Source organism: Mangifera indica, chromosome 8, assembly GCF_011075055.1.
Source record: "Mangifera indica cultivar Alphonso chromosome 8, CATAS_Mindica_2.1, whole genome shotgun sequence".
Lineage (NCBI taxonomy): Eukaryota > Viridiplantae > Streptophyta > Magnoliopsida > Sapindales > Anacardiaceae > Mangifera > Mangifera indica.
Window position 1 is genome coordinate 14,536,253 of NC_058144.1, and position 72,089 is coordinate 14,608,341.

Here is a 72,089-nt window from a genome sequence, read left to right on the forward strand (position 1 = left end):
CTGAACACTATAAATGCATATGATCTTTTGACTTGAGATTGACAAACCATCTTATGTGATAATTGGTATGGTTTGACACTATCTAACATACTATTACAATTGGGACAACTATAAAGATAGTAATCAACCATGTTGTGAGATATATAGAGACTATGGTTGATCAATAAATGATTCATCACTCCTAAACACAATAAAAGATATCTCACATGAGAATACTTGAATGACATTTATGACACTTTGAATTTGTGGCCACAGTGGGATAAGGTTGTAACATCATCTATGTTAGTTATTGATGTATATCAGTTTATACTAAAGAACTATTTAGATAGACACAACTATATGTTTCAACCTCGAGAGATATTGGTTGACAAAAGGATTTAATTGCATATAACTGTGATACTATAAAAGCTTAAGAGATGGTCGCTGACATTTTATTCTTTAGGTGGTTAGGAGGTTTTGCTAGAGGTCAATCTTGATTTGTGTCTAAATTTGGTCTGAATTTAGGCACTACCAATTCAATAAAGAGCTTATGGGTTATATGTATATAGAGGTTGATTCGAACCTAGAGGCGAAGATTATTTGGTGATAACTCTAGTGTTTAAGGAAAGAGAAAAATCATTGAAAAACTAGGTTTGCTTAATCGAATTGAAAAACCCAATTAACCACACCTTGACCAAGGTATACCTAGTATGCATATTGCCAACTGGCACCATGGAAAATAGAAACTATGGCATGGTTGGACAAAATATTGTTAAGTCGTGCAAGACTTAAGACATGTCAAGCAACACATTTGTGATGCCACCCATGCATGTGTGTGTTAAAGATGTCAAGTTTGGTTAAAATTCTTGTCATACTCAAACACTTGCACATATATAAAACGTGCGTTAAAATGAACAATTAACACATAATTAAAAAGGCATACTGGTGACTTTTTAGTTTTTCTCTCTTTCTCCCATGAAAACACAATTCCAATTAGAGAGCCTTAGCAACCTCTTTACTTGGATTCCCTCTCTTATGTTCATGTTTCGCGTGGATACCAAGATACTACCTCTTGAGGGTTGGATAACATTTATTCTTAAATAACGTGAAGATTTAAAGGAGCCATCAATGCATGTAAAAATTCTAAAATACCCTATAAGTGTTTTGCATGTTCATGAATATATATCTAAAACAGATATCCTAATTAGGGTTTTTATGATTGTTTGATTTAAAAAATTTTTAAATTTTCCTATGCTGCTAGTTATCGGCACCTTAAAAACCCAATAATGGTATCAAAGCCATCGTTTGACATATTTTCACAAAATTTAATAGACTTAGCAGTTCATGTCATCCGCTCATGTTCATGTCGTATCAATTTAGGTTTTATGTTAGAGACCTTTAACTCTAACTCGAACCAAATTAGAATCATGTTAGAAATTTTTAATCATAACCCAACCTTTTAATATTTGAGTCGATTTGAAATTATCTATCGTTTTCACTCTTCAAAGTGTTATTATTGTTTTAATTTATTCATCAAATTACCTCACCCTATTGTTAATAAAACACAAAAAATAATATTTTATCTTGTTTACAAATAGTCTAAAAATTACATACTAAGAAATTTAAAACGAGTCTATAATCTAACTAGCCTAATCACATTTTTACTACTTAATAATAAAATGAAATATTTAAATTAAAAAATAATATGAGTAATTACAATTATATAAAGATATAATTATATGCAATTTGCAAGGATTTTAACTACTGTTGATATTATCTTTCAACATTTTTGTAATTTGTCAATAAAATTATGCATACACACTTTTGATGCACAATTTAAGTACACAGATAAAGTGTTATCATATGATTAGATGATTTTGAGTTAAAAATAAATAAACACCCAATCACATGATAACAGATCATTTGTGTAATCAAATTGTATATAAAAAATGTGTACAAGTAGCATTGTTCATAATTTAACCCTAACAAATTTTATTAAACTAGCATTTATCCAAAATATTTAAGTCAATTTGTGTCATATCGAGTTACTTTCGTATGAGCTCTACTACTATTTGATATAATTTTAATTGTGTCAGATTGATCCAAAATAAATTTTGAGTAAAAAATCTTAACCCTAACCCCATTTTTTTTCATGTCCTGTCATATCGGAGTAATACGTCACATTGAAAATTGTCAACTCTAAAATTTAATGCCAACTGTTAGTTTCGGTTTATTTTATATGTTAATTGCATATAATAGGACTAATCAAGATTGTTAAAATTAGTAAAGATAATTTGCAATCATGTTGCTACACCATTTGTTGACTATCATGTACAATATAAATTGTGTTAAATTTCGAGTTATGATTTTTGAAATTTTGTTTGATTTTTGTTGATAAGTGCAAGTTTAATTTAGGTTGATTACCATAAAAATACTTAAAAAAATTTTTAATCAGAATGTATATGTATGGATATATGTATGCATGGTACCTAGTACACAACCAAAGAACCACATTTGAGATCGCATGATTTGTTGGAGTAACATTTAAGATCACATGATTTGTTGGGATAACACTGGACTTGAGATCATAGGTTTTTGGTAATTAATTCAAACTTTTTCGCCAAAGCGATGAGAGAATTAATGTGATAATGTCTTAGTCCACAGGAAATTCATCGGAACTTCTCGAGCACAACAGTGAAGATTGTTCTCTTGAGGAAAATAGTGCGAACATTTTAATTATTAAATCTGTAATTAAAATGAACATTAATAATTAAATAAAAATGCTAATTCGTTTATATGTAAAATGTAAATCACAAAATCACCATGTCAAATCCAACATATCGACCAATTCTCAAAAAAGAAAATAGACTCACTAGAAGTAACTTCATTAATTGGTATAAAAATCTTCAAATTATTCTACGTCAAAAAAAGAGGTTGTACATCCTTGAAGGGTCACTGCCCCTTGAGCCTAGTCCTAATGTCACCTAGGAGCAAAAAGATACTTTTAATAAGTATCTTGATAACTCTATAAAAGTTTGGTGCCTCATGCTAACTTTCTTGTCACCTAAGCTTCAAAAACAACATGAGGAAATGGATGTGCAATCCATATTTGCACACCTTCAAGAGTTATATGACACTTGTGTGAGTGTTGAATGATATGAGGTGTCAAGTGTGTTATTTGATTACAAACTCTATGAGGGAAGACAAGTTGGCCCCCATGTGGTCAAGATGATTGGCTACATTGAGCGATTGGTGAACTTGAGTTTTATCATGGACAATGAGTTTTCCATTGACTAGGTGCGAAAAGTTTTCCCTAAATCATGGGCTAATTTCATTATAAATTTTAATGTGAACAAAATGGAGAAATTTAGGAGTTTATTATATATGCTCAAATAGGCTGAACAAGAAGTACGAAAGGTAGCTTTGACTAATCTACTTGTGGTTGAAGCCCACGCATAAAAAGTTAAGGCCAAGGACAAAGGCAAAATCAAGGTTAAGCCCTAGCCTAAAACGAAGAAGCAACCAAATATTGTTATTTAGCCTACAGGTGGTATGAGAAAAGGAAAGATTGTCTGCTTCTGTTGTGTCCAATTAGGTCATTAGAGGAGACATTACAAGGTATTTCTAAAGAACAAGAAGAAGAAGACAACTGAAGCCTCTGCTTTAGGTATGTTTGTCATTGAGATAAATTGTTCTTCTTATTCATCCTAGGTTGTAAACACATGATATGGTTCTCATATTTGTTCTGATATGTAGGGATTTCAGCAAAGTAGATTGCTCACCAAAGGAGAGGTTGACTTATGTGTTAGAAATGATGACTTTTATAGATATAGCTATGTGTTTTTTATAAAACACAAGTCTGAATGTTTTGATAAATTCAAAAAAATCAAGAATAAATTAGAAAAGCAACTTGGAAAACAAATTAAAATCATTCGAAATGATCTTGGAGGTGAATACCTGAATGTTGAATCAAACAATACCTTAAAGAATATTGGATAGTATCTCAACTCATTCCTCTTTGTACTTCATAACATAATGGTGCATTTGAACCGAAGAATATGACTTTGATGGAAATGGTTAGATATATAATAAGTTTTACTAATCTACTTACGTCTTTTTGGGGTTATACCTTAGAAATTGCTAACAATTCACTAAACCATGTCTCATCTAAATTTGTGGATAAAACTCCACATGAGTTGTGGATTGGGCTAAATTACTTGAGGATTTGGGGTTGTGAAGCTTATGTCAAGAAATTGACTTCAAGCAAGTTAAGTGTTAAGTCTGAAAAATGTGTTTTTGTAGGGTACCTAAAAATTACTAAGGGATACTAGTTCTACCACCCATAAGAGCAAAAGGTTTTTATTGTTCACACTGACGTGTTCCTTAAGAAGGAATTTATTCCCAAGAGAAGTAGTGGGAATAAATATTAGATACCACAAATATTAGATAGAACAATGTGTCATCACAAATGGTTAAGCATGATAAAGAAGTTTCTCCACCTCAGATGGAACAACCTTAACGTACATAAAAGCTACGTTGGTTTATACGAGTACATCACGAGCTAGAAAGATTTGGTTTTCTCCTAACTTACATAGTGACATATTGGTCATGAATGATAATGAACCTAAGACCTATGACGAGGTTGTTTCAAGTCCAGATTCTCATAAATGGTTAGATGCCATGAAATCTGAAATAGACTTCATATACAAGAACCAAACATGGACTCTAGTGGATGCACCTGAAGAGGTAAAGCTTGTAAGGTGCAAATAGGTTTTCAAAAAGAAAACTAACATGAAAGGTAACGTGCATACTTATAAAGCATGACTGGTTATCAAAGGTTTCACTTAGAAGCATGACATTGACTATGATAAAACATTTTTGCTAGCCATCATGCTTAAGTCTATTATAATTATACTTGCTATAAATGTAAACCATGACTATAAAATCTTTCAGATAGATGTCAAAACTATTTTCCTGAATAGAAACCTTATAGAAGACATTTATATGGCACAACCTGATGGTTTCATTCTTACTAGACAAGTAGACAAAGTATGCAAGCTAGAAAAGCAAGCTTTGAGAAGTTGAAATATTCATTTTGATAAAACTATTTGTGAGTTTGGATTCATCAAAAATGAAGAAGAACCATGTGTGTACAAGAAGGTCAATAAGAGTGTGATTATATTTCTGGTATTGTATTTCAATGAAATCTTCATTATTGGAAATGACATACTGAACTTGTAATCGATAAAGACTTAGTTATCTAAGTGTTTCTCCATGAAAGACTTAGAAGAAGCAATCCATATTCTTGATATTAAAATTTATCGAGATAGAGAGCATACATTGTTGGGCCTAAGTCAAAGTAGTACAAAGACAAGGTATTGATTAGATTCAATATGGAAGAATCGAAGAAAAGATTTCTACCCATGTTCCATGGTGTATATCTTTCAAAAGACATGTGTCTTAGTACACAATCTAAGAAAGATAAGAGAAGTAAGATCTTATATGTCTCGACTAAATGGTCAATCATGTACGTCATGCTATGTATGTGAATTAATGTCTTATACGCTTTGAGCGTTTATAGTAGATATCAATTTAATCTAAGTGAAAAACACAAGAAGGTTGTTATAAACATCCTAAAGTTCCTGAGAAGGACTAAAGGTGCATTCTTGGTTTATAGAGGAGAATCTAAACTCACTGTAAAAGGCTACAATATTGCTAATTTTCAAAATGATTAAGACAATTATAAATCCCAATCAAGGTCTGTGTTTAGTTTGAATGATGGTGCAATTAGCAGGAAAAGCTCCAAGCAAAGTACGGTAGTTGATTCTACAACAAAGTCGAAGTATATTGCCCTCTCAAAAATAGAAAAGAGGTTGTATGGATAAAGACGTTTATAACTGATCTTTGAGTAGTTCTAAGTATCGTCGAGCTGATAGAGCTCTATTACAATAACAATGAAGTGATTGTGTAGGCGAAAGAGCCACAGTCTTATCAGAGGTTCAAACACATACTTAGATGATGTCACCTGATTTGAGAGATTGTATAACGATCTTTAAGTAGAAACATAATAACATGCACTTAAGTTTAACATTAGATATATAACCAATTCGCTATAGTATAAGTGAGAGATTGTTAAGGTAGATGTCCTAAAACCAATCAAATTTGACATTTATGGATTTAATTTTATATTAATTATTAATTACAGAATTGATTATTATTCAATTTATATGTTGACTATTTATATGATTATATAAATAACATGCCCTTAGAATGATAGAACTATGACAAGGAGATTAGATAACTGGTTGTGAAAACCCTATGTACTAATTAAATAGTCATTCTAGAAATGTTTGTAATCTTAATATTGCAATGAATAAAGGTATGTGTAATGATGATGAGATTATCATAGTGTTAAGTGATCTTACCAAAAGTGGCCATAGTTCTCACATGTCAAAACTATTGTAGATAGCTTGGTACAACATATGGGTGTATGTTGTAGATGTGTTCATCAAACTAACCAGACTAAAGGATATTCAAATAGATGGTTGCTCCAATGTCTATAGAATAAATTCTCTAAACATCGTGGGTAGATGTAATCCTTTGACTTAAGGTTATCAGACTGTCTTATGTGAAGATTGGTATAGTTTGACACTATCTATCATAGCACTATAATTAGGATAACTATAAAGACAGTAATCAGCCATATCGTGAGATACATAGAGGTTATGGTTGATCGATAAAGGATTCATCACTTGAAAGCACAAAAGAAGATATTTCACATAAGAATACTGAATGACATTTATGACAACTTGAATATGTGGCCATAGTAGGATAAGGTTGTAGCCTAATCTATGTTAGTCATTGATGTATATTAGTTCATATTGAGAAACTACTGAGATAGACACATTTCTATATCTCAATGTTTATAAATATTGGTTGATGAAAGGATTTAATTGCACGTAACTATTAAAAGATAATTATCAACACTCTATCATCGATGTGATCATGATGTTTTGCTAGAGCCCAATCCTAGTTTGTGTCTAAATTTGATTTAAATCTAAACATTATTGGTTCGATAGAGAGCTTATAAGTCACATGCATGTAGGGGTTAATTCAAACTTGAAGGTAAGGATTATTTCGTTATAATCTTGGTGCTTAGAAAAAGAAAGAAATCATTGAAAAACTAGGTTTGCCCATTTTGGTTAAAGAACCTAGTTGACCACGTTTTGACTAAGGTACACTTAGTGTGCATGGTGCTGACTGACACCATGGAAAATAAAAAGCATGGCATAGTTGAATAAAAGATTGTCCAGTCGTTCAAGACTTAAAGACATGTCGAGCGACTCATTTATGATGTCGCTCGTGCATATGTGTGTTGAAGGTGTCGGGCCTGGTTAAAATTATTGTCATACTCGAACACCACCACATATATAAAGCATGCATTAAAAATAAACAAATAACACAGAATTAAAAAAACCCTAGCTACTAGTTTTTTGTTTTTCTCTCATTTTCTTGTGAACATATAATTCCAGTTGGAAAGCCCTAACAATTAGTTCACTTAGATTGCCTCTCTCATGTTCATGCTCCGTATAGATACCAAGACACCATTTCTTGAAGGTTGGATAACGTGTAATCTCAAGCCATATGAAGATTTAGAAGAGCTATTAATGCAAGGATAAATTCTAAAACACCGTATGAGTGTTTTACATATTCATGAACATAGGTCTAAAGTAAGTATCCTAGTTAGGGTTTTTAGCATTGTTTGATTTGAAAAAATGTTAAATTATGATACGTTGTTGGTTATCAGTGCCTTGAAAACCCAACACTTAGTTTAGTCACTATCATTCAGTGTCTAACTTGAGTTTTTAGTCATCTTCACACTTGTGGATATTTATACTTATTAAGAACTCACATCTGACATTCATAAGTTATTTAAATGTAGATACCAAGACACAATTTCTTGAAGGTTGGATAACATGTAATCTCAACCCATATGAAGATTTAGAAGAGTTATCAATGCAAGCATAAATTCTAAAACACCGTATGAGTGTTTTACATATTCATGAACATAGGTCTAAAATAGGTATCCTAGTTAGGGTTTTTAGGATTGTTTGATTTGAAAAAATTTTAAATTATGCTACATTATTGGTTATCAGTGCCTTGAAAACCCAACACTTAGTTTAGTCACTGTCATTCAGCGTCTAACTTGAGTTTTTAATCATCTTCACACTTATGGATATTTATACTTATTAAGAACTCACATCTGACATTCATAAGTTATTTAAATGTAGGGAATCCAAATTGATCATTATCAAATATATCTATCCATAACCTTATTTTGATTGATCATTAAGGCGACATATTGACTTTGACAATTCTTTCCTCCAGAAATTTGTCCCCTTTTGACACACCTTCAGCTCCACTTTTCTCAAGAATTATGTCTCATTTTTTCTCGCTCTCTCAGTGCCAAAGGTGATTGCTCGTGTGAGTGAGTCAATCTTTAACTTGTGTGACACTGTAATCTTGTTAAGCTTTCAAACAAAAGCGATGTGTAAACAGTAAAAACCTAAGAATTTAAGGATGCAAGTTAAAAAAAAAAATGAACTTGAATTCATGGTTTTTGACATTATGTCTCCAATACAATATATAAGTTCAACAAATTAACAATCATAGTTTACACAATCCAAGAGATTTAATATGTGTAAGATATACATCTCTTAGAATGAGTTTAGTCAAACGATCATTGACCATTTGATGCTTAGAAATATATTGTATGCTCACTTCTTTATTGGAAATGATGTCTCTTAAAAAAAATTGTGTCTAATATTGATATATTTGGTTCTACCATAAAACTTGAGATCTTTTATGAAGGCTATCTCAACTTGATCATAACCATGGACAACTATTGCTTTAACAATATCGTCTTGTTTACCCAGATTCTCAAAGAATCTTCTTAATCAAACAGTTTTTTATACAATCATTGAACATGCTATATATTCGGCCTTTATTGTGGATAAGACTATGCATGTCTATTTCTTACTATTCTAAGTTATAACGCCCTTTTTTATAGTAAGAAAGTATAGCCAGAAATTAATTTAAATTGGTCAACTGACATCTCAATAGTCAATTAAATGCAAATTTGATCCTTAACAACATAAACAATAATCCATAGTGTATGTTAGATATGTCAATATCCTTTTGACAACCTTCTAATACTTTTTTCTAGGATTTGACTAATATTGACTAACTAGTCTAACAATAAAAAAAAATGTCTGAACATGCACATATTATAGCATACGTAAGATATCCAATGACATTTGAATAAGGTATTTTTGACATTCCTCTTCTTTTATCTTAAGTTTTTTCGAACATATCTTCTTGGCTTAATAATTTGCCATTTGACACATAATTATCAATGGGATTGTAGTTCACCATATTGAATCATTCTAGAATCTTTTGATTATAATGATTCTGTGACAGAATCAAATGTTTCTTTGAACAATCTCCTTGGATTTTAATTTCTAATATATAATCTGTTTATCCATATCTTTCAGGTCAAAGAGCATAGACAACTATCCTTTAATGGTCATCACTTACTCCAAATCATTTTCAGTAGTCAACACATCATCACATACAGAGGTAGGATTGGAAATTTGTCATCAAACTTCATCATATAGATAGTGGTCTTGTTTGATCATTTTAAAGTCATAAGACATTTTAGTCTTATAAAAATCCAAGTACCATTGGATTACTATTTGGGTCATATAACATTCCTAAAGCTCACGCACTCTATGCTTTTGACCTTTAACCATGAAATCTAAAAAAAATGTTTCACTTAAATTTCTTTGTCAAGTTTTTCACCAAAGAAAGTTGTTTTGACATTAATCTGATGCAATTCTAAATTCAAATATGTTACTATATCTAGAATTATATAACTTGAAGTAAAATTTTTACCAAACGAAAACATTTCTTAAGAACTTATACTTTTCAGGAGGCATTTAGCTAATTACATAGGCAGTAGTTAATACCACATCAACACAAAAGGATGTTGAGGATTTGCTTACACCATCATTACTTTAACCATTTCTAATAAAGTTTAATTTCTCTTTTCTGCTACACCATTTTGTTATGGAGTTCTTGAAATTATTAGTTGCCTTACTATTCATTTTACATTTCTCAGTTCCTTGAACTTTTTAGAAAATTATTAAAGACTTTAGTCAGATTATGAAGCTTGTATCCTTTGGTCTAATTGATTCTCAATCTTATTTATATATTGTTTAAAATAGTCTACTGCTTCTTATTTGTAAGAGATCAAACAGATAAGACCAAATCGAGTATAGTCATCTATTAAAGTAATGAAATATGAGATACTTTATGTAACTTTACATTCATAGGAGCACATATACTTGAGTATATAAATTGCAAAGAAAGTTAAACTCTTATAGTTTTGTCAAAAAATTTTATAGTAGTTTTTCTAGCTAGACAATGCTCTTATTTAAGCAGTTCAAGCCATGTGAAAGTTCCTAATAAACTTTCATGGACTAATTTATTCACTCTATCTTGGCCAACATCCCCTAATATAGCATATCAAATAGTACATTCATATCCATACTATTAGGAATAGCAAATAACAAAAAACTAATATTATCATTTTTATAATGAAGGGTGACTAACACTATATAACTATTTAACAACAAACCAAATTCATAAAAATCACTTTTATTATATTTTGACAAAGTTCCCAAAGAAATACAAATTATATCCTAGTTTAAGAAGAACAAGTACAAAAATTAAAATTCATCGAATATTTAGAGCATATTAAATTTTATGTAGGTATAAGATTCAACTACCTCATAAAACTTATTTGCTCATGTATATCTCTCTTGCTTCAATCCTTGTGTTGTTACCTATATAAAACCAACTCACCTTATTCAAAATTCGACAAAGAAACCACTAATGCTCCTTTGTCATGAGCTACTTGGTCTATGACTCTTGAGTTGATAATCTACAGAGGATAAAACTTAGTTAATATTATCATTTTTGGTTTTGTCTCTTCTTCCAGTATGTTTGCCACTCTTTTTTTTTTTAATTTCTTATTCTTATTCTTTGAGCCTTGTACGACCTCCTTTCTTTACTCAAACTTAAGCCACTTACGTTTGATGCCATAAGTAACTTTTGGAACTTAACTTTCCAACGTATGCATGAATACTTGGTCTAGCTACTGCAATGATGCTTGTCCTCTTACTCAATGTGGTGAGAATTATCAAAAAAAGTTATTATATTCTCATTATAGGTCAATACACTTTCATATGCTCCCACTTTTAGGAAGAGATCATTCAATTACTTGTTCATTTGTTAGGTTTTGTTTGGCTTATGAAAAGAGATAGTTAAAGAATTTCCAATGAATTAATTTGAAGAAAAATACAACATTATATAGGAAAGTATATCTAACTAATTTAGGAAAACTACTAATTACACCTATCTAACTTAGGAAAGACATGTACATATTTCTATTTTACATGATACATTTCTTATTTACATGATACATTTTAACACTCCCCTTCAAGCTGGAGCATATAAATCATAGCGTCAAGCTTGTTACAAATATAATTAATCCAAAGACCTCAAAGAGATTTAGTAAAGAAGTTAGCTAGTTGGTCATTTGAACTAACATAACTTGTGGTAATGTTATCGAATAGAATCTTTTCACAAACAAAATGACAGTCAATTTTTATGTGTTTTGTTCTTTCATGAAAAATTGGATTAGAGGAAATGTGAAATGCAACATGGTTATCACAAAGTAATGACATTTGTGATATATCTGCAAACTTCAACTCTTGAATTAACTACTTCAACCAAATAAGCTTGAAAGTAACTAAGGCCATAGCACAATACTTTACTTCTGCACTTGATCTGGCCACAATATCTTGTTTCTTACTTTTCCATAATATGAGATTTCCTCCAACAAGTATATAAAGTAGAATCCAAACAATGACATCCCAATGATGATCGTTTGTCTGATAGCTAACTTACCCAATCAATATCTAAATAGCAAATAACTTATGTATGACCTTTATTCTTATAAAGTAGACCTTTTCCTAGGACTCCCTTAATATATCGTAGAATCCAAACAACGACATCCTAATGATGATCATATGGAGACTGGAGAAACTGACTAATAACACTAACTAAAAATGAAAGGTTATGTCATGCAATGGTGTGATAATTGAGTTTGCCAACCAATCTTTAATATCTCCCAAGGTCAACAAGGGGCTTCTTCAATCCACGAAAGAGCTTAATTGTAACATCCCTCCCTAGTAGTACTACCCACCGAAGGAGAAATGTTACGAATTAATATTCGTAGCGTCTATTTTTTTTTCTTTTTAAAAATACTTTACAATAAACGCATAATTAAAAGTGTTTAGGAAGTATTCCAAGAAAACTAAAAATCTGGAAGCGAACAAAAGATGTACATACTCATATGAAGACTCATCTGAAAGTATTTAAAAACAGGGAGTAATCATATGTAACTGTACCATAATCTCAAAAAGTCAAAAGTCGATAAAAACATGCCACTGTATGCATGTAATATAAACCAGAGATAACCTGCTCCAGCCGGATCTACCTACGCTGACCTGACCCTGCCTCGCAGCTACCTTGATCACCTGTACCTGCAATCAGGAAATAAAAGGGAGTGAGTGATAAGAACACTCAGTAAGGGGAAAGAATCAAGTAAACTATCCTTTTTTTTCCTGTTCTAACTCACTTTTGGGACTCAACCTCACATCCTAACCTCTATAAGAGATTGAGAGGGTAATTTAGTTCACTCTTTACTATTTGGGTCATACTTTGTCCCATCTGGTGTCTATTTAATACTTTCTGGAAGCTAACTATAGGGATTTGACACTTTTCTAAGCTCAAGCTCTTTTTCTTTCACTACACTATTTCTGAATCTGAATTGAGCTCTACTGCGAGCATGTTCTACTGCGAGTGGACCCTACTAGGGGTCTATGTCCTACTACGGACATGTCCTACTGCGGACGTGCCCTACTGCGGGCGGTGTAGTGTAAAGTGCCCCCTCATAGTTTATAGCATGCATGCGAGTCTTATATCTTACTAATTTCGCTTCCATCTAAATTTATTCATAACTCACCAGACATTACTCTTGGGACGACCTTTGAATCTTGAGTCCCAACCTTTTCTTACTTTTATTTCTTTTCTTTTTCTCTTCTTTCTTTTTTTTTTCCTTTCCTTTCCTTTCCTTTCCTTTCTTTTCTTTTCCTTTCCTTTCTTTTCTTTCTTTTTCCTTTCCAAACTGTGAATTACTGTTCACAGCCCTGTTCATTTGACAAGGCAGCCTTCTTTTTCATACAATTTCACAGTCCAAACGGTTCCTAATTCATACAAGCTATATATCGTTGAAAAGAGGATTCAAATAGATTTCTAACAAGCTATAATAGCACTCATAATTCATTCAATCAGGCAGTCAAAACAGCAGATAAATTCAGTGGCAAAAACTGCCTCCCCTGTTTATTTGATAAAGCAATCCTTGTGTTTCATGCAATATTTAACAATTCACATGATCCCCAATTCATACAAGCTATATATCACTGAAAAGATAATTAAAGGAGCTTTCCAACAAGATATAATAGCACTCATAAGTCCATAGATAAGGCAGTCAAAACGTGAGATAAACTCAGTGACAAAACTGCCTCCTCTGTTTATTTAGTAAAACAGTCCTTTCGGTTTATACAATCTTTAACAGTCCAAATGATCTCTAATTCATACAAGCTATATATCATTGGAAAGAGGATTCAAAGAGCTTTCCAACGAGATATAATAGCACTCATAATTCCATATATAAGGCAGTCAAAACGTGAGATAAACTCAGTGACAAAACAGCCTCCTCTGTTTATTTAGTAAAACAGTCCTTTCGGTTTATACAATCTTTAACAATCAAAATGATCTCTAATTCATACAAGCTATATATCATTGGAAAGAGGATTCAAAGAGCTTTCCAACAAGATATAATAGCACTCATAATTCCATAGATAAGACAGCCAAAACATGGGACGAACTCAGTGGCAAAAACTGTAAATATTATGCAACTTTCTGCCATGAACAAAATCACATACATAGACATCCCAAATGGCAAAACAATATTCCTCAACATCAAAATCAACATTTATAACATAGATTTAAAGAACCAAAAGCCTAAAACATGTGACATATCAAGGAGGAAACCCCTTACCTTATTTCAAGCCAAATCTTTGTAAGTTGGCTTCCTCCTCTTTGTTTTGCTTCCTTTATCACCAAGATCACTTTAAATCAATACCAAAACACACTAACATATTCATATAACATGCATATAAACATAGATGAAAGGAGAAGGAAGAAGATCTTTGGTTACCAAAGTTTCCAAGTGCTTCCTTTTCTTTTCTTTTCTTTCTTCTCTTCCAAACTCCTTCCAATCCTTCCTTATTTTCTTCAAGAAAGCAAAGAAAAGTATGAAGAATGTGGCTGCTGGAGTATGAACGAAAAATGATGGAAAAGTCTTGGTTTTGCCTTTTTTTTTTCCCCCTTGATCTTATCTCCTTCTCTTTTTCTTTCACCTTTTTGACTTTTTACATTTATATATATATATATATATATATATATATATATATATATATATATAACACACCCATACATATATATATTTAAAATGAGAAAAATCTCAAAACAGGGTCAAAAGACATAATTACCCTTGAAATATACCTAAGGGTATTACATTAATGTTATGGTCAATGAGAGAGTCTATGAGTTTGTGGTCTAACATCCCAGTTTCTTCCAGAATATCCAGTTATACTTTCTTTGAGAAATAATAATTCCATATTTAAATTGTATAACTTCTATGCAAAGAAAATACTTGAGTGGTCTCATATCCTTAGTATAAAAGTGTCTGAATAGATGTTGCTTTAATTGCTCAATGTTGTCCTAATCACTTCCTATTATAACAATATTATCATCATAAACAACCAGATAGATGCATTGTCATTGTAATATATGTCTATAAAACACAGAATGATCAGACTCGCTCTGACATATGCCAAACTCTTGAATCAATATGAAACATCTAGAGCAGGTACGAGGAGATTGTTTCAAGCCATACAAAGAACGGTGAAGTTTACAAACCAATCCAAACTCCCCCTAAGCAACAAGGCCAGATGGTTGCTCCATATAAATCTCCTCTTATAGTTCACTATGAAGAAAAACATTTTTGATGTCTGACTGATATAGAAGCCATTACCGAATAACACCTATAGACAAAAATAGGTGAACAAATGACATCTTAGCCACAAAAGAGAATTTTTATAATAGTTTAGGTCGTATATCTGAATGTAACCTTTAGCAACTAACCACATTTCTAATTTGTCAACCTTACCATCTAGACCAACCTTAATAGTATAGATCCACCATCAACCAACAATAGAGTGTCCAAGAGGTAGTGGAATCAATTCCTAAGTGCCATTGACATGTAAAATAGACATCTTATCAATCATTGCTTATTGCCACTTGGGATCAGAAAGTGCCTCATGAATAGTTTTAGGAACAGGAATAAGATGAAGTATAGATAAAGGCATAAAAAGGTAAAAATAATCGATAATAACTAAGAAAATTATAAATAAGATGAGGATTTTGAGTGGAACACATACCTTTGTGAATGGCAGTAGGAAACTGATCAATAAGAGGTAGGACCTCAATAGTACAGGAGGTTGGTACAAGAAATAAGTGTACAAGAGTCTTAAGCATGAATTCACTAACATTGTCACTTACGAGATGATGAACAAGATCAGTACTAGGTAGGGAAGAAGGCTTCTCAATAGGAGGACAAGGAGTCGAAGGAGCAAACTTAGAAAATGAATCTGGAAAAGGGACAATAGATAGTGAAAGAAAGATTTCTATAATAGGCTGACAGTTTAACGAATAGGAAAAGTAAGGAGAGGACTAAAAAAAGGTCATGTCAATAGAAAGATAACATCGACATGTGTTAGGAGAATAACATCGATAACCTTTCTAGAGACAAGAGTATCCAAGAAAGACATATTTAAAAGCATAAACGATTAATTTGTCATGACTAAGAAATAAGTCATGAACAAAATAGGTGCACCCAAAGACACAAGGGGACATAGGAAATAGGGGCTAGTTAGGATACAAAATAGATTGAGACACCTTATGTTGTAAAACTGAGGAAGACATTCAATTAATCAAAAAACAAGCATTGAGGATCGCATTTGCCCAAAAATAGAAGGGAACATTATTGTGTATAAAGAAGGGTGCGGGTTAATCTGGATGAGATGTCTATTTTTACGTTTGATAACCCTATTTTGCTAAAGGGTATAAACATAAAATGACTGGTGTAAAATACCCAGAAAAGACATAAACTTGGTAAAAGGAGCAAAAAAAGTATTCAAAAGCATTATCACTACGAAGGGTACATATAGTAGTAGAAAATTATGTCTTTATTTCAGCAAAGAAGGATTTAAAAATAGAAAACAACTTATATTGATTTTTCATTAAGAACAACTAGGTGTGACGTGAGTAATCATCAATAAAAGTAACAAAATATTGAAAAACTAATATAGACACAACTCTACTAGAACCTTATAAATCCTAATGAACTAACTCAAAAGGAGATGTGACTCGATTATTAACTTGCTTTGGAAATGATTTTCAAAAATATTTTCTAAGCTGACATGACTCACATTGAAATTACACCATGGCAAGCCTTTTATGGTCGACTTCCACTTATGACAATAATTACACTATGGTCAATTTCCTCGACTCCCACAATCTCCTTGTAGTGTCTGAGAGACAAAAGTAGATGATTCTATTTGGAAGAACTAGAGGAACCTCTTACAATACTAGGAGAGGACACACGAAGTAATCGAGCAAATACCTTATCAAGGGATGGTACAATTGCATTGGCCAGAATTTGATCCCAAACAGAATTAAGGTCAGGGCTAAAAGCAGCTAAGGCTAAAACCATAAAGAATTTATCCTTTGGGCCAAGTCTTTTATGGTCGATTTACCAGTGGGAAGAAGTAAGTTGAATTTTGTCTTAAGAAAGGCCATCCAACCAAGAAACTTCGACTTGCTCATTCTTTATTGTTTGAGATGAACGAGATTAAATACCACTGAGTATAATCGTTGGATGTCATTGGTATAAATGAGCTTGGCCTAAGTCTAGATTTAAAAACATGTATGGTAGGCCCTAAAAATAGGTTGAAGTTGAGTATCAATAGTGTTCTATAGCATACTAAACAGGGCAATGTCAGTTCTAATCTAAGTAGTTTTATCAAATTTAATATCCTCGGCTTTGGTAGTTAAATGGTCTTCAATATCTTGTCTTATAAACCATAATTCAATATAAGCAATGCACGAGACATAATTACTATTACCAACTGATACCATATGAAAAGAGATAGTTGGAGAATTTTCAATGTATTGATTTGAAGAAAAACACAACATTATATAGGAAAATGTATTTGACTAATTTAAGAAAGCTATTAACTACACCTATCCAACTTAGAAAAGACATATACTATTCCCATTTTACACGATACATTCCTTATTTACATGATACATTTCAACATGGTTGACATCAGTTCTATAATCATAGTTGACATGTCCTTCAGATGTTGTTTCGACAACTTATTGGAGACTCTTATATATATATATCAAATTTGACAAACAATTGCCTTCATTTGAGGACTTTAGTTTCTCCAAACTTTTCTATCAAAACCATACTTATGACATATACAATTGAGCATTACTGACACTTGAATACCAGATTGTCATTCATGGAACTAGTTAAGATACCACACGAAGTGAATCTTGCTTCTTACATGTGTGATATGTATCCACATCACGTTTATATAAAATACTATTCAAGTTTCTATCCTTCAGTCAACTGTGACCACATCATAACTTGATTTACGACCTCTAAAGTCCTCTGCTCATAGAGGATATAGTGTAATTTTAAATGTCATACCTTGTAATTATCCCTATTTGGTTTCTCATCTTAATTCAAATCAGCCATGATTAATCTAAAATGTCATGGTTAATTAGATCACAAAGACAAATCTGACACAACTTAAATAATACAATTAAATACATATCAATTGTCGCAATTACACATTAAAATTTAAGATATCTCACATAAGACAAAATCAAAAGTTCACTATATTCCCAATCATCTTCCATGACTTAAATGTTTAACATTTTAAAATTCAATCCAATTGCACCAATATTAATTCTAGATGAGCATTTCATTAAATCCTACTAATCTTATAATTCTCACATTTAACATATAATATGTGATACAACAAATGCATTACTTATTATAACTAGGACCATTTTATCAACCAATATCATTCTTAGAGTTACTTTATCCATGATAAAGTCTCTATGTAATTTGTGATAGACCAAATATCTTGCATTTTGTTAATTTGGAAATAACAATAAAACAGTGAGTTTTCTCACATTCATTACTATGTGTCACTTTTTAACAAACTATAATGCTCCACATAGTCCCAAAAGTTTTTGTATCTTTGTCCTGAACAAGATCATTTATTACAGGAGTGTAATAGTCATACATGAATATAATTAGATTGTATATCATTTCATTTCCAATAAGAGAATACGATTTATCTTTAAGTCTAAAACTTTTATTGTGTGTGTGTATATATACATACATATATATATGTGTATATATATATATATGTATGTATATATATATATATATATATATATAGTGTGTGTGTATACATACATATAAATATATATATATGTGTGTGTGTGTGTATACATACATAATATATATATAAATAAATATATATATATATATATATATATATATATATATATATATATATATTTATTTATATATATATTTATATGTATGTATACACACACACACACACATATATATATATATATATATATATATATATATATATATATGTGTGTGTGTGTGTGTATACATACATATAAATATATATATATGTGTGTGTGTGTGTATACATACATATAAATATATATATAAATATATATATATATATATATATTTATATGTATGTATACACACACACATATATATATATATATATATATATATATATATATATATATATATGTGTGTGTGTGTGTGTATACATACATATAAATATATATAAATAAATATATATATATATATATATATATATATATATATATATATATATATATTTATTTATATATATATTTATATGTATGTATACACACACACACACATATATATATATATATATATATATATATATATATATATATTTATATTTATATGTATGTATGTATGTATGTATGTACATAGATGTATGTATATATATATATATATATATATATATTTATATGTATGTATACACACACACACATATATATATATATATATATATATATATATATATATATATTTATATTTATATGTATGTATGTATGTATGTATGTACATAGTCCTAACATGCACCTTTAGATCATCATATGATCACGTCTTATAATTAATGTGATGGTCACTAGTCAACAAGTTTGCATGAAGTAGAAATAGGTGTTTTTGAAATACTATTATGTGTTTTCATGAGTTAGAATGAGGTTTTACATGTCTTTATGCGCTATAAGACCTATATAATTTATTCCACATGTCAATTTGAGCATAAAAAAGTTGTCATGCATCAAAAGGGAGTTGTCATGCATCAAAAATAATGCTTCATGCTCTGTCACATGCCAAGACATGGTCCCACACACCCTTACGCATTAAAATAGTGCATGCATGCATGTTCATGTGTCAGAGATGAGCCACACGAGCTGCCACGCACCAGGAAAAGCCATTCACATGCCTCCACACATTCTTATGCATCAGGAAATGCTTGTCATTGATCAATAACTAGTCAACCATTGACCATTGACCAATATGGTTTAACTTGGTTAACTAATAGGTTAACCCATTGACCAATAGGCTTGAGCAACCCATTGACCAAATAAGCTGAGCAATTGGGTTTTTTCAACTCGATTGCACTCTGCAAATTGTCAAAGAACCCTAAAATGGGTTCCATTCAATTTGTCGATTCCATCCATTAATCAGACTAGAATCCATAGGGCTATTAAAGGTCTATTGTCAATGATTCTTTTCATATGATTATTCAGTGTCAACATCATCGAAATCCAACGAAATAGCTACTTCATGGTCACAGTTTTGGGATTTTGATTTGGCCTCTGAATTTGTTGATTGAAGGCAATTTTTAATGCAATTTTCAATCCAAGATACGTAAAGGACATCCAACAACCATATTATCATGTTTCCAAGCCTTAATTTCATGCAACTTGGTCGAATTTGATTCATGTCCAAAATTTGAATTCAATAAAAAATTAACACAAAATCTAGAAATTTAGAATAATAATATACAAAATCATAGGCATGTATCAACCTGAAGCTTTGATAAAAATGTTAGGAAAAAATGTGCCTAATTTTTTTAATTGAATTTTGGTGTACTTGGGTTCTAATTGGTTTGTTAGATGATTCACATCAACATGAGGATACAACGTGACTATTTCCACAACACTATTTGCCTTCACGTACTACTAATCTAGATTGCATAACCTTGGGAGACTCCTTGTGATTTCTGTAAAAAGGAGAGGAGTTCTATAATTATGAAAATGCATAAGATGTATTTGGAATGGCAGGACATATAAATAGGTGTCTAATTACCAATAACTCCACTCCCATCCCCCAACTACCTTTAACTCCCCCCCCCCCTCAACCCAATTACCTTTTGACAATTTAATGAATATTGAATTGGGTCAACTCGTTATGGGTGGACCCATACTCAATAAATATTATTTTATTTTTAGTTTAAAATCATTATATCACATAATGATATATTATATATATTTAATTGTGTACTTTAAAATATGTGCGTGTTGTTTTATTGTTTAAAAAATTTAACTACAAATTTGCTTTAGTAGGTAAGGGATAGGAATCGGCTTACATGTTATCAATGTTCAAATGTTAAGGTTAATTACATTCTCATCCCTTAGGTTTGGTGGAAGTTTTTCTCTTTCTAATATTTGAGAAACTGAAAATGATATCCTAAAATAAAGGTTATGTGATTATGAGATAAATGATACAATGTGCTGCATAAGAAAGACACTTTGAATTGATCAAACGATTAACTGTTTTTACATTAAAAATTGTAATTCTATTGTTGATCTATACATAGTAGGTCATTTGAGAGCAATATTATGTATACTCATTTTAAGTATACAAATAGATATACACTTATGTGTTATTATGTGATTGAGTGTTATTAATCATTAATTCAAAATTATCTAATTATATGATGACATACATAAAATATGTATAGATTTATGTACTGAAAGTTGGTACACAGAGTTTTATTGGTTTCACGATTTTGTCTTTAAAAGACATTTTGCGATGAGTAGGGAGATATTGGTTTTATATTAACCTAAGACCCTTGCTTCTTGTTCAAAGTGAGGTTTTTGGTATCAATAACTACTAGCTTTTGGTTGAAAATTTCATTTTTTTTTTATAAACCTTTTATCATTGAGTGAAAGTTGTTAGCAATTTGTCTAAAATACCTATTTCACCCTTCAAAATGACATTATTTCCTAAAGGCCAAAAGACTTACTCCTACCCAAGGTTTTGTCCATTCCTAAACTTCCATTTGCTAAGTTTTAAAAACTCAAATATCCACTCATCAATTATTAAAATTTAACAAAATTTATTAAATCTAAGGCATAATTGTTATTAAACTAGTAATATTAAAAGAATAAAATTTTATCTCATTTCCACCCCTTAGTTTTAAAAATCAATAATTTTTCCTCTAAACCTAAGTTTTAAAAAGTTACATCTTCTCCATAGAATTTCAATCTTTTCCTTTTTCTTCGGTGATCAAAATCTAATCGAGAATCGAAGGCGCTCTCTCTTCTTTTTCTATCACCACTCTCTTTTAGTCCTTGGAGACAATGAATAGACGAAAACAATGAAGAAGATGAAAGGTGTTCGATGAAGACAATGAATTGACGTGATGAACTTTCTTTAGGGTTTTTGAAACTTCATTCACGTTCAAAAATGAAAAAGATGAAGGTTGTTCATGAGACAGAGGAAGATGAGGATGAATTGGCATGACAAACCACACGATGGAGTTGATTTGATGTGACTAAGAACGCATGTCGATTCATTGTCTCTATCGAATGCCTTTTATCTTCTTCATTGTTTCTGTTGATTCGTTGTTTCATAGGATTGAGAAAGAGTGCTGATAGAGAAAGAAGAGAGATTTTCATCGATTCTCAACCAGATTTTGGTCATAGAGAAAGAAGAAAAGAATTAAAACTCTAGAGAGAAAATGTAACTTTTCAAAACATAGGTTTGGGGGGAAATTGTTAGTTTTTAAAACTAAAGAGTTGAAATAGGATAAAATTTTATTTTTTAATATTATTGACTAAATGAAAAATATACCTTTAGATTTAACAAATTTTATTAACTTTAATCGTTAACAGATAAGTATTTGAGTTTTTAAAACTTAACAAGTGAGAGGTGAGAGTTTAAGAATAGATTAAATCTTGGGTTGAAATAAGTCTTTTGGCCTTTCCTAAAGTTTGAGGAAAACATGCTCTTGCCAAATTGTAGGGTTATTGTATAATTAACCCAAGTTAGTGCCATCTACACCCCTTAAAACTTAGAAAATGAAAGGTTACTACTCACTAAGTCTAACTTCAAAATTAGCCACCAATACATTGTAAAGGTTGAAGCCCATGGTAGGAGGTGAAAGTAACACCATGGTAGGAGGTTACTACTCACTAAGTTAAGGTTAGGGGTACAGCCGTTATTAATTTAAAATTTTAAAAAGTAAAAGTTTTATCACATTTTCCTCGTAGATTTAAAAATTTAATAATTTTTTCCTACCTTAGGTTTGAAAAGCAACAATTTCTGTTAAAAACTTAAGATGACGACATCTCCAACATTGTCCTCATCTCTTCCAAGATGATGATCCATCGATGTCTTTGTCTCTTCTTCGCCATCCAAGAAGAGACCACCATTGGTTTAGAATTGAGTTACGTTGCCATTGTGCCAAAACCACGTCATTGTCAGATGCTTCGTCATCGTCTAACATCGAGAGAGAGAGGAGGAAGAGAGGCCACAAATGCCCGTTGCAATCATACTAGAAGGGAGCAAAATCACCAATGACGGATGTTGGGCTAATCGACTACTCAATCTCTAGCAGAGGGATAATCGAAGATAGAGGGTGGAGGTCATGAAAGAAGGGTAGTAGATGGAAACTATTTGGGGGGAAAATGAAAATTCTAAAAGTTTAGGGGGCGATGCAAAAAAAATTTGGAAAGTCTGAACCCTAAGGTTGGGTAGGGGGAAATGGTGATTTTTTAAACTTTAGGTTAGAGTAAATTGTTAGTTTTTTAAATTTAGAGAGAAAAATGTAATAAATTTTAGTTTTTAAAATATATTTTTTAAATAACATTTTTATCTTTAATTTTAATAATAAATTATAATAAAAAGAGAAATATATAAATTTTAAAAAATTATCTGGTGAAACTAGACTTCCCTAAAGTTTGACTTGAAATAAGTCTTTTGGCCTACAAAGAAATAGCCGATAAATTAAAAAAGAAAAATGCAACAAAGTCCAAGACACAAAAAGACTTGAAAAATCGACTATGGTCTCGAAGCCAAACTTCACTAGGAGATGCACGTAAGTGAGGACGAGGGGAGGCAATCACGTCTTGGCCGTCAATCTCGAGCAGCCGCATGGCAGACGTTGTCGTCGTGTATCCCACGCTGACGTGGCCAGGGACAGTGTGAACAAATTTTTTTCCCTTTTTATTTGATATTTTCCAAGGGAGAGAAAATAATCTCTAAGATTGTAAGATATAGAACGAGAAACAGGGGGCGGAGAGGCCGTCCAAGTGCAACAGAGAAAAAATAGGAGAGAAGATAGAGAGAGAGAGAGAGAGATCTTTACTTTTCGTTCCTCTTCGGAATTATTTCGCCTCTCTTTCTCAGCCGGACTCTCGATTCAGCGTGTTATATCTCCTCTTTCTTAGGGTTCTAAAAGAAAACCTTCTGAGACCAATAACGTGAAACTTCAAAAAATTAAAAAAATAAGAAAAGATAAAAGAAAATTAACAGAGAAGAGCTGCGGACACAGATCAGATACCAAGAATTTAAATTAATTAGCTAGATCTTGCTTTTCTCTAACGTTTGATCAATGCTTCGTGTACATTTTTCAGCTGTATAGAAATTTTTTAATGTCGAATATTTAAGGTTTGTTTGGGAACGGAGATTAGGCGGATCGCGGTCGGAGAGAGATGGGATCCTTCTAGATTGGTTCTAGAAGGTAGGGATCTGCTGATAGAGGTGTTTTATTGATCATCGGATGAGCGAATCGTAAGGATAAACGATGAAATGGGTATCATTGCTTAAGGACATAAAGGAAAAGGTCGGTTTAGCTCAATCTCCTTCAACTGGTGCTACTACAACAGCCAGTGCTTCTTCTTCTCGTTCTTCGGTCAATCGCGAAAACAATGCCTGCGCAGTTCTTCGAGACTACGCTTCTTCTCCTGCAAGGTTCCTTCCGCTTTTTAACTTTTTAATTCGTTTTGTTTTTTTTTCTTGATTGATTTTGTGCAAGTCGTACGATTTTCAGTAGTACATTTGTTTTTCCCTTTAATTTATTGTGATTTCCAAAATTTTAACTTCTTTGACCTTGCTTTTTAATTGGTTCTGAATTTAGTTTTTTTTTTTTTGGTTTTTTATTGTTCGATTATTATTGATAATAGTTTGGAGATCACGGATATAGTTGTGGATGCAAAGGGTTAGGCTTTTTGTAAATTTTGAGTAGATGAGCTTCATAAGTTTCTCTGAAGTAGAACATAGCTCGGATGGTTCCTTTTTTCTGAAACTCATTTTCTGGTCTATGAAGTTCTAAAAATGTTAAAATGAGTATCCAATAGCTCTTTGGTACTCATTTTCTGCTGGAAGTTTCAAGACGCCCTTTGATCTTTGTAGAAAGTGTTAATGGTCTTTACTATTGAGGGTAAGATAGTTGCAGAGATTTGTGGGATGCTGCTTCAATTGAGTTTGACGAAATATTGTGTAATGATTCCGCCTATTTTATGTAATTGGTTTATTGACTGGTATCAACTTTTGGATCTGTTTTTCCAATGAAGATTCTCATGTGGCTCAAGTTTGTATGTCAACCAAAAGTCATGTCTGGTAATGCTATATGGATTATGAATCTGTTGCCCATTTCTCTTTGAAAACCAATTATGCTGTATCTCCAGCTACATTGCAATTTGAAAGAAGGATGAGATATAAATTACGGTTTTTGATGTATCAAAGACATAGAGAAGATTAAGTGGTAACTAATTGGAAATTTTAGATGCTGCAGATTGTTTAGCTATAACTAGTTGTATTAGCCTTATAATATGTGTTGGCCCTCAGCATACTTGAATTTCGATATTTATGCATCTTTTTCTTCTTGTTTCCAAGGTTTTTGGTTCTTTTTTGCCATTCATTTCTATCTTCTGATCATTTTATTTTTGTCTAAATTTAATATTAGGGCTTATTGCTATGAGCAATTTGCTCCCATTGTCGTTGTCCTTCACATTTTACAGGAAATGCCAAATAAAAGTGGGGATAATATGACTAGTTGTAACTTGGTCAATGGCCATATTCAGTCATGCCTTAACACTCTTGTGTGACCTTTCTCTCCTCATTTCTTTTTTCTGCTCATTTCAGAGACAAACATGAGTTGGAATTGGACTTCAAGAGGTTTTGGGAAGAATTCCGTTCATCCAGCTCGGAAAAGGTAGATGCCTGCCCTGGACTATGTTTGCTCTATTATATTTAGTACCTAGGCTATATTAGTGATTGCTTCTAAATATATCTTGGTGGTAATGTCTCTCTTTGTGCATACAGGAGAAAGAAGCCGCCTTGAATTTGACTGTGGATGCATTTTGTAGATTAGCAAAGCAGCATTTTAATGTAGCTCAGTTAGTTACCATGTAAGGACATCATTTTCCTTGTTAGACATGCTCCTTTGAAATTTTTGGTCTAATCATTTGGTGTGATATCAGATTCTCATGGTTATATTAAACTGTTAATTTTGAGATTTCTGTATAGTTTTAGAGATTTATTTATTCTTCAAGACAAAAACTACAATTATACTGTGCATTAAGAATTCAGGTATTTTATATACTAGTTGTTCTTCTTAATGTTTCTTCGAGTGATGTGGACTTTATATTAAAGTTGGTATATTATTTGTATATTAAGTCTTACATTAACTTATGGTGTAGGATTACACTCGGAAAACTCATTTCTGTGCAATTGCTATATAGTTTTACTTTTGTCCTCTTTGAGAGAACCAATTTTTTACTTCTTTATAAAATATCATTCTTGCTGCTTCCAGTGCTTTGAATTTTCAGAAGAGGTTGCTTTGCTCTCTATTTTCCCTAATTGTGAACACCGTGACCAACTTTGACAGCTTTGATGAATTACAGGTTAGTTGAAACACATATATTCTCTTTTGTTGTGGGAAGAGCATTTGTAAGTGATATTGAGAAGTTAAAAATTAGCAGCAAAACAAGATCACTGGATGTAGCAAAAGTTTTAAGATATTTTTCGGAGGTCACAAAGGTAAACATGTTTTATCCTTTTAAAGTTTTTAATACCCAGAAATCTCGCAACCTTCTGTACATGTTAATTGAGTTCTAAACTGTGGTGTACTTCAAGAACTTACAACCTTTGTGGTTAGGAAACTTCTAGGATAACATAACTTAAGTAGGTATTGCCAATGGGATTTATATCCTTTTGTTTAAAACAACGACTTTTACCGCTAAGCCCAACTGTTGGAGTTGGTAAAGCCTTATTGGATCTTAATATTTTCCTTTTGCATATCTTTGCAGATGATTTGTTATTAGAAGTTTTATTCATGTGTATTCTTCTGCAGGAAGGCATCACTCCTGGTTCAAATTTGTTAACTGCGGTAGAAGTTCTTGTATATGGGGTAAGCCATTACATATCTTAGTTGGAATTATCTATGTAAGGCAAGTTTGAATAACAATGAAGTTATTTTACTGACTGATAAGAACCTTAGGAGAACCACACCTCAAAAGCTAGCTATTGAGATGGGAGAGCCTAAGGCCATATAAACCCCACACTAGTTGCCCATACTTTCCAATGTGGGATCTAAGTCTTATATCTTGTACTTGGGATCCTAACATACCACTACGCTCCGCAGCCCCGGCGCCCACGCGAGCTGGCTATGCGCTAGCTCCCTGCTAGCCTCGGGCGAACACTGCAATGCCGGCGTCACTACCCGCGCCGCACGATTGCAACTGGGAGACATGGTGATGGCTCTGATACCAAATGATACGAACCTTAGGAGAACCACACCTCAAAAACTAGCTATTGAGATGGGAGAGCACAAGGCCATATAAACCCTACACTAGTTGCTCATACTTTTTAATGTGGGATCCAAGTCTCATACCTTGCACTTGGGATCCTAACACTGACATAGTTGCACATTGTTCCTAATTGGTTAGTATAAACCAAAAAGAATTATAGATATAAGTGCATGATTGGCAGTCTTTATTTTATTTGATGTTGTGACCATATAGAATATGATTATTTTCTTGTTTTTGTTCACAGCCTATTGATAAACAATCTCTTCTTGATTCTGGAATATTGTGCTGTCTCATACATATTCTCAATGCTTTTTTGACTCCTGATGAGGATGATCAGATGCAAAAGACTAATGATTTTGAAGAGTCACTGCTAGCAAAAAAAAATTGCAATGATGATGTTGGGCAAGCCCACCAGCTTGAGGTAGTTTTCATTCCATGCCCTTTTGATTAATGCCATGTTCCCTAAACAAGTTTGTGCCAATGTATAAACTGCTAATTTTTTATCTGGAGCAAAGTTTTCTGTGGATTCATTGTTGTTAGTTTGCATAATATATGATTTTTTTGATACTTTTAATCAATTTTAAAAATACACACATTGTTTGTTAAAAATTTAATTGTTGCTTCGTGACATCTGCTCAGTAAATTTCCCCTCATTTCTTTAGGTTAACTTCTTAAGCTGCAGTGGTTCTGTATTTTAGAGTTCAGCAATACGAAAAGAAAGGCTCTCTTTAATCCTTGGTATTAATGTTCTGTGAGCTGTTGTGTCTGAACTATATTTTTATGAAATGAGAAAGACAGAAGGATTTCTAAACAAAAAATGAGATGTATCTCTTACTTATTTTGAATTAAGGCATATTGCATATGATCCTACCCCTGAGTTGAGGCTTTATTTTAATTGTTTGAGGTGTTGTAGAGTGCTCCTTAGTTGGGTTGCTAACTGCGCACCATATATTTTTCAGAAGCCAAGGACCTGGTTTCTTGTGAATTTGGGCTTTAGGGGTAGCCCCAATCTTACCTTAGTGTTAATTGTTGTAAGTGTCAACCTTATGTTCCCATATAGCAAATTAACAAAGATGTTATTTTCAATTATAAATGAAAAATATCTGTAATTTGTTCAGAGAAAGCATTGAAGTACTGCTGCCTAAGTTAAGTGTTGGAAGGTTATGTGACTATAAACACTTGCATTGCATGAAAGTGAGGCCTATCAAACTATATGTATGGTATGTTTTTTGCAATGAAACTCACTGCACTTTCTTTATAATTTGATAATGTATATCTGTTTTTGGGAGTAAAGAGGTAGTTAAATAAATAATCTCTTTGAGCTAAGAGTTATGCATAATCGGTATTTTTGATGAGTCATGCTTACTTATTCAAGAACCTAATTTGCTCTCTTTTTGGATTTTTTTTTTGAGTTTCTCAAGTTATAGTTCTTATATATATATCTATGTGTATATATGGGCATGCCTTACAAATTCAAGACTGGGTAATGATTATAAGGTTTTCTATTAATAGTTTTTTTGTTATCTGTATGGACTTCCAAATCCATGTATAACTTGAAAATGGACATTAGCAATATAGATGTTTGAATAAATCAGCTTTTGTAACTACTGGTTATACTTAACTGGAACCATGCCTTTTATTAGGTTTAATTTATTTTGCATTTTGGTTATGCAGATAGAGGGCAGTGTTGTCCATATTATGAAAGCATTGGCAAGCCACCCTTCAGCGGCACAGAGTTTGATTGAGGATGATTCACTTCAGTTACTGTTTCAGATGGTTACTGATGGTTCTTTAACTGTATTCTCTTGTTTTAGGGAAGGTCATGTTCCATTGCACAGCCTACAGCTTCATAGACATGCAATGCAGGTCAGTTTCTTTTACATTTTTACACTGTACTCTACTTAAATGCATTATTTTTAATTAGTTAATTATTTTTTGATTAATAAAATGCTTTATTCTTTGTATGCCACATTATAAAGTGTAAATAAGCTTTATAATCTGATAGTCGAATTCTTGTTACCTCTGGTTGTTTTCCAGATACTGGGTCTTCTTTTGGTCAATGACAATGGAAGCACTGCCAAATATATACGCAAGCATCATCTGGTAATCCTTGTTTCTTATGTAAAGAAAAGAATAGTCTTCTGGTATGCCATTACATAAATGTTATAAGTATGTCTGAAATTGGGTTACTTTGATAAACTGTTATCGCAGTCTAATATAGTTGAGGGTCTAGAATCATTGGTTCTCTTTGTGGTATGCCATATGTGCTATATAATTGATTACTAGGATATAGACTCTTATTTTTTTTTCCATGATGATTAAGTTTCAATCTGAGTACATTTAGGCTTATAATTTGTGTAGCTTTGCTTTTAAGAGTTATTCTCTCTTGGTTACAAGCAAACAGTTGGTGAAGATCGAATGTGTATACCTTAAACTTGGTTTGGGTTTTGTATTTTATTCAAAATGGCATTCATTTCTGTTAACCAGAGTAATTGTCTTGCGTACTATTTCTTAGAAGATTTTCTTTTTTCTTATTTTGGTTCACTGCACTTATATGATTGTATCCCTGATTATGTAAAAATATAAACTGGTGTTTGGATACAGAAATGATAAAATCTCCTGCAATTATTTATGACTTCATTCTTTATTTTGTATTTTATTTGATATTCGTGTGATTACTTTAGAAAACTAATAGGATATAGATAATGAGGGCATAGATGTGGAGAAAAATGATGGAAGGCTAGTAGGATCCTTTATCTTGTCCATTCAAAGCTTACGTGTAGTGAATTTCTTATATTTCACAGTAAAACAGTATAGCTGTATCTAAGTCACTCTCTCCCTCTGACGAGGTGATTAACAAATGCTTCCCCGGCTTCTACTGCATCCTGGGAAGTGCAGCAAACTGTATGTTTTTTGCTGCTTGTCATAATCTGTGTGTTTTGAGGAATACCATTTATGACAGTCATCTTCCTTAATCAGTGAGAGGTCTAAGGTATAATATGTAAATCTGTATTGGGTTTATCTTATATTTCTTATTTTAAGGAAAAGTACAAGAGATATTCTTTGAGATGCAGCTATTGAGCTACTGTTCTTATGGCTTGCTTTTCAACATTTGACTGATAATAATGCTCACTTCTCTAGCCCCTTTTCTTTGAAATGTGGAACTCAAATGCTAGCCATGTAAAGATGGTCAGATATTTTTATTTACGAAAGTCTGTTTCAGGATTTCTTTAATGTGCTTTTTTAAGTTTCTTGATTGTGATTATTGGCTTTGTTTATGATCTATTCATCTATTTTTGAATATATCTTATTTAGTGAATGTTGTTTCCACATGCAGATAAAAGTTCTGTTAATGGCTGTTAAAGATTTTAATCCTGATTGTGCTGACTCTGGCTACACTGTGGGCATTGTGGACTTGTTACTTGAATGTGTGGAATTGTCTTACAAACCTGGTAATTGGCTCATATCTTTCCTTGTTAGGTTGTCTAAGAAGAATTATATTGTAAGAGGAGTAATCTTCTTTCCTCTTGAAATAAACAAGGGATAGCACGAGTAAGCATAATTCGAGGGCTTTTCTCAAAGGTAGCCCATTCTAAAATTTTTTGCACACAACTGAGTAGGGGTGCTCAACACGCTTAACAACGTGTCTTTTAAGTGTGTCAAATATGCCGAGTGCTACTGAGTTTGTTGAGGTGCTCCTACTTGTATCATATTTTGCCATGATGCTTCACATGCTCAATGAGATCATGGTAAAATCACTTTCAATTCCGTGGTATTTTTGTTTGGTGAGTGAAAATTCAGCCAGACGTGCAGAAAATATCAATGTGAGTTGTTTTAAAAAATCCTCCCAAATCATGGTTATTTTTGTTTCTAATTTCTTCAATATAAATATTCTTCTTTACCTGTTGATTGTAGATCTTTATTCTTACAGCTTGTGCTTTGTTTATCTTGTTTTACCCTGCTAATTATATACAATTTTGGCTTGTAGAGGCTGGTGGTGTGAGGCTCAGGGAGGATATACATAATGCCCATGGTTATCAGTTCCTTGTTCATTTTGCACTAATTCTGGCTTCCATGCCACAAAAACAGGCAATTGATTCCACTTATTCTAAGTCTCCTTCCAGTAAAAAATTAGTTCCAGAAGGTTCTCAAGCATTGTGTGATGTAGAGAGACAGGACTTTATGGGAGAGGAGGATCCTTCACTGCAACATCTTTCGCCCACACTGTCCAGGCTGCTTGACGTCCTTGTGAATTTAGCTCAAACTGGTCCTACAGAATCTTCTGAAGGCAAAGGATCCAAGTCTTCTCAATCCAAGGGCGGTGGTCACAGCAGAAGTCGTACAACACCAGCTGACTGGGTTGGTGAAGAAATGTGGGAACAAGGAAATGGTAAAGTGAAAGACCTTGAAGCAATCCACATGTTGCAGGACATTCTTCTCAAGGCTGACAACAGAGAAGTGCAGGCTGAAGTGTTAGATAGAATGTTTAAAATATTCTCTAGTCACATTGAAAACTATAAGTTGTGCCAACAATTACGGACGGTTCCACTTTTTATCCTAAACATGGCTAATTTTCCTCAGTCTTTGCAAGAGATAATCTTGAAAATCCTGGAATATGCTGTGACTGTTGTGAATTGTGTTCCTGAGCAAGAATTGCTCTCACTTTGTTGCTTGCTTCAGCAACCAATAACATCAGAGCTAAAGCATACTATACTTTCCTTCTTTGTAAAGCTCCTATCCTTTGATCAACAGTACAAGAAAGTCCTTCGGGAGGTTGGTGTGCTGGAAGTTCTGATAGATGAACTGAAGCAACACAAGTTTCTTCTGGGTCCTGAGCAACATAAAGGTAACCCTGCTCAGTTGGAGAGAAAATCCAGCTCAAGTAGCTTCAAGAAACACTTTGACAGTGAGGATACTATTATTTCTTCACCCAAGCTTTTGGAATCTGGTTCAGGGAAGTTTCCTATTTTTGAAGTTGAGGGTACAATTGCTGTAGCATGGGATTGTATGGTCTCCTTGGTGAAGAAAGCTGAAGCTAATCAAGCAGCATTCAGATCAGCCAATGGTGTTACCACTTTTCTTCCTTTTTTGGTGTCTGATTTCCATCGTGCTGGTGTCCTTCGTGTATTGTCATGTTTGATCGCTGAAGATGTCAAACAAGTATGTGACTATTTACGTTTAACTCTTAGTTTCATGTTTTGACCGAGTACAGCTCTAAAAATTTTGTCCTTCCTCCATAAATCATTTTGAAATATATTTATTTTAGCATCAAGCATTCACAACTATAACTTTTAGTGGTGTAACTTTGAAAGTAATGATCTTTTAATGCTTAGGGATGGATAATCACATTCCATTACTTGTCTATAGTATAATTGTCTACACTCAATGTCACAAAAATATCATTGGATTGTTTTTTTTACCAGGTCCATCCAGAAGAATTAGGTTCGCTTGTTGAAGTTCTAAAAGGTGGAATGGTTACTAGTGCTTTAGGACATCAGTACAGGCTTCAAAGTGATGCCAAATGTGATACAATGGGAGCATTGTGGCGTATATTGGGAGTTAACAATTCAGCCCAAAAGGTGTTTGGCGAATTCACTGGGTTTTCTCTTCTGCTAACCATGCTTCAGAGTTTTCAAGGTGAAGGACATCCAGATGAATCTTTTTTAATGGTTTATACCAAGGAGTTTACATATTTATTGCGCTTGATGACAGTTGGAGTGGTTGATAATAGCATTAATAGAATGAAGTTACATTCTATCATATCATCCCAAACTTTTTATGATCTTTTATCTGAATCTGGTCTGTTATCTGTTGATTGTGAAAAGCAAGTTATACAGTTGTTGTTGGAACTTGCTCTTGAAATTGTGCATCCACCTTTCATAACATCTGAGAGTGGTAGACCATCTGATGTGGTTGAATCTGAGTCATCTTGTTTTCTGTTAACTACCCCTTCTGGTTTATGTAATCCTGAGAAGGAACGAGTGTATAATGCTGGTGCTCTTAAAGTTCTCATCCGTTCACTGTTGTTTTTTACTCCAAAGGTGCAGTTAGAAGTGCTTAACCTCATTGAGAGGCTAGCTCGTGCTGGTCCTTTCAATCAGGAAAACCTTACCTCTGTAGGTGAGAAAATCATCTCCTAGCGTTGTACTATCATTTACTAAATTGTGGCTGGTTTTCTTACTATTGCTTTCTCTGGACTTACTTAGGTTGTGTGGAACTTCTACTAGAGATCATTCACCCGTTTCTTTTTGGTTCATCTCCTTTACTTTCTTATGCTTTGAAGATCGTGGAAGTTCTTGGGGCATATAGGTAAGAATTTGGCTGTGTTTCATTGATTATAATATCTACCTAATCCATTTCACTAATTTCTGCAATGTCTGTTATATTTGAACATGTATTAAAAAATTTTGTGATAGGTTGTCTGCATCAGAACTCCGGGTGCTTATAAGATATGCTATACAAATGAGAGTGATGAACTCAGGCTATTTTGTTGTGGATATGATGGAGAGATTAGTTCTCATGGAAGATATGGTCTCAGAAGATATTTCTCTAGCACCATTTGTAGAGATGGATATGAGCAAGATTGGGCATGCTTCTATTCAGGTGTCTCTTGGAGAAAGATCTTGGCCTCCTGCTGCTGGATATTCCTTTGTATGTTGGTTTTGGTTTCGAAATTTATTGAATTCACAGTTAAAGGAAATGGAACTGTCTAAAGTTGGGAGTTCTAAGAGGCGAAGTGGCTCTGGTGGGCAGAACCCTGAACGGCAGATGGTCCGTTTATTTTCTGTTGGTGCTGCTAATAATGTAAGCACTTTCTATGCAGAACTTCTTCTGCAGGAGGATGGTGTACTAACCCTTTCAACTAGCAATTCTTCCTCTTTGTCATTTTCTGGATTAGAATTGGAAGAAGGTAGGTGGCATCACCTTGCTGTTGTTCATAGTAAGCCAAATGCTCTAGCTGGACTTTTTCAAGCCAGTGTTGCTTATGTGTATTTCAATGGAAAGCTTAGGCACACAGGGAAATTAGGATATTCTCCATCTCCAATTGGAAAACCTTTGCAGGTAACAATTGGGACTCCGGTTACTTGTGCAAATGTTAGTGATCTTACTTGGAGACTTCGCTCTTGCTATCTTTTTGAGGAGGTTCTTACATCAGGATGTATTTATTTTATGTACATTCTGGGTAGAGGATACAGAGGGCTCTTCCAAGACTCAGATCTTCTGTGTTTTGTGCCTAACCAAGCTTGTGGTGGTGGTAGTATGGCCATCCTAGATTCCTTAGATGCTGAAATGACTTTGGCTCCTAACGCACAGAAGATTGACCCTGCCAGCAAGAAAGGGGATTCCAAGGCAGATGGTAGTGGGATTGTTTGGGATTTAGAGAGACTGGGAAACCTCTCGTTGCAGCTCTCTGGGAAAAAACTTATTTTTGCATTTGATGGAACATGTACAGAAGCTATTCGAGCTTTTGGTACCTTTTCCATGCTTAATCTGGTTGATCCTACGTCTGCTGCCGCTTCTCCTATAGGGGGTATGCAACCACTATCTTATTTTATGCATTAAAAAACTTTAGTCAAAGCTGTGGTGTCTGATTTTTGTGTGAAGAACGGTTCTTTAATCCTTTGAATCTCTCTTATAATTTTGTCTCTTCCTCGCTTTGTTTTGGTAGGTATACCACGCATTGGACGTCTTCATGGGGATATCTACATCTGTAGGCAGAGCTTGATTGGTGATACCATTCGTCCTGTTGGTGGTGTAACTGTTATCCTTGCTCTTGTTGAAGCAGCTGAAACCAGGGATATGCTTCACATGGCCCTTTCATTGCTTGCTTGTGCACTTCATCAAAATCCTCAGAATGTAAGAGACATGCAAACATGCAGGGGCTACCATTTGCTTTCTCTCTTTCTGCATCATAGAATGTCATTATTTGATATGCACTCTCTTGAGATCTTTTTTGAGATTGCTGCATGTGAAGCCTCATTTTCAGAACCAAAGAAGCTTGAAGTTGGTCACGCTTTGTCACCTTCCACAAGTATTCCAGAAGCTAGCTTTTCAGAACTTAGTTTGTCAAAATTCCGTGATGAAATTTCGGCACTTGGGTCTTTTGGAGATGTGGATGAGTTTTCTCCACAAAATGATTCATTTAGTCATATTTCTGGGCTTGAAAATGTTGATATGCCAGTTGAAACCTCAAATTGCATTGTTTTGTCTAATCCAGATATGGTTGAGCATGTCTTGTTGGACTGGACATTGTGGGTTGCAGCCCCAGTTAACATTCAAATTGCATTGCTTGGTTTTCTTGAGCATCTTGTGTCCATGCACTGGTACAGAAATCATAACCTCACAGTTCTTCGCCAAATTAACCTTGTTCAGCACTTACTTGTGACTCTACAGCGAGGTGATGTTGAAGTTCCTGTACTGGAAAAATTGGTTGTACTGCTTGGTGTCATTTTGGAAGATGGTTTTCTGGTCTCTGAACTTGAACATGTGGTCAGATTTGTTATTATGACATTTGATCCACCTGAACTGAAATCACAGTGTCAGATAATGCGAGAGTCAATGGGGAAACATGTAATTGTAAGGAATATGCTGTTGGAAATGCTTATTGATCTTCAAGTAACCATAAAACCGGAAGAATTGCTTGAGCAGTGGCATAAGATCGTTTCATCCAAATTAATAACATATTTTCTTGATGAAGCTGTTCATCCTACAAGTATGAGATGGATCATGACTCTACTTGGCGTGTGCCTTTCTTCTTCCCCTACATTTTCTCTAAAATTTCGCACTAGTGGAGGTTATCAAGGTTTGGTGCGGGTACTTCAAAGTTTCTATGACTCCCCCGATATATATTATATTTTATTCTGTCTAATATTTGGTAAACCCGTTTACCCAAGACTACCAGAAGTTCGTATGCTGGATTTTCATGCCCTGATGCCAAGTGATGGAGGATATGTGGAGTTGAAATTTGTAGAACTGCTAGAGTCTGTGATTGCTATGGCAAAATGCACTTTTGATAGGTTGAGTATTCAGGCAATGCTTGCCCACCAAAATGGAAATTTTTCCCAGGTGGGTGCAGGTCTTGTGGCTGAACTTGTGGAGGGAAATACAGATATGGCTGGAGAACTTCAAGGTGAAGCCCTGATGCATAAGACGTATGCAGCACGTTTAATGGGTGGGGAAGCATCAGCTCCTGCTGCTGCAACCTCAGTCTTGCGATTCATGGTTGACCTAGCAAAGATGTGTTCCCCATTCTCTGCTGTCTGCAGACGTGCAGAATTTCTTGAAAGCTGTGTTGAACTGTATTTTTCCTGCATCAGGTCTGTGTTGATGTGCCAACTATTTTGTACTTTTCCAGATAGTTCTTTGCAAAATCTTATTTCTTAAATTTTTGTGAATCATGTTACCCTTCTCAGGTTTATTCTTCCTTGTTTAAATGAACTAATTTTATTATGTCTTGTAGGTCTGCATATGCTGTGAAAATGGCAAAAGCTCTCTCAGAAAAGACAGAAGAAAAGAATATCAATGATTCTGATGATGCCAGTAGTTCTTCAAATACATTTTCTAGCTTGCCTCAGGAACAAGAACAGTCTCTGAAAACGTCCATTAGTATTGGAAGCTTCCCCCAAGGGCAGGCAAGTACAAGCTCTGAAGATATGCCTGCAGACTCCAATTATATAGCTGATGATAAAGTAGAGGTCAACGTTAACATGGCCCATCCAGAATCAAACAAATCAGTACTAGAAAATGTCCAGACTGTTCAGAGCTTGGATGGTGATAATTTTGACCAGGTTTCTGTTGCCTCAAGCTCCAATAATTCCAACATCCATAACATTAAAGGTGCTATGAATCCTGTCCCACCAACAGATTGCCAGAGTTCTGCATCTCTCACTTTGATAGATACTCCCATTTTATCTGAGAAATCTAATTCCAGAGTTCTAATTACACCATCTCCTTCTCCAGTTATTGCACTGACTTCTTGGTTAAGTTCAAACCACAGTGAATCTAAAACACCCTTAGTTGCCACTCCTTCCATGGAGTCTACTGTGTCTGTTGCCGGGTTTGATCCATCTTCAGGCTTGAAGTCTAGTTCTCACGGAGCCTCTTCTGCCATTACATGTTTTTCAGTCAGTCCAAACCTTCTCCTTGAAATAGACGATTCTGGCTATGGTGGTGGTCCTTGTTCTGCTGGAGCAACTGCTGTGTTAGATTTTATGGCTGAAGTTCTCTCTGATTTTATGACTGAGCAAATGAAAGCAGCTCAGGTTGTAGAGAGCATTTTAGAGGTGGTTCCTTTTTACATTGATGCTGAATCGGTGTTAGTTTTTCAGGGTTTGTGCCTCAGTAGATTGATCAACTTTCTTGAAAGGCGTCTGTTGCGTGATGATGAAGAAGATGAGAAAAAGCTAGATAAGAGCCGTTGGTCTTCAAACTTAGATGCTTTGTGCTGGATGATAGTGGATCGTGTATATACAGGTGCTTTTCCTCGGCCAGCTGCTGTTCTAAAAACATTAGAGTTCTTGCTATCGATGTTACAGTTGGCAAATAAGGATGGCCAGATTGAAGAAGCATCTCCTGGTGGAAAGGGTCTTTTATCTATCGGAAAAGGAAGCAGGCAACTTGATGCTTATGTACATTCAATTTTAAAGAACACAAATCGAATGACATTGTATTGCTTCCTTCCATCATTCTTGGCCAACATTGGAGAAGATCATCTCCTCTCAAGCTTAGGTGTGCTTATTGAACCTAAGCAGAAATCTTCCTCAAGCTTTTCAAAAGAAGATTCAGCAGTTGATATCTGTACAGTTTTACAGTTATTAGTTGCTCACAGAAGAATTATATTCTGTCCCAGCAATCTTGATACTGATCTAAATTGCTGTCTTTGTGTGAATTTAATATCACTTCTCCATGATCAAAGGCAATATGTGCAAAACATGGCAGTTGAATTAGTGAAGTATTTGCTGGTCCATCGCAGGGCTGCATTTGAAGAATTGCTTGTCTCAAAACCAAATCAAGGACAGCACCTGGATGTACTACATGGTGGTTTTGACAAATTATTGACTGGAAGTTTATCTGCTTTCCTTGAGTGGCTTCAGAACTCTGAGCAGACTGTCAATAAAGTGTTGGAACAGTGTGCTGCCATTATGTGGGGACAGTATATATCTGGATCAGCAAAGTTTCCTGGAGTAAGGATGAAAGGCATGGAGGGCCGCCGCAAGAAGGAAATGGGGAGAAGATCAAAGGATACTGCAAAACTAGATTTGAGGCACTGGGAGCAGGTAAATGAACGGAGATATGCGCTGGAGTTGGTCCGTGATGCAATGTCTACTGAGCTGAGAGTTGTTCGTCAAGATAAGTATGGATGGGTTCTCCATGCTGAAAGTGAGTGGCAAACACATCTCCAGCAACTTGTACATGAGCGGGGAATGTTTCCTATGAATAAAACCTCCGCAACTGAAGATCCTGAGTGGCAGCTTTGTTCCATTGAAGGTCCATACAGGATGCGTAAAAAGCTTGAACGCTGCAAATTGAGAATTGATAGCATCCAAAATGTCCTTGATGGACATTTGAATTTAGTTGAAGCAGAGTTTCCCAAGGCAAAAAATCAAGGTGGTCCTTATGCATCAGATATTGATTCTGAATCATTCTTCCATCATTTAACTGACAGTGGAAAGCAGGAAGAAGGTGTTGTCACTGAGCTGTATTGTGACTCAATTTTGAAAGAACCAGAAGATGTGAAAGATGTAGCTTCTGTTAGGAATGGCTGGAATGATGACACAGCTAGTAGTATAAATGAAGCAAGTCTTCACTCAGCACTTGAGTTTGGCGGCAAATCAAGTTCAGTTTCTGTTCCAATATCAGAGAGTGTACAAGAAAAATGTGACATAGGATCTCCAAGGCAATCTTCATCTGCCAAACTGGTTGAAGGAAAGAGTCCAGAGGATAAAGCATTTAAGGAGCTTCTTGATAATGGTGAATATTTAATCAGACCTTATCTGGAACCTCTTGAGAAGATAAGATTCAGATATAACTGTGAAAGGGTTGTAGGTCTTGATAAAAAGGATGGTATATTTCTGATAGGGGAGCTTTCTTTGTATGTGATTGAGAATTTTTATATTGATGACTCTGGGTGCATTTTTGAAAAGGAATTCGAAGATGAACTTTCTGTTATTGATCTGGCCTTGGGTGTAAAAAAAGATGTTTCTTGCAGTACAGATTTCCAGTCCAAGCCAACTTCATCTTGGAGCGCATCAGCAAAGACATATGTTGGGGGAAGGGCATGGGCCTATAGTGGCGGTGCTTGGGGAAAGGAGAAGGTGTGCACCAGTGGTAATTTACCTCATCCTTGGCGTATGTGGAAACTTAATAGTGTTCATGAGATTTTAAAGCGTGATTACCAGCTACGACCTGTTGCCGTTGAAATATTTAGCATGGATGGATGTAATGATCTTCTGGTGTTCCACAAAAAAGAGAGAGAAGAAGTGTTTAAGAATCTTGTTGCCATGAATCTCCCAAGAAACAGCATGTATAATATCTACTTCTGACTTTCTTTTTATAATTCTCCTGCAGTGTCCACCCCTCTCTAATTGTTTTTTTTTTTTAATCTTCATATATAGTGGTAATAGTTTGTGTGAGGATGTTAATGACCATTTCCCGAGCAGCTCAGGTTTGGTTATTGAATTGGCCTTTTCTTTTTTCTGTTTCATATTTACTGGTAATAGTTTACACTAGGCTGTTAACAACCTATTATTGAGCAGCTTAGGTTTGGTCAGAGAATTGCAGCTCAAGGTGCTATTTCCTAGACTCATGAATGGGCTTGGTGAAGAAAATAATAATAAATTTGACATAATATGCCTATTAGTTCAGTGAAAAAACTATTTAATTTTGTGTATTCTCAGAATTCCTGTCATCTTCACCATATATCTAATTGATTAAGAGAATACTTAAAAATACATGCTTTGTGTTTTGATCACCTAAGACATGATAACATTTTGTATTAATTATAATGTAGTACCATGCATTTCAAAAGCCTGGTGTATGTCTCAGTGTGCTTGATGCTTTTTCTTTTTACATGTTGACATCTGTGCTTTGGTGTTCCTTTTTCTTATCTTCTGTGTTTTGGAACATGAGACTGTTTACTGACTGATCCCCTTGCTTGCAGGCTGGACACAACCATTTCAGGTTTGACTAAACAGGAAAGCAGTGAGGGCAGTCGTCTTTTTAAAATAGTGGCTAAATCTTTCTCAAAAAGGTGGCAAAATGGAGAGATCAGCAATTTCCAGTACCTCATGCATCTCAATACCTTAGCAGGACGTGGCTACAGTGACCTGACACAGTATCCAGTCTTTCCTTGGGTTCTTCAAGATTATGAGAGTGATGATCTTGACTTGTCAAATCCAAAAACCTTTCGTAAGCTTGACAAACCAATGGGTTGTCAAACACTAGAGGGAGAAGAGGAGTTTAAGAGAAGGTTGGTTGTCATGATTTTTCTTCATGCATCTATTTCTATTTAAATATTTTAAGTGTTCATTGTAAGCTTCTTGATTTATTATCATCTGCAAGCACATTTTATTAATTAGTATTTAATCAATATGTAGAGTGTATTGCTTACACATTTATTTTTTCTATATTTCTTTTATGTCAGACATGAGAGCTGGGATGATCCTGAAGTCCCCAAATTTCATTATGGTTCACATTATTCTAGTGCTGGAATTGTTCTCTTTTATCTTCTTCGTCTACCACCATTCAGTGCAGAGAATCGGAAGCTACAGGGTGGTCAGTTTGATCATGCTGATCGACTTTTTAATAGTGTTAGAGATACTTGGTCAAGTGCATCTGGAAAGGGTAACACATCTGATGTGAAGGAATTGATTCCAGAATTCTTCTACATGCCTGAGTTTTTGGAAAATAGGTTCAATCTCGACTTGGGAGAGAAGCAATCAGGGGAGAAGGTTTTTACTTGTTAAACTCTTGATATTCTGTTGACTATTTGTTTTTTGTTTGATGATGTTCTGATAGAATTGGTATAGGCAATTTCATATTGAATAGTGTATCATAATTATATGTGTGATTTAGGTTGGTGATGTCATCTTACCTCCTTGGGCCAGAGGCAGTGCAAGAGAGTTCATAAGGAAGCATAGGGAAGCACTGGAATGTGATTATGTTTCAGAAAATCTTCATCATTGGATAGATCTCATCTTTGGTTATAAACAGAGAGGGAAGGTGGGTTTTGAAATTGTTTTCAATTAATTGCATTTATGAAAGATTAAATTGTAATTGTTAAGCATATTGTGACATCACTTATGCTCCATCTTTCTTATTTCCTGTCTCTATTTCAGTGCAACACATTGTATATCAGCTTTTTTTTTTTTTCTTCTGCTTATTGGATAATGTATTCCTTAATATAATTGCAGGCAGCTGAAGAAGCTGTGAATGTTTTCTATCATTACACATACGAGGGAAGTGTGGATATAGATTCAGTTACAGATCCCACAATGAAAGCATCTATACTAGCACAAATTAACCATTTTGGGCAAACTCCCAAGCAACTATTCCTCAAGCCTCATGTGAAAAGGCGGATTGACAGAAAGCTTCCTCTTCATCCTCTCAAGCATTCTGTCCACCTTGTTCCACATGAAATACGCAAGAGTTCATCTTCCATTACTCAGATAGTTAATGTCCACGAGAAAGTTCTTGTGGCAGGGACAAACAATTTGCTGAAGCCTAGAGCATATATCAAATATGTAGCATGGGGTTTTCCAGACCGTAGCTTGAGAATTATGAGCTATGATCAAGACAGACTCCTCTCCACTCATGAGAATCTTCACGGGGGCTACCAGGTTCAGTGTGTTGGTGTCAGCCATGATGGTCAAATTTTGGTCACTGGTGCTGATGATGGGTTAGTTTCTGTTTGGAGAATCAATAAGGTTGGGCAGCGTTTGTTACAACACTTGAAATTGGAGAAGGCACTTTCTGCCCATACGGCTACAGTTACATGCCTTCATGTTAGCCAGCCCTACATGCTTATTGTGAGTGGGTCTGATGACTGCACTGTTATTATATGGGACCTTAGCTCTTTGTGTTTTGTTAGGCAACTCCCTGAGTTCCCTGCACCAGTTTCAGCAGTTTATGTGAATGACTTGACTGGGGAAACAGTGACAGCTGCTGGAATTTTGCTTGCTATTTGGAGCATCAATGGGGACTGCCTTGCCGTGATTAACACATCCCAACTGCCCTCTGATTCCATTCTCTCAGTGACAAGCTGTACGCTTTCTGATTGGCTGGACACAGATTGGTATGTGACAGGTCACCAGAGTGGAGCTGTTAAAGTATGGAAAATGATCCACTGCTCCGAGGAAGAGAGTGCCCATTCTCAAAGCAAGTCAGGTAGCAATGAGACAGGGGGTTTAGATTTGGGTGGTAAGTCAACAGAGTACAGGTTGGTCCTCCACAAGGTACTGAAGTTTCATAAGCATCCAGTCACTGCCCTTCACATCCCGAATGACCTTAAACAGTTACTGAGCGGTGATTCTGCTGGGCATTTGGTATCTTGGACACTACCAGATGATAGCTTAAGAATTTCATTTAATCAGGGGTGAAAACATAAAAACAACACTTTGTGATAATTTCAGCTCGAGGCAGCTATTTGATTATTTATCAAAACTGCGAATGGGTTTTGAGACCTGGGGGAAAATTCAATTGTGTATTCATAATAGATGGAGAAGGGAAACCAAGGCAACAGAGCTGGCCCCAGATTTATACAGAGAAAATTGGAGAAATGAAGCCTGTTGCAGATTTGGATGATTCTTCAAAAGTCAGATTAGTGTGAGACCTAGCACGGTGTGTGTACAAGTGTCTCAATCTCGGAGTTGAGAGGGTGAAAAGGTAGGTCTTATTTTTGTTGTATTTTGGGTGATGAAATGGAAGGATGTTTTCTGATTTGGAACAAAGATGTTAGTCGTCCACAACTGTGCAGGTGGGTTTTGATGTAAATAGATGGAATTACTAACAGCGTGTGAAGAACTCGTATAGCGGAAAAATGTGCCATGAGTGAGCATTAGGAGTATGAGCAGAAGTTTGGCTGTAATTCTTTTTGCACAGTGGAGTTGGCAACTCAAAGCCCATTTCTCGTTAAGAACCATGTCTCTGTCCAGCGCATTGGTTAATTCTTGTTCTCGTTTTGTACTCTCTCTTCATGGTGTTGCCATAAATCGCTTCATGACTCTTTTTTGGGGACCCAATTAGTAGAAGAGAATCAAACCTAGAAGTTGTTATAATTGGGTTAGCATAGTTGGAAAGTGTCTTATTTTTTTTAATGAGGTCATAATGTAATTGTAATTTCATAGTGAGATTGTTAATCCTTATAATTAGAGTAATTTTACCTACATAGGTAAGCTGTTATGGTTACATACATTCGGTATGATATGGATAGAAAACCATACATATCTTAGAGTTTATTGAAAATTGGTATAATGCGATACATATATTGTATGATACAATATGTAGTAGTCTGTATTAGTAATTTTATAATATGAAACGATACATCTTTTTAAAGAAGTGATAATGTAGTATGTGTTTTTAAAAAAAATTTATTTAAATACTACCTTTACAATTAACTGCAAAATGTAACATAAGTTGAATGATATGTGGATATTTTGATTTTTGAAAAGTTGAGAGTGGGAGCTTGACAGACCTTTTCACTGTTGGTGTGAGGCCTTGTGGAATTGTCATGAAGACTTCTTCTTCAAGGTCTTCATTTAAGAAGGTGTCATTTACGTTCATTTGGTGAAGTTTTTATAGTAGCCATAGTAAGGAGACATTTTAATGTTGCAAATTTAGCAACTGGTGTGAAGGTTTCATTGTAATCAAGACCTTGTACTTGGCTATAACCTTTAGTGACAGGGTATGCTTCTAACGCTTAACGGTTTTGTCTGAGTTATGCTTTATCTTTTATACCCATCTTGATCTTATAGCCTTCTTGCCTTGAGGGAATGGTACAGTACTCCAGGTTTTATTTTCTCGGAGAGCCTCCAATTCCTTTGCCATGGCATCTTGCGACTTTGTATTTCTTATTACTTCCCCAAAATTAGAAGGTTTAACCTAAAAATTCTCATTATGATCATTTGTTTTATATGTTAAATTAGTAAGAAGTTTACCATCATGAGTCTTTATTTTGTTATTGCATTTAGGATATAATCTTCTCGTCTCCTTGGAAGTTTCTTTTCTCATATAGGTCTTTCAAGATTAGTAACCCCAATAGTTTGGTATAACGAATTTTCCCTCTCCTCACAAACATTTTCATTGTTGTTTTCTTCAATGTCTCCAGTGATATTTTCTATGTCTATGTTTGTATCATGACCTAAATCCTTAAGTCCTATTTCTTTAAATAAGTGATGAGGATTTTTAGGTTTTTCTATATACAAAATTTCTAATAGAGGCTTATCTTGTAATTTTGGTGTTGGAGTTAGGTTGACAATGTGGGCAACTGCAAGTATGCAATCTCCGTAATATGTTAAGGTTGGATTGAAAGTGAAGTGCCCTTGCAACTTCAAGTAAATGTTTGTGCTCTCTTTCCATAACACCATTTTGTTAAGGTGTGTAAGGACAAGAAGTTTGATGCACCATCTTATGTTCTAGAAGAAAATTTTAAAGTTTCGTTGACTAAAAATTTAGCTACATTATCAGACTTGACTCTTTTAACAGATTTGTTAAATTAGACTTTAACTATTTTGACAAAATGTTGAAATAACATTAGTGCTTCTTCTTTAGTTTTCATCAAGTAAACCCAAGTCTACCGTGAGAAATCATCAATTATTGTGAAAAAATATGACTTGTTATTATGTGTTTTTGTGTTGTAGGGTCCCCAAGTGTCTAAGTATACTAAATAAAAAATATTTTTGGACCTCTTATTACTTAAAGAAAAAACACATCAAGTTTGTTTTGCCCTATGACAAGGTATTTTTTTTAGACTAGATACATAAATATTATAGAGTTCTTTCATTCTTTGAAAGGAATATGCCCAAGCCTCATATGAAGGATTTCAACATCAAAATTTAGTTTTGTTGAATTTATTATAGGTTCAAGTTCCTTATTGAGGTAGTAAAAACCTTTTAGTAATTTACCCACTCTAATCATCTTCTTGGAGGTTAGGTCTTGCAAAACACATCCGTTAGTTCCAAAAATAATTTCCAGTCTCTAGTGAGCTTACTATTAAAGACTAGACTACAATTAAAATTAGAGATTAACAAGGCATCCTTAAGACAAATATTATGGTTTATTTTTGTCATTCCAATTGCTTGTACCTTAGCTTGTTCACCATTTGGAAATGTAACTTGCAATTGTTTTACTGGTTTTGTTATGGATTTGATGTAGCATTGGATATAATGTGATCCGAAGCTCTATTATCTAATATCCAACTTTGGTATTTAAAGGAAAATTTAGATATATTACCAACAAAATTTATTACTGCAGCTTCTTGTTTTTCTTCTTCAAAAAGTTCCATCAACCGATCAAATTGTTTTTGAGTGAGATTGTAATACCCTCAGATACGTTTCATGGGTATTTACGTCTTTTAACCCTGTTTTGAGATACTTCCCATTTAAAAAAAAAAAAAAAAAATATATATATATATATATATATATATATATATATATATATATATATGTATATGTTATGTATGAGTGTGTTTATATAAATATATATGTATATAAATACAAAAAAGAAAAAGAAAAAGAAAAAGAAAAGAGATAAAGAGAAAAAGGGAGATAAAGCTTAGATAAAGAGAGAGAAAACTCAAAAAAGGCATCTCATACCATTTTTCCATCATTTCTTCCGCCCTTCCAGAAAAATCAGCCCCTTCATGCTTGTTTTCTTCATTTTTTAGAAGGAACTTGGATGCTTGGAAGAGTTTGAAAGAAGAGTAAAAAAAGAAAAGAAGAGGAAACACTTTTAGAGCTTGGTAACCAAATGATCTCTTTCTTTTTCGTTTTTCCTATGTTTATATATATATTGGATGCATGTTATATGAATATGTTAGTATGTTTTGATGTTGATTTATGGTAATTTTGGTGTTAAAAGAAACAAAAGAAAGAGAAGGAAGCCAACTTGCAAAGATTTGGCTTGAAATAAGGTAAGGGGTGTTATCCTTGATATGTTACAAGTTTTAGGCTTTTGGTTCCTTGGATCTATGTTATAAATGATGATTTTGAAGTTGAGAAATGTGGTTTTGCCATTTGAGATGTTTATGTGTGGAATTTTGTTTATGGCAGAAAGTTGCATAAAATTTACCGTTTTGCCATTGAATTAGTCCCTCGTTTTGGCTGCCTTACCTGATGAATTATGAGTTCTATTATATCTTGTTGGAAAGAAATTTGAATTAACTTTCCAATGATATATAGCTTGTATGAATAACAGATCATTTGGACTGTTAAATATTGTATGAACTAAAAGGACTGCTTTATCAAATAAACAGAGGAGGCAGTTTTGCCACTGATTTCATCTCACGTTTTGACTGTCTTATCTAAGGATTTATGAGTGCTATTATATCTTGTTAGAAATAGCTTTGAATTATATTTTCAGTGATATATAGCTTGTATGAATTGGGGATAATTTGTATTGTTAAATATTGCATGAACCACAAGGACTGCTTTACCAAATAAGCAGAGGAGGCAGTTTTTGCCACTGATTTCATCTCACGTTTTTACTGCCTTATATATTGAATTATGAGTGTTATTATAGCTTTTTGGAAAGATCTTTGAATCCGATTTTCAACGATATATAGTTTGTATGAATTAGAAACCGTTTGGGCTGTTAAATTGTATGAAAAAGAAGCCTGCCCTGCTAAATGACTGTTCTGTGAACAGTGTTTCGTAGTTTTGGGCAAGAAAGAAAGAAAGAAAGAAAGGAAAGGAAAGGAAAGGAAAGGAAAGAAAGAAGAGAAGAAAAATAAAAGAAGAAAATAAAAAAAGAAAGAAAAGCAAGAAAAGGAATTTGGGGCTCAAGATTTAGGGGTCGTCCTAAGAGTAATGTTTGGTGAGTTATGAATAAATTTAGATGGAAGCAAAATTAGTAAGATATAAGACCCGCATGCATGCTATAAACTATGAGGGGGCACTTTACACTACATTGCACGCAGTAGGGCACGTCTGCAGTAGGACATAGACCTCCAGTAGGGTCCGCTCGTAGTAGAACTCAATTCAGATTTAGAAATAGTGTAGTGAAAGAAAGAAAGAGAGCTCGAGCCTAGAAAAGTGCCAAATCCCTATAGTTAGCTTCCAGAAAGTATCAAATAGACACTAGATGGGACAAAGTATGACCCAAATAGTAAAGAATGAACTAGATTACGCCCTCAATCTCTTATAGAGGTTAGGATGTAAGGTTGAGTCCCGAAAGTGAGTTAGAACAGGAAACGAGATAGTTTACTCAATTCTTTCCCTTTACTGAGTGTTGTTATCACTCACTTCCTTTTCTTTCCTGATTGCAGGTACAAGTGATCGAGGTAGCTACAAGGCAGGGTCAGGTCAGCGTAGGTAGATCCGGCTGGAGCAGGTTATCTCTGGTTTATATTACATGCATACAGTGGCATGTTCTTGTCGACTTTTGACTTCTTGAGATTATGGTACAATTGCATATGATTACTCCCTATTTTCAGATGCTTTCAGATGAGTTTTCATATGAGTATATACATCTTTTGTTCGCTTCTAGATTTTCAGTTTTCTTGAAATACTTCTTAAACACTTTTAATGATGCGTTTATTTTAAAGTATTTTAAAAAGAAAAACAAGTAGACGCTCCAAATATTAATTCGTAATTTTCTCCTTAGGTCGGTAGTATTTCTAGGGAGGGATGTTACAAGTTGGTATCAGAGCATGATTTTGGGAACCCAAAAGATGTTTTCTAAAACAAAATGGAGTAATCTAAAGTAACACAGAGATGGAATACCCCCCCGCCACGCTAACCACCCTGGTAGCCGATCACTGTAAGTTAAGTTTTCATTTATACCTGTTGAGTTTTATGAAACTGATGTATTCATTATAAGGACCTATGAGTCAAACACTAGTAGATCCCTCTTAGAGAAGCCAGAGTGAAGGAGCAGCCCCCAAGGTACCCCAGGGGGCACTTAGTGCACATGATGTGCGAGAGATTTTCAGAGAAATGATGAGAGAGCACAGAGGTGCTCCTACACAGGGAAGTGAGACGACACATACGCCGCCAATCTAGGGACATGATATGAGGTAGGTTACTTCAGCATCTACAACAGCCTCAGTGAAGACTCAGTTGCATCCTATTTTCAACCTCCCTAGTATGCACTAACCTAAAAAATTTGATGGTGCAAGGGACCCAATAGCAGCTGAAGAGTGGTTGGAATCAGTAGATAGTGCAATGGCCCTGTTTGACATGACCGACCAAGAGAGAGTGAGATATGCCACCTATCTTTTCAAGTTAGGGGCAAGAATATGGTGGAACTTAGTCAAGGAGACGATCAATGTTTCAGAGATGACATGGTCTGAGTTCAGACATCGATTTGAGGCAGAGTATAGGGGCACTGATGTTACCTGTATTAGGGTCCAAAAGTTCATTAATTTAGTGAAGGGGACAGATTCTGTAAAAGAATATTCCACGAAGTTTAATCAGTTGTCCCAGTATGCCCCCGAGATAACTAGCATAGAAATGGGGTGTATGCAGAAGTTTGTGTACGGGCTAGATCCAGAGATAGCTCGAGATGTTATGACAGGGGCGCAGCCACCCAGAACTTATACAGAGGCCCTTGATAGAGCTTTGAGGGTAGAGGTTTTTGTCAGGAGGAGGTTTGGTCAGACTACAGGGCAAAAGGTTATACCTCCTACTACCATGCCAGCTCCCCCGGTGAGTAGTGGTTCAGCTTCAACACAGAGAGACCCTCCTCCAGAGCGAGATAGGAAAGGTAAATGACCTCTCCAGTTTAGAGGCATGAAAAAGAACTGGAAGAGTGGAAAGAAACAAAGAGGACCTGAGATACCAGCTTGCCAGAAATGTGGGAAGCAACATAAAGGAGAATGTTTGATAGGTCAGGCTGTTTGTTTCAGATGTTGTCAGCCCGGGCATATCGCTCGTTTCTGTATAGCTGCCTCAGTGAGAGTAGAGCAGTAGTAGCCTATAGGAGGGGCCACAACCAGAGTTTATACGATCACCCAGGGACCAGCAGAGGCTAACCCATCAGCAATCACAGGTCAGATTCTCTATCTTGATACTCCTATTTATGTTTTAGTTGATTGTGGGGCTACTCATTGTTTTGTAGCCAAGAGTTTGCTTGAGAGGTTAAAGTTGCAACCTGTTAGAATAACCCAGAGGATTATGATCGAGTTGCCTGATGGGGGGTCAGTCATTAGTGAGATAATGTTGCTAGGACAGAGTATTATAATTCAAGGTCGACAGTTACTAGTAGACCTGATTGTGTTTGAAATGCTAGATTTTGACATGATTTTAGGGATGGACTTTTTGGGGAGATACGTAGCTGAGATTAATTGTAAAAAGAAGAAAGTGGGATTTAACCTAGACTCTAGAGATCAATTCGAGTTCGATGAGGGTCATATCTGGAGTTTGATAATTAGTATGTTAAAAGCTAGTAAAATGTTGAAAAAGGGGTGTACAAGATATTTGGCTCATATAGTGAGCAAGGTTGAGTCAGACCCAACTATTGATGAGACGCTAGTGGTACAGAAGTTTCTAGATGTGTTTCCAAGTGAGCTACCGGGATTAGCTCCCAAGCGAGAGGTTGAGTTTAGTATAGAGTTGGCATCTGGCACAACACCTATTTTAAGAGCACCTTATCGAATAGCCCGTGCCGAGTTACAAGAATTGAAAAAGCAGCTTCAAGAGTTATTAGATCATGGTTTTATCAGACTGAGCCATTCTCCTTGGGGAGCTCCCATCCTATTTGTGAAAAAGAAAGACGGGTCTATGAGAATGTGCATTGATTATAGAGAGCTAAATAAAATCACAGTTAAAAACAAGTACCCGTTACCCAAGATTGATGACTTATTTGATCAGTTGAAGAGATCCGTGGTCTTCTCCAAGATAGATTTGAGATCTGGTTATCACCAGGTGAGAGTGGTAGAGAAGGATATACCCAAGACAACTTTTCGAATGAGGTATGGCCATTTCGAGTTTGTAGTGATGCCGTTCGGATTGACAAATGCCCCTGTGGTATTTATGGATTTGATGAACAAGGTATTCCACGACTGCTTGGATAAATTTATTGTGGTATTCATTGATGATATCTTAGTGTATTCTTGCAGTCGAGAAGAGCATGAGCAACACTTAGGGGGCGTTTGGTTTGGGTAATGTTTGATTACTAAAATAGAAAGATTACCTTGAAGATAGATTACTTAGAAGATTATTGGGTATAAATGATTACTATGTTTGATAAAATTTGATAGGTATAAATAATTATTGTGTTTGGTTAAAGGTAATAAAAGATTACTAGTAAAATATTTTACTTAAATGCCCTTAAATATAATTATTTTTAAATATTTTTTATATTATTAGTCATATTAATTAAAAATAAATTTATTTTTATCTCAAAAAATTAATAAATAATAATTTTTCTATAATAAACTCAAGATTACCCCAGTAATCTTTAAATACCTAAGGTGAAGGTGGTAATCAGATTACCACCTATATTACCTGCCACGTCAGCATTGGTAATAGAAGATTACTGTAATCTTTTATTACTAACAAACCAAACAAGGAAATAAAAGATAGATTACCAAGGTAATATTAAAAACCTTTAACCAAACGCACCCTTAAGGTTTACCCTCCAGAGGTTGAGAGAGAAACAACTGTAGCCAAATTCTCGAAATGTGAATTTTGGCTTGATAGAGTTACCTTTTTGGGGCATGTAATTTCAACAGAGGGTATATCCATCGATCCTAGTAAGATTGAGACAATAGTTGAATGGCAAAGACCGAAGACAGTCAAGGAGCTTCATAGTTTCCTGGGTTTGGCAGGATATTACAGGAGGTTTGTGGAAGGATTTGCCAGATTAGCCAGACCTCTTACAACCCTCACAAAGAAAGCAACGCCAATTCAGTGGTCAGATGCTTGTGAGGCAAGCTTCCAAGAATTGAAAAGAAGATTGACTACTGCTCTAGTGTTAGCATTCCCAGAGGAGGGAGTTGAGTATGATTTATACACTGATGCCTCACACGGTGGTTTAGAAGCAGTATTGATGCAACGAGGCAAGGTGATAACATATGCCTCAAGACAGTTGAAAGAATTTGAAACCCGATACCCTACGTATGATTTGGAGTTAGCAACGGTGATTTTTGCTTTGAAAATTTGGAGACATTATTTGTATGAGGTAAAATGTAATATTTATACTGACCATAAGAGCCTCAGATATTTCTTCACTCAAAAGGAATTAAATATGAGGCAGAGGCGATGGCTCGAGTTAGTAAAAGACTATGACTGTGATATTAAATACCATTCAAGCAAGGCTAATGTGGTTGCAGATACCCTCAGTAGAAATATGATGATATCACAATTGACGGTCTAGAGAGAAATTCAGAGAGATATGGACCAGGAGCAGATTGAGCTTGTGATTGGAGCCCTTGCCAAATTAGAGATTCAGCCCACTCTCATAAATGAGATTCGAGAGGCTCAGACAAGAGATGAGTGGTGTCAATAAAAAAATTTAGAAAGTGGAAGAGGGTCTTGAGGTAGATTTTCAAGTATCGAATGGAATTATCAAATTTAGAGATCGAGTGTATGTTTCCCAGATAACTGAATTGAGACAGAGAATTCTTATAGAAGCTCATAGTTCTCTTTACACTGCCCACCCTAGGGGTGTAAAGATGTATCAGGACTTAAAAAGACATTTTTGGTGGTCAGGCATGAAAAAGGATATAGGTGAGTTTGTTACTAGATGTCTCACCAGTCAGCAAATTAAGGCCGAACACTAGAGACCTGCAAGGTTACTTCAGCCTCTGTCTATTCCAGAGTGGAAATGGGAGCATATCTCCATAGACTTCATTAGTGGACTCTTTAGAGTTCAGAATAGATGTAATGCTATCTGGGTGATTATTGATAGATTGACTAAGTTAGCTCATTTCCTATCCATCAAAGATACTACTACCACAGATCAACTAGGGAGATTATATGTTAGGGAGATTATTAGATTACATGGGGTACCCAAGACTATAGTATCTGATCGTGATACAAGATTTGTATCAGTTTTCTGGAAGAGTCTCCAAAGATCCTTGGGTACTAATTTGGCATTTAGTACAACCTATCATCCTCAGACAGATGGTTAGACGGAGAGGGTTAATTAGATTTTGGAAGACATGTTGAGAGCTTGTTGCCTAGATCATAAAGCCACGTGGGTAGAAATGTTGCCCTTGGTGGAGTTTGCTTACAATAATAGCTACCAGGTGACTATTTAGATAGCACCTTATGAGGCATTATATGGTAGGAGGTGTCGTTCTCCTCTCCATTGGGATGAGATAGAAGAGAGAGATATGTTATCCAGTTCCCTTGGGCTCGAATTGACCTAGAAAATGATTAATGATGTCCAACTGATCAGGCAAAGAATAAAACAGGCCCAGGATCAACAGAAAAGCTATGCAGATCATCGACGCCGAGACTTGGAATTCAGTGTAGGTGAATTTGTATTTGTAAAGGTTGCTCCATTCAAGCATTTGATGAGATTCAGAAAGAAGGAAAAGCTAGCTCCCAGATTTATTGGTCCATATGAGATAATTGGAAGAGTTGGTAAAGTGGCTTACAGATTGGCTTTACCAGCGAGTATAGACCGTATTCATAATGTATTTCATGTCTCATCATTGAGGAAATGCCTTGGTGATCATTCCCAGGTCGTGAATACAGATGATATTAAGTTATCAGAAGACCTTAGTTATGAAGAAAGACCGATTCAGATATTTGACAAAAGAATTAAGCAATTAAGGAACCGACAGATTCCTCTAGTAAAAGTCTTATGAAGAAACCAGAAGACAGAGGAGGCTACCTAGGAAATAGAGCAAACCATGAAGGAGAAGCATCCAGAGTTGTTTTTGTGAATTCTGAGGACTAAATTCTTGTGAGGGGGGAAGAGTTGTAATACCCTCAGATACGTTTCAGGGGTATTTACGTCTTTTAACCCTGTTTTGAGATATTTCCCATTTTTTTAAATATATATATATATATGTGTGTGTGTGTGTGTGTGTGTGTGTGTGTGTGTTATGTATGGGTGTGTTTATATAACTATATATATGTATATAAATACAAAAAGAAAAAGAAAAAGAAAAGAGATAAAGAGAAAAAGGGAGATAAAGCTTAGATAAAGAGAGAGAAAAGTCAAAAAAGGCATCTCATACCATTTTTCCATCATTTCTTCCGCCCTTCCGGAAAAATCAGCCCCTTCATGCTTGTTTTCTTCATTTTTTAGAAGGAACTTGGATGCTTGGAAGAGTTTGAAAGAAGAGTAAGGAAAGAAAAGAAGAGGAAACACTTTTAGAGCTTGGTAACCAAATGATCTCTTTCTTTTTCCCTTTTCCTATGTTTATATATATATTGGATGCATGTTATATGAATATGTTAGTATGTTTTGGTGTTGATTTATGGTGATTTTGGTGTTAAAGGAAACAAAAGAAAGAGAAGGAAGTCAACTTGCAAAGATTTGGTTTGAAATAAGGTAAGGGGTGTTATCCTTGATATGTTGCATGTTTTAGGCTTCTGGTTCCTTGGATCTATTTTATAAATGATGATTTTGAAGTTGAGAAATGTGGTTTTGCCATTTGAGATGTCTATGTGTGGGATTTTGTTCATGGCAGAAAGTTGCATAAAATTTACAGTTTTGCCACTAATGTTGTCCCTCGTTTTTGCTGTCTTACCTGATGAATTATGAGTTCTATTATATCTTGTTGGAAAACTCTTTGAATTCTCTTTCCAATGATATATAGCCTGTATGAATTAGAGATCATTTGGACTGTTAAATATTGTATGAACTAAAAGAACTGCTTTATCAAATAAACAGATTAGAGATCATTTGGACTGTTAAATATTGTATGAACTAAAAGGACTGCTTTATCAAATAAACAGAGAAGACAGTTTTGCCACTAATTTCATCTCACATTTTGACTGTCTTATCTAAGGATTTATGAGTGCTATTATATCTTGTTGGAAAGATCGTTGAATTCTCTTTTCAATGATATATAGCTTGTATGAATTGAGGATAATTTATATTGTTAAATATTGCATGAATCACAAGGACTGCTTTACCAAATAAACAGAGGAGGCAGTTTTTGCCACTGATTTTATCTCACGTTTTCACTGCCTTATATATTGAATTATGAGTGTTATTATAACTTGTTGGAAAGATCTTTGAATCCTCTTTTCAACGATATATAGCTTATATGAATTAGAAACCGTTTGGGCTGTTACATTGTATGAAAAAGAAGGCTGCCCTGCTAAATGACTGTTCTGTGAACAGTGTTTCGTAGCTTTGGGCAAGAAAGAAAGAAAGAAAAGAAAGGAAAGGAAAGGAAAGGAATGGAAAGGAAAGGAAAGAAAGGAGAGAAGAAAAAGAAAAGAAAAAAAGAAAATAAAGCAAGAAAAGAAATTTGGGGCTCAAGATTTAGGGGTCGTCCTAAGAGTAATGTATGGTGAGTTATGAATAAATTTAGATGGAAGCATGTCTGCAGTAGGACATAGACCCCTAGTAGGGTCCGCTCACAGTAGAGCTCAATTCAGATTCAGAAATAATGTAGTGAAAGAAAGAAAGAGAGCTCGAGCTTAGAAAAGTGCCAAATCCCTATAGTTAGCTTCCAGAAAGTATCAAATAGACACCAGATGGGACAAAGTATGACCCAAATAGTAAAGAATGAACTAGATTACGCCCTCAATCTCTTATAGAGGTTAGGATGTAAGGTTGAGTCTCGAAAGTGAGTTAGAACAGGAAACGAGATAGTTTACTCAATTCTTTCCCTTTACTGAGTGTTGTTATCCCTCACTTCCTTTTCTTTCCTGATTGCAGGTACAAGTGATCGAGGTAGCTGTGAGGCAAGGTCAGGTCAGCGTAGGTAGATCCGACTGGAGCAGGTTGTTTCTGGTTTATATTACATGCATACAGTGGCATGTTCTTGTCGACTTTTGACTTCTTGAGAATATGGTACAATTACATATGATTACTCCCTATTTTCAGATGCTTTCAGGTGAGTTTTCATATGAGTATATACATCTTTTGTTCGCTTCTAGATTTTTAGTTTTCTTGAAATACTTCCTAAACACTTTTAATGATGCGTTTATTTTAAAGTATTTTAAAAAGAAAAAAAAGTAGACGCTCCAAATATTAATTCGTAATATTTCTCCTTCGGTCGGTAGTATTTCTAGGGAGGGATGTTACAAGTTGGTATCAGAGCATGATTTTGGTAACCCAAAAGATGTTTTCTAAAACAAAATGGAGTAATCTAAAGTAACACAGAGATGGAATACCCGCATGTCACGCTGACCACCCTGGCAGCCGATCACTGTAAGTTAAGTTTTCATTTATACCTGCTGAGTTTTATGAAACTGATGTGTTCATTTTAAGGACCTATGAGCCAAACACCAGTAGATCCCTCTCAGAGGAGCCAGAGTGAAGGAGCAGCCCCCTAAGTACTCTAGGGGGCACTTAGTGCACATGATGTGTGAGAGATTTTCAGAGAAATGATGAGAGAGCATAGAGGTGCTCCTACACAGGGAAGTGAGACGACGCATACGCTGCCAATCCAGGGACATGATATGAGGGAGGTTACTTCAGCATCTACAGCAGCCCTAGTGAGGACTCAGTTGCATCCTATTTTCAACCTCCCTAGTATGCACTAACCTAAAAAATTTGATAGTGCAAGAGACCTAATAGTAGTTGAAGAGTGGTTGGAATCAGTAGATAGTGCAATGACCCTGTTTGACATGACCGACCAAGAGAGAGTGAGATATGCCATCTATCTTTTCAAGTCAGGGGCAAGAATATGGTGGAACTTAGTCAGGGAGACGGTCAATGTTTCAAAGATGACATGGTCTGAGTTCAAACGTCGATTTGAGGCAGAGTACAGGGGCGCTGATGTTACCTATATTAGGGCCCAAAAGTTCATTAATTTAGTGCAGGGGACAGATTCTGTAAAAGAATATTCCACGAAGTTTAATCAGTTGTCCTAATATGCCCCCGAGATAGCTAGCACAGAAATGGGGCGTATGCAGAAGTTTGTGTACGGGTTAGATCCAAAGATAGCTCGAGATGTTATGACAGGGGCGCAGCCACCTAGAACTTATACAGAGGCCCTTGATAGAGCTTTAAGGGTAGAGGTTTTTGTCAGGAGGAGGTTTGGTCAGACTACAGGGGAAAAGGTTACACCTCTTACTACTATGCCAGCTCCCCCGGTGAGTAGTGGTTAAGCTTCAGCACAGAGAGGCCCTCATCCAGAGCGAGACAGGAAAGGTAAACGACCTCTCTAGTTTAGAGGCATGAAAAAAAACTGGAAGAGTGGAAAGAAACAAAGAGGACCTGAGATACCAGCTTGCCAGAAATGTGGGAAGCAACATAGAGGAGAGTGTTTGACAGGTCAGGCTATTTGTTTCAGATGTTGTCAGCCCGGGTATATCTTTCAAATGCTTTCAGATGAGTTTTCATATAAGTATATACATCTTTTGTTCGCTTCCAGATTTTCAGTTTTCTTGGAATACTTCCTAAACACTTTTAATGATGCGTTTATTTTAAAGTATTTTAAAAAGAAAAAAAAGTAGACGCTCTAATTATTAATTCGTAATATTTCTCCTTCGGTCGGTAGTATTCTAGGGAGGGATGTTACAGAGATTTATTGGGTTCAATTGTATTGGTTGAATAACTACATCCCAATGACTATCACATGGGGACTGAAGGAATTGACTTACAACACTAATAGCAAAAGAAATATCTGGTCGTGTGATAGTGAGATAATTGAGTTTCCCAACCAGTCTCCGATATCTCCCAAGATCTATAAGTGGCTCCCCTTGCCTAGGAAAGAGCTTAGTATTAGGGTCTATAGGAGAGTCTATAGGTTTGTAATCTAACATTCCTGTTTCCTTCAAAATATCCAATATATACTTCCTTTGAGAGATGACAATTCCAGATTTAGACTAGGCGACTTCTATACCAAGAAAGTATCTGAGTGGACCCAAATCTTTGGTTTGAAAATGACTAAACAAATGTTTCTTTAATTGCTCAATACCCTCTTGATCACTTCCTATAATAACAATATCATCAACATAGACCACTAGATAGATATATTATCTCTGTGGAGTATGTCTATAGAACATTGAATGATTAGATTCACTTCGTAGTATGTCAAATTCTTGAATAACAATACTAAACCGACTAAACCAGGTGTGAGGAGATTGTTTTAAGCCATATAGAGAATAACAAAGCTTACAAACCAATCCAAACTCCTCTTAAGCAACAAAACTAGGAGGTTGCTTCATATAAATCTCTTCTTGTAGTTCACCATGGAGAAAAACATTCTTGATGTCTAACTGATGCAAAGGCCAATGGCGAATGACAACTATAGATAAAAATAGGTGAACAGAAGACATTTTAGCAACAAGAGAGAAAGTTTCTTAATAATCAAAACCATATGTTTGAGTGTATCTTTTAGCAACCAACCACACTTTCATTCTGTCAACCTGACCATTAGGACTAACTTTAATAGTATAGATCCACCTATATCCAATCGTTGAGTGACTAGGAGACAATGAAATAATTCCCAGGTATTATTAGCATATAGAGTAGACATCTCATCCACTATTGCTTATTGCCATCTGGGGTCAAATAATGCCTCATGAATAGTAGTAGGGACAGATACAAAGAATAAAGTAGATACAAAACCATAGTATGGTAAAGATAAACGATGACAACTAAGAAAATTATAGATGGGATAAAGATTACGAGTTGAGCGCATACCTTTACGAACGGTTATGGGAAATTAATCATTAGGTGATAAGACCGTAATGATTCTAGAGCAGGAAGAGGGTGCACTAGGTTCGAAGAGATTGAGTCACCTAAAAGAGAAGTAGGGCCATCACCTACAAAAGGACTAGTAGGTGTAAGATTTACACTAGTAGGAGAACGGTTAGGCTCAGAGTGTGAGTGTAAATCTAGTAGGGGAACAATGTAGGGAATAAGAAGAACTTCTGTGATAAGAGACTTGTCTAGTTGACATGAAGATGAAAAATAAAAAGAAGACTAAAAAAATGTAACGTCTGTAGAAAGGTAGTAACGATGTGTGTCAAAAGAATAACATCGATAATCCTTTTGAGGACGCGAGTATCCAAGGAAGACATATTTAATGGAACGAGTAGATAATTTATCTCGACCAAGAGATAAATCGTGAACAAAACATGTACATCCGAAGACACGAGGTTGAAGAGGAAACAACAACTGATCAGGATATAAAATAGAGTGAGGTACTTGATCTTGCAAAACTGAAAAAAACATTCGATTAATTAAGAAGCAAGCAATGAGAATAGCATCTGCCCAAAAGCGGAAAGGTGTATGACTATGTATGAGTAAGGTATGAGCAGTTTCAATAAGATGCCGATTTTTACGTTCGACAATTCCATTTTGCTGCGGAGTATACGCATAAGAGGATTGATGTAAAATGCCCTTGGATGCCATAAATTTAGTAAATGAAGCAGAAAAGTATTCACTTGCATTATCACTATGCAATGTACGAATAGTAGCGGAGAATTGTGTTTCAACTTTAGCACAAAAAGATTCAAAAATAGAGAATAATTCAGATTATTTTTCATTAAAAATAACAAAATGCAATGCGAATAATCATCAATAAATGTAATAAAATATTGAAAACCCAAAACAGACACAACTCTACTAAGATCCCATACATCAGAATAGACTAACTCAAAGGGCGATGTAGCTTGTTTATTGACATGTTTTGGAAACGATATATGAGTATGTTTTCCAAGCTAACAAGACTCGTAATTAAAGGACGATAAATGTGATAAACTAGAAACCATCTTCTGTAGTTTGGATAAACTAGGATGTCCCAAACGATTGTGAAGGAGCATCAGAGACTCAGTGATGGCACATGCTATATAATCAGGTGGACTTAGTCAGTAGAGGCCTTGTGACTCACGTCCTACACCAATCATCTGGCCTATACTACGGTCCTGTATAAGAACAGAGTCATTAGTAAAGGTAATTATACAATTTAGGAAACAAGTAAGTTTACTAATAGAAACAAGATTGAATGGATAGTTAGGGAGATAAAAGACAGATTCCAAAGGCAAGAGTGGGAAATAATGGGCATAACTTACTGCCTTTGTAGTAACAATAGATCTATTAGCTAATGTTATAGTAAGTAATAAAGTAGACTTAGTAAAGTGAGAAAATAGATGAGGGTTATTGGAGATGTGATCAATGGCACCGAAATCAAGGACCCATGGCTCGAAAGAAGAAGAGTGAGTAAGACACATAGTTGAATTACCCAGATAAGCAATCGAAGCAACAAATGATGAAGATTATTTTATTGTCTGATATAAAAAATAGTCTTCAAGATCAACACCTATGAGAGTCAAAGATGGTGGAGACTGTTCTCCAGAGGAGTCAAGAGAAGAATCAGATGTACTGGTCTAAACAATATTAGCAGTTTAAAGAGGACGATTGTGAAACTTATAACATTTGTCTCTGATGTGACTCTATCTGTTACAATAACTGCACTTTGGCTGATTTCCTTGACCACCATGCTCGCCTGGCTATTCATTCTAAGAGACAAGGACAAATGAGTTAAAATTAGAGGTACTAGAAGATCCAGTCATAACTCTTGGAGAAGACACACTGAGTAGACGAGTAAAGACTTCATCAAGGGTGGGGATGACAACACTAGCAAGAATTTGATCTCGAACATGAGTAAGATTAGGATTTATGGCAGTCAATATGAGAACCATAAAGAATTTATCTCGTTGGGCTAAGTCTTTAGCGACAGTTTTACTAGGAGGTAACAACAGATTGAATTCAGTCTTCAGAGATGCCATCCAACCTAGAAATTCAGACATACTCATGTCTTGTTGTTTTAAGGTTACGAAAGTTGATATAACAGAGTATAACTGTTGAATATCATTGGTGTACAAGAGTTTGGCTTGAGTGCATATGTCATTACATGTCCGATAAGCTTTAAAGATAGAATAGAGTTGAGGATCAATCAATCACCCAATGGTCTTTGGATCTTGAGTGATTTTGAATGTGAATAATGATGAGAATTGTCTAGGTTCATAATGGTGGGAATTGTCTAGGTTCATAACAACCTCCCTCAAGCTATAGGGTTTTTTTTCTTCCCTCTTTGTCTACCAATCTCTATCTCCAACGATTCTCTCTTCTTACCCAAAACTTTCACCAACGCTTCCTCGTCGTTGTTCACCACAAAGTCAACGCTCTCTCTTCTTGAATTTGGCCAATTCATTAGATGAAGGAGAAGACAAATCAAGATCTTATGAATCAATCAGAAGGTGTGACGAAAGAGAAGACATGATGAGAAAGAGAGTCAGTTTTGACTAATTTGTGAGATGGAGAAAACAAATCGGCTAGTTCGTCTTCTCCTACATCTCCTAAATCAATCAAATTTAAGGAAAGAGAATGTTGACTTTGTGGTTGGAAATAGAGAGGGCCAACAAAGAGAAAGAGTGCTGGCAACAGGGTTGGATTCGAACCGAGTTTGAGCTTGAGCTCGGCTTGGTTTGCATATAGTAGAGCTCGAGCTCGTGGAAGTTAAGCTCAAACTTAGCTCAAATTTAGTTCAACTTGTTTTAAGTTTGAGCTTTTAACTAGTTCGTTATTAAAATAACATCGCTTTAATATAAATTGGTTAAAACGACATTGTTTTGTATCAAAATTTTTAATTTGTAAATTTGACAAGTCGCTCGAGCTTGAATTCAAGCTCAAGCTCGCTCAAGCTTGTATAGAGTTGGCTCGTTTTGGACTCATTCGAGCCAAGCTCAAGCTCAAGCTTGGTTTGAATCCAACCTTAGCTAACAAAGAAGATAGGTTTGGTTGGATTCTGGTCACTAGAGAAGGGAGGGAAGAAAAAAGAAAACCCTAGGGCGGAAAATGCAACATTTCAAAACTTATGCTGGGAGAAATTGTTAGTTTACAAAACCTGATGGAGAGGGCGAATAAGATAAAATTATTATTTTTTTAATATTACTGATGAAATAATATTTTTACTTTTATAACTAACAACAAAATGTAACAGAAGTTGAGGGTGGGAGTTTAACAATGCATCAAACCTTGGGTGGGAAGAAGTCTTTGGCCTTTTAACAATTCAAAACATAGTAAAGCCTAAATTGATTATTGTAGGAAGCTTATATAAGAACAGGTGTAATTTAGATTTGCTTCATTTGCTCTCCCAATCGAAACGAGGCGGGAAGACTTTCTAATTATTATTATACAAAAAGGACTTAACATATAATTCGACCAAAAACATTATCTATTTTTGTGTTTTATGCACATGTGCAGAAAATGGGAAGAACATTTTCAACTTCTGTATTAAACCCACCAAAGAGTCGTGGCCCATTAGAGATCATTCTGAGATATTGAATTTGTCATGGGTAGATTGAAAGTCTTTGAAAAGACGAAGGGCAAAATGATTGAAGCTGAATGAGCATTAAATTCATTAAGCCGGACCAAGTTTCTACTTATAAGTGTTAGAAAATTTACTGAAATATAGACTAACATTAATCTTCTCTCCATTCAATAAAATTCCGGTAAATATGTAATTCAACAAATTATTTTTATGTACATACCATAATAAATAAAATATGAGTTACAACGATGTAAATGTAAGTTATTAAATTATTAAACTTGTAATGAAAGTATCCAAGAAATTAATATAAAAAGACATCAAGTTCCTTTTCTCAATGCAATTATGATAAAAAATAATTATTCTAAATATCTTTATTATGGAAAAAGAAGATCAACTTCATTAGATTGACTCTTAATTAGATATGAAACATGATCCAAAATTAGACCACACTAAAAAACCAGAGAATTAAAAATTATATTTTTACTATTAATTTAAAATAATTGTAAGAACTTATCTATAATAACTAAAATGAATTTAGTCGCGAAAAAATAATTACAATTTTTCAGCCCTGCTTTCCTGGTGGAAGGAGATAATTATTATTAAAATTAATTCTCTACACCTAAATTTTTAGTTGTAAGTAATTTTGTTTTGACAATTATGTGTATAGTTGCAAAATAAAGGTAAACTTATTTTAGTATTTTGGCATCCCATGTTCTTGTTGGAGGGAAATATTTGTTAGTTAAATTGTTATTATTACAACTAAAATTTTGTTGCAAATAAATTTGTTTGACAACTGAAAACTTTAGTCATGAAATATGGTTCACAAAATATGTAAACATTTTAGTGGTAACTAAATAAATAGTTACGGTAAAATACTATAAGAAAACATAAAAATAACAAATTAATTTTATGAGAGTCCAATTAGGGAAGAAAATTAAGAGATGACTTGCCGTTATTATTCCACCATTAAAATGTATTTGATTAGTAACTTTTCAATATAAAATCATTTGAATATATTCTTAGCATCTAATTATATTTATATTTAAATGATTAAAACACCATTCTTTTTATTATTATTTCCTTCCATAATAATTAAAATACTGTAAAGAGTGGACTTGATTTGAGCCAACATGATTTGAATTAACATTCAGTTTGATTTTAGGCACATTCAAGTTGAAGTTTCAGTTTGATAACTTTGTTAGAGTTTGACCTGAATTCTTATTTGATATTACTATTCATCTCATTGGTTAAAGCTAGATTTAAACCAAACTGACCTGGTCTAAAAAGTTGGCTTAACTTGGTTTACATTGAATTCATTTTGTTCAAATTTAGGCTGAGTTCAAGCTAGAGAGGTTGATTCATTTTTTAAACCTAGCTAAACTTGAGCTAAAGGAAGTTTGGGTCAGTTTGGCTTGAGTTCAACTCAAATTTATGACTATAACACAGATTCGAAACTCGAGTTTGTGACTCATTAACAAAATAACTATTGGTGAAAATGTTCTCAATTTATAATAGTTCTAGATTGGAATGAAATTTGAGAAAATAAATTGGGATCTTATTTTGATGACATCAATAACTATTTGAAATTAGTTTTCGTATGTTCCTCGATAGTCATTTTGCAACAAACATGCGACTAATTTATAATAGATGTTAAATATAACTAAATCATAATTTTTAACAACTATTTACTTTTATGCTAAATGCTCATTTTCTTGTAGTGAATCAAATTTGTATAATCCGTAATATGTAAATTTCAGTATTCTATAAGCTTTATATATATGAATCAATATTAGATATAAAGTTTAGACTAATTGAATACATGGATGTATTTGTGAGAATTTATGTAGTTTAATCCTAAATATTGTATCAGAGTCATAGATATGAGGTTTTAGGATTTATTTTGTGAAATTAAAATTGATGATTTAGGACTAAAATTATATCAATTTCATTTTCGGGTTTATAGGCAAATTTGGATGTTTTGATTCAATATATATGAAATCAAATCTAATGTAAATTAGATCATCACTGTAACCTTGAATATGTTTGGTGTTGTCATTGATGACATTTCTAGGCTCAATTGAGTGTTTAATCGGTGTCAATGCAATGACTTTTGTGACATTGACAGAGTCTATTCCAATGCAAATTTGGGTGATAAAATTGCTTGGAAATCCCTTTTGATGAGCCAACTAGTAACACATCCCTTATGAAATACTATCTTCTAGAGGGAACCACTATGTCACTTGATTCAAAGAGCATAAAAGCAACTTAAACACTTAGTCCCCTTTTTCACTTAAACTTATACTACCTTGATATTTTCATTGATAGTACACTTTTGGACTTTGAACTTTGATGATGTGAAATTTCTATCACTTAACCTACTTATTTTGAGAATACCTTTGGTCTCATTCATTCATCTTAGAAAAAAGTTTTGGTCTCATAACTATGATGATTGCATCTTGATCATCTATGATACACTTGGGATCCTATTTTATGATGATTCTTTAAATGCAATGTATGTGAAAAACAATTAAAAGCATTTAAAAAAAAAAATTTCCTAAAAAATTCTTTAAAAACCTCTATGTTGATCAATATAGGTCAAGACAAGGATTTGACACTTTTATTGGGATTTTTGGGGTCGTCAAAATTTGACAACATAGTAGAATATAAAACAAAAACAATCAAGCCCGAAAACTCCTAAGTATAGGATCATATTTTAGGTTATATTATCATGAAACATGCAAACAACATACATAAGGGTGTTTGAGAATTTTATACCTGCAGTTGAAGGTTCCTTCTTTCTTTACATGTCTATATGAACACTCTTTAGCCCAGTACAAGATGATGCCTTGGTATCCATATGAACCATGGATGATGAAGAGGCAAAATTTGATCATGTAAGGCTATTAGGACTTTGAGAACGGGTTGGGTATTTGTGCAAACATGTATTTGAATCTAAAAATAGGCAAAATTTGTTTTATATTTATAGATCATGATGAACGACCATTCATGGCACATGAATGGTCATTCATCCTTGATGTTTACCCTACAGGATTCGTGATTTATTTGGATTTTGTATGCTGTTTGAGTTAAAACTTAGATAGAGTTTTATCAAAATCTGTGTCACCATGAATAATCATTCATTGCACATGAATGGCCATTCACGATCAAGAAAAAACTCAAACTAGGTTGATTCAATCCTATTAGACAAGCCTAGTCCATTTGCAATTCAATCACTGCTTGAATACCTCAAGATTATCAATAAATAATCCAATACCTCCAAAGTTTGAATTAACCCCTATATACGTGTGACTTAAAGCTCTCTATCGAATCGATCATATCTGGATTTAGATTGAATCTAGATATCAACCAAGATTAGCCTTTAGTAAGGTATTATGGTTACCTAGTTGATAGAGTGTCAACAAACAACTCTAGGCTTAGTCAACTACTCAATTACGTATAAAACAATCCATCTGTCAATCATTATCTCTCAAGGCTAAGACACAGATGTCTGCCTATCTTAGTTACTCGATATGAATTGATATATGTCATTGATAGAATGAATTGGTTTAGGCTTTGCCCCAATCCTATTATACCTATAGATTCAAATGGTTATCGATGTCTTTCAGTATTCTTATGTGAGATATCACCTCTCATGATTGATGAGTGACAAATCTCTAGTTGATCCACCATAGTCTCCATACATATCTTAACATAGTCAATCACCACTTTTATGGTTACCCCAATTACAATGATACATTAGATGGTGTCAAACTATATCAATTCTTGAACAAGATGGTCTGATGATCTCAAGTATAAGGATCACATGCACCCATGAGTTTAAAGATTAATTCCAAAGACATTAAAGTAACCATCCATGTGAAAATCCTCTTATTAGGTTAGTCCGATGAACATGTCTGTAATATGTACTCATGTGTTACACTATGTTCTTAGTTAACAACTTCGCACGGAGAACTGTTGCCACCTTTCAATAGAGGTCATTTAATATTATGATAATCCCATTACTATCACTTGTGCCCTTGATCATAGTAACATCGAGATTATGGATGTTTCTAGAATGGCCATCTAATATGTGCATAGGTTCCTACGATCAGTTATTTGATCCCCTCGTCATGATTCTACCATTATAAGGGCATATTATTTGTATGAACATATTATGTAAAACATTAACATCCATGAATAATAGGATTCCTTTATTAATAAATAAATAAATTACATCATTACAAATATAAAAATCGATTGGCTCTAGGATATTACCCTAACAATCTCCCACTTGTACTATAACCAATCACTTATAAGTTTAATGTCATATATAACTACATGCCTATCATGCTTTTATTGTGACATATGTTTGGTTAGTGAGTTTGCCAAATTGTCATCTATATTAACCCTTGCAATCTGTATGTCTCTATGTTAAATGATTTCTTGAATTAGGTGATTTTGTCTGAGTATATACTTTGACCTTTTAACACCTATAGGTATGTCCAAGGGTATTTTAGTCTTTTGGTCTTGTTTGTATTTAATTATGCTTAAGTGTTCAAATATGTTGAAATTGTGATACACGATCGTGTAGGGTTACCACACACTCGGGTATATTGTGGCTAGGAGGTAGAATAACTATGTTTGGAATGGATGCATGACCATGTATAAACAGTGCACGCATGTGCATAGTCAATATGTTTGAATTTTTGGATAAGGTGTAGTTTCGTGATGATTTTAGAAATTGTCATTATTGTGTAACGACGTATATAGTCGTGTATGAATAGTACACATCTATGGACTGCTAATTACAATGAAAATAAAACAAATCCACATGCGTTTTGGCTCACATTCACACATTATTTTCAGAAAATTAAGGGTCGCGAAAGTTCACCAAAGGGAGACTTGGCCAAAGGGAAGTCATTGGAGGTTCATTAAAGACGTTTTTGCCACACAAAAAATAGCTTACAATCTATGAAGGTGAGGTAAGTAGGATCTTGTTTACAATTTTGAAAGATTATTCTAGATTGATTTTCATGTGAACTACTGTTATAACTTGTTTATGTTAATGAAATTGTATGTATGTAAGATAGAATCCGAAAACATGATTATATATTGTGGATACATGTAATAGTAGATGTTTTGGGTTGAATATATGTATAAATTGTTTGAATCGTATTATGTATTTTTAGCATAAATTGATTGTTCTAGGAGACAAAACTTCAATTGCATGTGATAGTAATAATTTTATGAGTGAAATTAGTTGATGATTGGCATAAGGCTATAAATCGGTAGTTTGATTTGCATATAACATCTAAATGGTAGAAATTTGATGAAACTTTTGTAACTGAGAAGACTATGGCAAACCATTAGTAATGAGGACTGATGTGATATATATATGTATTGATTAGTATAAATTATGTGGTTTTAGAAATGGTTTGGATGTCTATAATGCAACTAGACACAAGAGCCAAATTTTGGAAAATTTATGACACACGTGTGTGTGTCACTTGACACAATTGTGTAGAACTAAGGGAAAATTCTCCTTGTGTGTGACATATGTATGGGCGTGTGTTAGGAGAGAGAACACCTCATGTGTAGGGAACATACTCTCATGTATTTTTGAGTAAATTAGATTTTAGGGATTTAAAATATGGGAGTGTTGCATATGACTATTGAAATGACTATTTTGCCTCTAGAGGGCGATAATTAGGAAAAAAATAAGAGGAAAGGCTCTAACAAAGGCTATTGATAATGGAAATCATTATGAGGTTGCCTATTATGTAAATGACAACACGACCAATCAGAGTGGTTCCAAGTCAAAAATACTAATGATGCACCATTAGATTTTTACCACCATATTGTGTGCGATACGTATTCCATTAGGCTTAGCATAGTGTGGATCAGTCATCAAGTTAAATGTAGTGATTTGTTACCCAATTGTATGCAATTTGACACATCACCAAGTTGAGTGCAATGTGATGCAGCCATTGAGCTAAGTGCGATATGGCGGTGGAATAATAGCATTAGTCTGTGTGACTCCAACTTTAAGCTCAGTCGACATGTGTATAAGGTACACTGTATATGTTACATTAGGGATGTCACGTGCTTCACTAGACATTAGAGATGTCATTTTACATCATTGGACATGAGTTATCAGGAATGACACTAATGTTGGAATAGGTATCGAGTGCCAAATGAATCGAATGAAAAACTAAGATGTTAGGGAAAAATTCGAATTGCCATAACATTGATAAATATAGGACATTTGGGAAACAATTTACAATGTTACGTTATATGTTTGCCTACTTACTAAGTGTATTTCTTTTACCATGTTCCCTTGTGATTTTGTAAGTAAATTCATGGAGCAGCAGAACGGTGGTGGAGGTAGCGGTTTAGTCAAAGACATTGTATGATGGCAAAAACATTTTAGTCATTCTTATAATTTGATATTTATAAATGTATTAGGATCTATTTATGGACTTTCGATTGATGAATTTATATTTTTGAAACTTATCTATTTTTATTTATCAATTAATAAATGCACATTTAGGTTTGTGATTATTTATATTGGGAGTTATGCATTTGTTTATTCATTCACTTGTTCTCTGTTGTAAATGTTTCGAAAATTTTTTCTAAAATTGACATTTCACATTGGATACATATTCCAGATAGAGGTATCTAGCCAGGGAGGAATGTTACAAACCTTATGTGAGATCTTGGTTCCTTTGCGTAAATAGTGATTCCGTGATTATCATGTTACACTTAGAATATATGCCCGTAAATCATGTCTAAAAGTATTAAATTCTGTATTTTAGTGAAAACTTGTATTAGGATTTTTATTCATTAAAATTAATATTCATAGATATTTTATTATTTGTTTTAATTTTGGTTTATAGGATAAAATATGAAAAACAAGGAAAGAATTCACAGAAATAAGGAAAAATCAGAATAATCTTTTGATCACATAAGGAAAAGTCAATTTGCAAGCAGGAAACATGAAATAAATCCGAGGATGTCAATGTTAGGAAAGAATCTAGAAAGAAGTTGATTTAGTGCACAAACTATATAAAGCCACTGAAGAAGTTAACGAAAAGGAGTTTTTTCAACAACATAATTCACATAGAGCTTTAGCGATATTGTAATTCACTACCTACATTCCATAAGCCATTAGGAATACAAGCATAGACACACATTAGTAGATGAAAGTGATAGCTAAAGACTTGAAGCACACATACATATCACACATACAATATTTTAAATTTCTTTTTTTGAGTACAATGTTCACTTATATTTGTTATTGTGTCTCTATTCTTAGTATGAATGGCTAAACCTTTTTTATTCTAGAACTAAGGTGAATATGACAGTCTCAATAATTCGATAGTACATTATTTATATTTTATAATATCATGATATTTTGATGTAATAAATGGTTATTCATTGCTTGTTGTAAGATAAAGGCCCATCTTTACACATCTCAATAGGATTGTATAAACTATTGAAAGGTAGATACGAAGTTAGTGCATACATTCATTAAACCTGGAAGCTTGATACTAGAGATAGGTTAAATCCTTATGGAGTAATTAGAGTCACAGAGCATAAAGGGTGAGTATTATCTGAGTAGCCACGAAAACAAGAGCTCGTTTGATATTTATATGCGTAGTCAACCTCGTAAAGGGAACTAGGGTAACTTATGATATCTAACCATCAATGCATTATGATTACTTTAGCATTTCTATGTAATCTATAACTTTATACGGATTGTCTGTAAAACTTGAAGTCTTAGAATCCTTTCATTATATGAATTTTAGTAGTAGTGTTATAGTCATATTCCGCTAATTGCTTTTGTTAGTTGTATTATTAATAGTTTAAAAGTAGTAGTAGACGCATTCTGACATTACAACTTTCCATATATACGATCTCTTTAACTAATACATGCTTCAAAACAAATTAGTAGTCAGTTTGCTAATCTCTAAGGGATCAATATCTATTATACTACTTGTTGACTCGTGCACTTGCGAGCGAGATGCAACACGTTTTTGGGGTCGTTGCCAAAGATTGATGTTAAAATTGATACTAATATAATTTGTAATCTTGTTAGACTAAGTAATTTTTCTATTCTTTTACTTGCATATTATTACCTTTACTTAGCACATGACCAGATCGAGGGTAACAAAAAGACTGGATTTTAACCCTGTGATCAAGCGAATGATTCATAATTTGAGAAAAACCAAGCAAGAACATCAGATCAAGATGGAAGAGTCAAAATTTAACCTAATCTGAATGTAATTGAGATACCACCTCAATCATGCGCATTTCAAGATTATGCAATTTTATCAACTAGAGACATCACTACAAGTGTTGTTCGATTAGTAGTTAATACCAATAGCTTTGAGATTAAACCATCCATCATACACATGATTGAATAAAATTAATTCAGAGAATCAGCATATGAAGATCCACATGCACATTTAGCCAAATTCATACAGATATAAGATACCTTTAGATTGAATGGAATACCAAACAAAACAGTGAAGTTGAGACTATTTCATTTCTTGCCCCAAGATAGAGTAACCATTTGGCTTGATTCAAGGCTTTCAATATCTTTCACTACCTAGCATTGTAAGCATTATTGACTAAATTTTTTCTAACCAGAAAGACAACAAAGATTAGAAAAAACATCGCAACGTTTACCACGAGAGACGATGAAACTTTATATGAAGCCTAAGAGAGATACAAAGACTTGAAAAGACATTACCCGCATCATAGCCTTCTAGATTGGATATTAGAATAGACTATAATACCCATTAGTAAACCTAAGGGGTATTAATGCCTTTTCCTAAAGTTTCAATTCTAAATAGGGTCAGAATTGAAGATATTATTTTTATTGGGTCAAAATCATATATGAAATTTTGTTTAGGCCTAAGGGATAGCTCATATAAATAATCCTAAAAGATAGATTTTAAGTAGTTAAAATGTATGAGATTTTATTAGTTAGAAGTCCTAAGTACCTTAGGGTTAGTGACCTATATAACATCACAGTTAAGTGTAATTCAATCCTTTTATTAACCAATATCTTTCGAGGCTAAGAAATAGAAGTGTGTTTATCTCAGTGGTTCTTTGGTATGAAATGATACATATTAATGACCAACACGGATTAGGCTACAAACTTATCCCACTATGGCTACAGATTCCAGTAGTAATAGATGTCATTCAGTATTCTTATATGAAATATCTTCTTCTATGCTGAAGAGTGATAAATCCTTTATTGATCAACCATAGCCTTTATGCATCTCATGATATTGGTACCTACTACCTTTATGGATACCCTAGTTACAATGGCACGTTGGATAACGTCAAACTATACTAATTCTTACATGAGACAATCTAGCAACATCAAGTCAAAAGATCACATGCACCGTAGTGTTCACATGATTTATTCCATATATGCTAGAGCAACCATCCATATGGATATCCTTTGGTTAGGTCAATTTGATGAACGCTTCTACAACGTGCATCTATATGTTGTACCAAGCTATTTAAAAATAGCTTTGACATGTGAGAATTGTCATCACCTTTTGGTAGGGTCACTCAAAACTATGATAATCCCATCATCATCTCAAAAGCCCTTGTTTATTGTAATGTCAAGATTACAAACATTTCTAGAATGACCACTTAATGTGTACATAGTGTTCTCACGATTAGTCGTCCGATCCCCTTGTTACAATTCTACTATTCTGAGGGCATTTTATTCATACAATCATATAATTAAGCACAATGACTTGAATATTAGTAAATCCTTTTATTAATGATTAATATAAAATTACATCCAAATGTCAAATGTGATTAGCTCTAGGGCACCTATTGTAGGATCGAATGGCCTAAGAGGGGGAGTGAATTAGGCAATTTAAAACAATCTTTACCTAATTAGAGAATTAGAACAATTTATTCAAATCAATTAATATTGCCTATTCTTAATCCAATTTGTGAGAATAACTAAAAATATTTCAAATAACCAACACAA

General features: G+C 34.3%; 1 protein-coding gene and 1 non-coding gene across 7 annotated transcripts; one reads left to right on the forward strand and one right to left on the reverse strand.

The window, feature by feature from the left end:
* The first annotated feature begins 23,703 nt into the window (after positions 1-23,703).
* On the forward strand, positions 23,704-44,046 carry LOC123223677 (protein SPIRRIG-like). Of its 6 annotated transcripts, none has more exons than XM_044646978.1 (19): positions 23,709-24,652; positions 25,826-25,895; positions 26,006-26,091; positions 26,496-26,586; positions 27,036-27,092; positions 27,737-27,913; positions 29,167-29,358; positions 29,530-29,595; positions 30,830-30,944; positions 31,481-32,652; positions 32,916-33,612; positions 33,699-33,801; positions 33,909-35,023; positions 35,162-36,809; positions 36,953-40,015; positions 40,652-40,960; positions 41,135-41,441; positions 41,566-41,712; positions 41,904-44,046. In XM_044646978.1, the coding sequence occupies exons 1-19, from the start codon at positions 24,486-24,488 to the stop codon at positions 43,086-43,088; spliced, it is 10,767 nt and encodes a 3,588-aa protein (XP_044502913.1). In that variant the 5' UTR covers positions 23,709-24,485; the 3' UTR covers positions 43,089-44,046. The 6 variants fall into 6 exon arrangements, with proteins under 6 accessions (XP_044502917.1, XP_044502913.1, XP_044502915.1 ...); XM_044646980.1 differs by having other exon boundaries at positions 27,830-27,913; XM_044646977.1 differs by lacking the exon at positions 26,496-26,586 and adding an exon at positions 26,587-26,722.
* Positions 44,047-70,730: 26,684 nt separating this feature from the next.
* LOC123224594 lies at positions 70,731-70,837 on the reverse strand. The gene has a single exon (XR_006504003.1). It is a non-coding gene; the product is annotated as a small nucleolar RNA R71 (small nucleolar RNA).
* Positions 70,838-72,089: the final 1,252 nt, after the last annotated feature.

Excerpts from the sequence above, each read along its gene's own strand:
- LOC123223677 (XM_044646977.1), top strand. The coding sequence starts at position 24,486 with ATGAAATGGGTATCATTGCTTAAGGACATAAAGGAAAAGGTCGGTTTA. Across the intron at positions 32,653-32,915 it reads TCGCTGAAGATGTCAAACAA|GTCCATCCAGAAGAATTAGG; the intron begins GTATGTGACTAT and ends TTTTTTTACCAG. Across the intron at positions 35,024-35,161 it reads TGCCGCTTCTCCTATAGGGG|GTATACCACGCATTGGACGT; the intron begins GTATGCAACCAC and ends TTGTTTTGGTAG.